Source organism: Lutra lutra, chromosome 2 (assembly GCF_902655055.1).
Source record: "Lutra lutra chromosome 2, mLutLut1.2, whole genome shotgun sequence".
Taxonomy (NCBI): domain Eukaryota; kingdom Metazoa; phylum Chordata; class Mammalia; order Carnivora; family Mustelidae; genus Lutra; species Lutra lutra.
Window position 1 is genome coordinate 188,122,099 of NC_062279.1, and position 72,089 is coordinate 188,194,187.

The window sequence follows — 72,089 nt, forward strand, 5'->3', positions numbered from 1 at the left end:
TCCAACAAGAAGATCTAACAATTTTAAATATCTATGCCCCTAACGTGGGAGCAGCCAACTATATAAACCAATTAATAACAAAATCAAAGAAACCATCGACAAGAATACAATAATAGTAGGGGATTTTAACATTCCCCTCACTGAAATGGACAGATCATCCAAGCAAAAGATCAACAAGGAAATCAAGGCCTTAAATGACACACTGGAGCAGATGGACATCACAGATATATTCAGAACATTTCATCCCAAAGCAACAGAATACACATTCTTCTCTAGTGCACATGGAACATTCTCCAGAATAGATCACATTCTTGGTCCTAAATCAAGTCTCAACCAGTATCAAAAGATTGGGACCATTCCCTGCATATTTTCAGACCACAATGGTCTAAAGCTAGAACTCAATAACAAGAGGAAATTTGGAAAGAACCCAAATACATGGAGACTAAACAGCATCCTTCTAGAGAATGAATGGGTCAACCAGGAAATTAAAGAAGAATTGAAAAAATTTATGGAAACAAATGATAATGAAAACACAACGGTTCAGAATCTGTGGGACACAACAAAGGCAGTCCTGAGAGGAAAATATATAGCGGTACAAGCCTTTCTCAAGAAACAAGAAAGGTCTCAGGTACACAACCTAACCCTACACCTAAAGGAGCTGGAGAAAGAACAAGAAAGAAACCCTAAACCCAGCAGGAGAAGAGAAATCGTAAAGATTAGAGCAGAAATCAGTGAAATAGAAACCAAAAAAACAATAGAACAAATCAACGAAACTAGGAGCTGGTTCTTTGAAAGAATTAATAAGATTGATAAACCCCTGGCCAGACTTATCAAAAAGAAAAGAGAAAGGACCCCAAATAAATAAATCATGAATGAAAGAGGAGAGATCACAACGAACACCAAAGAAATACAGACAATTATAAGAACATACTAGAGCAACTCTACGTCACAAATTTGACAATCTGGAAGAAATGGATGCATTCCTAGAGACATATAAACTACCACAACTGAACCAGGAAGAAATAGAAAGCCCTGAACAGACCCATAAGCAGTAAGGAGATTGAAACAGTCATCAAAAATCTCCAAACAAACAAAAGCCCAGGGCCAGAACCTTCCCTGGGGGAATTCTAACCAAACATTTAAAGAAGAACTAATTCCTATCTCCTGAAACTGTTTCCACAAAATAGAAATGGAATGAAACTTCCAACTCATTTTATGAGGCCAGCATCACCTTGATCCCAAAAACCAGACAAGGATCCCAACAAAAAGAGAACTACGACAATATCCTTGATGAACACAGATGCAAAAATTCTCAGGTCAGCCAAAATACTAGCCAATAGGAGTCAACAGTACATTAAAAGGATTTATGCAACCACGACCAAGTGGATTTATTCCAGGGCTGCAAGGTTGGTTCAACATCCGACAAATCAATCAATGTGATACAACACATTAATAAAAGAAAGAACAAGACCATATGATACTCTCCATAGATGCTGAAAAAGCATTTGACAAAGTACAGCATCCCTTCCTGATCAAAACTCTTCAGAAGTGTAGGGGATAGACGGCACATACCTCAATATTATCAAAGCCATCTATGAAAAACCCACCGCAAATATCATTCTCAATGAGAAAAACTGAAAGCTTTCCGCTAAGGTCAGGAAACACGGCAGGGATGTCCGTTATCACCACTGCTATTCAACATAGTACTAGAAGTCCTAGCCTCAGCAATCAGACAACAAAAGGAAATTAAAGGCATCCAAATCGGCAAAGAAGAGGCAAACTATCACTCTTTGCAGATGATATGATACTCTATGTGGAAAACCCCAAAAGACTCCACTCCAAAACTGCTAGAACTTGTCCAGGAATTCGTAAAGTGTCAGGATATAAAAATCAATGCACAGAAATCAGTTGCATTTCTCTACACCAACACAAGACAGAGAAAAGAGAAATTAAGGAGTCCATCCCATTTACAATTGCACCCAAAACTATAAGATACCTAGGAATAAACCTAACCAAAGAGACTAAGAATCTATATACAGAAAACTATAAGGTACTCATGAAAGAAATTGAGGAAGACACAAAGAAATGGAAAAATGTTCCATGCTCCTGGATTGGAAGAATAAATATTGTGAAAATGTCTATGCTACCTAAAGCAATCTACACATTTAATGCAATTCCTATCAAAGTACCATCCATTTTTTTCAAAGAAATGGAACAAATAATCCTACAATTTATATGGAACCAGAAAAGACCTCGAATAGCCAAAGGATATTGAAAAAGAAAGCCAAAGTTGGTGGCATCACAATTCCGGACTTCAAGCTCTATTACAAAGCTGTCATCATCAAGACAGCATGGTACTGGCACAAAACAGACACATAGATCAATGGAACAGAATAGAGAGCCCAGAAATGGACCCTCAACTCTATGGTCAACTCATCTTCGACAAAGCAGGAAAGAATGTCCATGGAAAAAAGACAGCCTCTTCAATAAATGGTGTTGGGAAAATTGGACAGCCACATGCAAGAAAAATGAAATTGGATCATTTCCTTACACCACACACGAAAATAGACTCAAAATGGATGAAGGATCTCAATGTGAGAAAGGAATCCATCAAATCCTCGAGGAGAACACAGGTAGCACCTCTTCGAATCAGCCGCAGCAACATCTTCCTAGGAACATCACCAAAGGCAAGGGAAAGCAAGGGCAAAAATGAACTTTTGGGATTTTATCAAGATCAAAAGCTTTTGCACAGCAAAGGAAACAGTGAACAAAACCAAAAGACAACTGACAGAAGGGAGAAATTATTTGCAAATGACATATCAGATAAAGGGCTAGTGTCCAAAATCTATAAAGAACTTAGCAAACTCAACACCCAAAGAACAAATAATCCAATCAAGAAATGGGCAGAGGACATGAACAGACATTTCTGCAAAGAAGACATCCAGATGGCCAACAGACACATGAAAAAGTACTCCATATCCCTCGGCATCAGGGAAATACAAATCAAAACCACCATGAGATATCACCTCACACCAGTCAGAATGCTAAAATTAACAAGTCAGGAAATGACAGATGCTGGCGAGGATGCGGAGAAGGGGAACCCTCCTACACTGTTGGTGGGAATGCAAGCTGGTGCAACCACTCTGGAAAACAGCATGGAGGTTCCTCAAAATGTTGAAAATAGAACTACCCTATGACCCTGCAATTGCACTGCTGGATATTTACCCTAAAGATACAAACGTTGTGATCCGAAGGGGCATGTGCACCCGAATGTTTATAGCCGCAATGTCTACAATAGCCAAACTATGGAAAGAACGTAGATGTCCATCAACAGATGAATGGATAAAGAAGATGTGGTATATATACACAATGGAATACTATGCAGCCATCGAAAGAAATGAAATCTTGCCATTTGCGACGACGTGGATGGAACTAGAGGGTATCATGCTTAGCGAAATAAGTCAATCGGAGAAAGACAACTATCATATGATCTCCCTGATATGAGGGAGAGGAGATGCAACATGGGGGGTTGAGGGGGTAGGAGAAGAGTAAATGAACAGGATGGGATTGGGAGGGAGACAAACCATAAGTGACTCTATCTCACAAAACAAACTGAGGGTTGATGGGGGGGGGGGGGTTGGGGGGGGGGGGTGGGGGTTATGGATATTGGGGAGGGTATGTGCTATGGTGAATGCTGTGAAGTGTGTAAACCTGGCGATTCGCAGACCTGTACCCCTGGGGATAAAAATATATGTTATAAAGCTGTAAAAAAAAAAAAAAAAGAAAAGAAAAAAGAAAGGATGAATACCCAAGTTTGTAGCAACATGGACGGGACTGGAGAGATTATGCTGAGTGAAATAAGTCAAGCAGAGAGAGTCAATTATCATATGGTTTCACTTATTTGTGGAGCATAACAAATAGCATGGAGGACAAGGGAGATGAGAGGAGAAGGGAGTTGAGGGAAATTGGAAGGGGAGGTGAACCATGAGAGACTATGGACTCTGAAAAACAATCTGAGAATTTTGAAGGGTGGGGGGTGGGAGGTTGGGGGCACCAGGTGGTGGGTATTGTAGCGGGCACGGATTGCATGGAGCACTGGGTGTGGTGCAAAAAATAATGAATACTGTTATGCTGAAAAAATTAAAAATTAAAAAAAAATAATAATATAAATTCTTGTTTCGAGGTAACATACATTATTAAGAGTTGCTGAACCATCAACTTAAATTTGTGTAAGAATTTTCCTGAGCTAATTTTGTGAATTCACCTAAATTTTAATAATTTACTTAAGTTCATTTCCTTTTTTTTTTTTTTTTTTTTTTGGTTGGGTGTGGAGAATAGAGCTTGCATAATTTAAATATTGGGCTCAATATTCAGATAATGTCTGGATTTCTAAGACTTGTCATACTCTACCTCATTGCTAATAATGATACCAGCTTTGTTATTATTGAACACTACTTTTTTCCCCTTTAATATCTTAGATTATCTCTTTTGTGTTCTGAACTCACTCTTTAATTTTCTTTGACACACTTTGATACCCTTGGTTCAAACTGTCTTTTTATTGATTTTGTTTTCTCCTTATCACAAATGATATATTTCATCAATTTTTAGCTTTTCTTTTCAGTGGAGATTTAGTTTTCACTCAATATCTAATGTTTCCTCAGGAAACATTTTATATATATATATATATATATAATATATAGTATATTATATATATTTTTTTTTTTTTTTTTTTTCTTTTTTTTTGACCAAGGTATAGATAAAACATAATAAAGCATTATAGAAAATTTCTATGATGGAACATTTTATATGACAAAACATTAGTTAAATGTTTAGAAACTGGCAGTCCATGTAATTTGTCTCCATTTCTGTGTGTGTGTGTGTGTGTGTGAGACTGTGTGTGCAGCTTACAACCTCCATTTGCCAATATAATCTTGCGATAGATATTTCCTAAAGGTCATGCAGCACATATAAATTAAATACATTCATCGTGGTCTTATTTTATTTGAAGATGCTCCTTGAAGATACTTAGAGGAATGTCCATGAATAGTTTGAAAATTGTTGCTTTAGGAAATGTACTCATTTAAGATCTTCTACAATTATTTCCTCCTCTGTTCTCAAGAGGTCATTGGCTTTGACGAAGTCTTCCATTAGAATTAGGACAGTTGCTCTTAGTTTGCTAAATGTATTTGTGAGGAAATTGCCACATTGATTGATAGAATAAAAACCTCAATTTGTAAGACTTGACAGTGAAGACTGACAACATCTTTTCATGGGAGGAACAACTGGACACTAGCATTATTTCTTGTTTTATTCAGGAATCTTTTGGTTGCAAGTGCTGGAAACCCAACCGGGACTAAATTAAGCAAAAGGTGACTTATTAAAAGATATACTTTTGAGGGGCGCCTGGGTGGCTCAGTGGGTTTTAAGCCTCTGCCTTCGGCTCAGGTCATGATCTCAGGGTCCTGGGATCAAGCCCCGCATCAGGCTCTCTGCTCAGCAGGGAGCCTGCTTCTTCCTCTCTCTTTGCCTGCCTCTCTGCCTACTTGTGATCTCTGTCTGTCAAATAAATAAATAAAAATCTTTTAAAAAAAAGATATACTTTTGAGAATTATTGAAATTGAAGAACAATCAAGGTTTGGAAGGCAGGAATTTGGGGAAGTTCCTTAGGGATTTTATTAGTTGAGATATCAGTTCAATTCTTTTGATAATGTGGCTGAAGATGTAAGTTTATTTATCTCTTATGTAAAACCACGAGTGAGTAGATAATTTGGAGGGAGGAGGTATCCTGACCGATGTCATCCAGAGTCCAAAGTTCCTTCTGTCTGTTTATTCTACCATACCTAAGTGTGTTATATTTTTTGCATGATTTGTTCTGGATTTCTTCCTGTCAGGTCTAAGCTTTGGCACCTGGGATTGGGAAAAAATGGGGGAGCAAGCTATTTCCTTATAAGAATGTGACATGGAAGTTGCTCACATCAGTTCTGCTCACACTTTTTTTTCTGAATTTAGCCATGTTGCTACCAGAAAGTTTGAGAATTATAGTCTCTAGCTGATAAGCCATGTGTCCCACTGAAAGTTGAGAATTCCACTGCACCAAAAGGAAGGATGAGAGAAAGGAGCAAATTGCAGTGTCTACCACAGGACTAAGAATGTTTAAACACAATCAAGATTCTATCTTTGCCACATTGTTTCTCCTTCTCTCTTTCAATATACTTATTCTCTCCTATTAGAGGACACAGAGCAGGGGATATGGTTATCAGTAGTGCTATGTTTATACTACCTCAGCCTGAAGATCAGTACATTCTTTAACAAGTAGTCTCAACCCTTTTTTGGTCCCTGTTACATTGCTAAAGGAGGCCACAACTAGAGAGGAGGTGGGGTCTTAGGGTAACATTCATGGTTTTAACACATATTTTTTAGGTACCCATGTATCATGCAGTGTTCTAGAGCAGGGCCAAATTTTATCTGCTACCTGTTTTTTTAAATAAATTTTTAAATAAACTCTTATTAGGACATAGTCACACCCATTTGTTTACATATTGTCCGTGGCTGCTTTTGTGTTTTAACAGCAGAGTTGAGTCTTTGTGGAAAGGATAGTGTGTTCTCAAAGCCTAGAATATTTATTATCTGGCACTTTAAAAGAAGAAAGTTTGCTGACTATGTAGATGTTGGGGATACAAGGGTGATCAAGACATGTGAAGTCTCTATCCTTACACAGAAAATATACGTAGGATTTGCCTTCTGAGATCCAGTTTCCTGGGTGATTCCTACCTCTTACTAGGGTGTCTAATGGAGCAAATGATCTGATTGTTTATTATCTGTAAGGGCTTTCAGGTCTCTTTGGGGTAACTCTACATAACGTAATATATCCATACAAGGAGAGTTATGGCATTGCAATACCAGGTCATTGTTCTTAAAAACTTAAAAAGAAGAGATTTCACAGTCATCAGAATAGTCTTTGCACCTTTGGTTATGTCTTATACTTGGCTTCTGGTCCTTTTTGGTCCATGAATAATTCAAGCTATCGTTTTGTTGTATTTTCTGTTCACATTACAGTTGTCTTCCTTCTGACCATTTTCCATATGGCTTATTCCATTTTTCTTGATCTGTATTCTCATGGCATTTGGATTATTTTGAAAATAGTCATGTCACCTGTGGCTGAAACAGTAACATCCATTTTCTTTCTTATTTAAATATTCCCACCCTTTCCATTTTGTTCTTCATTTTTTCTTAAATTTTATAGAAATAAATTCAGAATGTAGAAATTCTTTCAGTTTGATTGAGGTTACTCATTACAGGTCTCACTCAATCTGCAAAGTAATGCAGTATATTAGTTTAACACTCATACGCCCTCCACTGCACAATGACATCCCGCCAACATCTGATTGTAAGTATCGAGATTAGAGCCTTCCTGTAACACAGCCATTGGGAGTTCAAGACTTGTCTGCCTAGAAATATGCTGCCATCAGGAGGCAGATAATTAATATGAGCGGAAGTAATGAAGTAGGGGGTAAAGTCCAAGAGCCTTATGGCAGGAGAAATTTATGATGGGGGAAACTTTATAATGAGAGCAAAGTGTACGTTAGTAAATTTGTCAGAGGGTTGAAATTGAAAATCTGTTGAGTAAGGTGTATGTTCATTGACTTCATCTTTAGTCCAGTCAGGACTGAGAGGCTTACTGTGGCCTCATTTAGTTTATTAGCTATCAGATTATTCTTCTTGACTTTGTATTTGACTCTGTTCCTCCCTTCTTTCTCCCTTCCTTCCCTCCCTCTCCCACTACCTCCCCTCCTAGCCTTTCTTCCCTCCAGCCAGTCTGTCTCCTACCCTCCCTCCCTCATTCCTCTCTTCCTCTGTCCCTCCCTCCCTTTCCTCTCCCTTCCCTTCTTCCTGCAAATGACTATGGAGTGCTTACTATGTGATAGGTTCTGAGCAAGATACTATTTGGAATGTAACTGAACAATCAAGACATAGTCCTTTATCCTCATGGAGCTTTTGGTTTCACAAGGGAGACAAACAATAAAAAAGACAATTACTGGAGGCAATTGTGGAACCATATGCCAGGAACAAATAGACATTTTTCCTAGTTAAAATAATTTATTTTATTAATATGAATTTTTATAATATTAGATTATATTTTATTAATTTTATTAATATGAATTTCATTAGTTTAATATTTTTCTATAAATGCTGATGAGCTTTCTAACTGACAAGGTAAGAACTCTGTCCAAGAACTGTAAAATGATTACCAGGCAGTATAATCATGGCCTAGAATCACTAGGGCTTTGACACTACTACTAATTAAAACAAGATCTTCTTTAAGGAAACTCTGGTTAGCTTTACATTATTACGTATAGTAAACTTGCATTTTTAAAAAAAAATTCTCAAAATAACTCAAAATTATTATTAGGTTCCCCCAAAAATCTATTTCTTTGGCAGTTACATTCGAGGGACAGTCCTCGTACTTTCCAGTATGATCACTAGAGAGGTGGGAGGATGGTGAATGTATCAGAGAGTATGAACATCTCTCTAGAAATTGTTGCTGCCCTGATTACTTATACCTAATCAGGGGTGATGAGGGTTAATAATAATAGTAGTAGTACTGATAGTAATAAATCGATAACACTCCCATAGTGCCAAGTTGTAAGTGCTTTACATATACTAACTCACTAACCCTCACAACTCTATCATCAACTCCATTTTATAGATAAAGTTACTGAAGCCAACCTCTGTTAAGTGACTGACCTGGGGGATTCCATACACAGGCTCTGGGGTACACACTTGTAAACACTGTGCTGCCCTTACTCTAACAGCTGCATAATGTTAAGCAGTTTTCTGGTGTTAAGAGAAGAGGACAGTTTTTGGAATTAAGTGACCTGAGTTCTAATACCAACTCTCCATCATGATCTCTTTTTGCCTTGGTTTATAGAACTGAATGAAGAGATTGAATTATATTGCTATTCCACAAAGTATGTCCCGAGACAGTTTCTATAAAAATGGGGCTTAAAGAAGCTTAAGAAATGCTGCAGAATATATTTCTCTCTTTGTACATTGCGGTGCTCCAAAATGTCCTGCAATAAAGACACCTGTCAACTTTGACCCAGTTCTTCCTAAACTTCTGAACAAAGGATGCCCTTTTGGAGAGGAATGGAGGGGACAACACATTTTAACACACTAGCGAACTAGTGGCTTCTGAAACTGTTTGCAGAGACTCTGAACCATATAATCATTAATGTCTCCTTCAACTTCAAAATTCCCATGACTGTAAATACCAATTTTGTATCTATACTATTTTCCAGTCTATTTGTATTGACCTCCAGGGTTGAGACCAAACTGACTGAGAGTTTGATGAACCCACATAAAGTGCAGTACTGTGGGTGGAAAGTATACTTTATATTCTTTGCAAACACAGCCCAGTAGTATCAAATTTATAGTTTGAGGCCCTTCCAACTGGTTTTCTGGCATGTGTAACTTATGTTCCCCATCAAGCCAAAGTAGAACCTGCCATAACCATAGCTTATTAAAAGGTTTAATGACAGTAATTTTCTGTTGAAGTTAACTGAATTATAGTTTTGTTTGCAAATGGGTGTACATTGTAACATCCCTGAAGTCTTGGTTTCAGTAACAGAGTGTAGTGTTCACAATATTTGTTTCAGCATTCATGGAGTTTTCTGCAAAGATCTGTCTCTTTAGCACAACAGTTTTCTTACCTTTTTCCTGGATGTTTCAGGATGGTTAGTTTAGAGATTTAGCTTTAACATGTGGAACTTACTGTTCTGTGTGTATTTGTGAAAGCACATACGGGGGAGGCTTTCCTGAGTTCATTGATTGAACTGTAGCCAAAGTTCAGGGCTATAGACAGTACACAGAATTGCTTTAGACCAAGTACGTTGAAGCTTCTTATAATACAGATATTGAGGGACTTGAGAACCATTCCCAGTTTCCACCCAGCATCAAGAAATAAGAAACTGGAGTTGGTAGAGCAACTCTTCAGCACTTAAGGTGATGGAATTGAACTTATTCAGCTTATTATCCCCAAGTTTTACCCACAATAAAGAAGTAAGAAATTAGCCTTGCTAAGTAAAAAAAAAAAAAAAAGTCTTCCTGCAGAATTGGAAAAAATGGGCTATTTGACAAAGTGCCACTGTAATATGACAGGTTAGAGAAGAACTTTAGAAACGAGACACTCTATAGTGTGAATGAACTCTACTAGAAAAAAAACCACAGAAGATATTTCTTGTGCAGAAACACTGAACTGGGTCCTTTTCTCATATAAAAATTTTTAATGGCTCTTATAAGCATTGAAAAGAGACTCAATGGGATCATTTTGGTCTCTTTATGGAATTTTCAGCTGGCACACTCTTCCAGCTTTCAGTCAAAAATATAACCACTAGTGACTTAAATTGAAATTCTTGACAGAGATGTCACCAAGTATCTTCTCCTTCTTTGTTAAATACAAAGTACAGATCATTAGCTGACTAGAGAGACCTCTTCCATTTAGGAAGTTCTTTCGTTCATTGCAGGGCTGCCCTATGGTGATTATTCACCTGGCCCAATGGAGGGTTGGTATATTAAATTGATCTGAGAAAGATTAGTCACTTATTACTGTAATCTGAATGTGGGAGGGAGCAGAAATATCCCACAAAGACCTACTGTCAAGGGGATTCTCCGGCACGGTGGTGCAAGTAATCAGAATTCCATTTTCCTGCTCCATTACCTTCTTGTTGCATTATCTCAAACCAGCTACTCCACTTCTTCTAGCTTCAGTTTTTCCATCTATAAAAGAGGAATTATAAAAATGCACCACCCTCCAGCAGGGATGTTGTCAGATAAAAAGAGACAGCATATTTGAAGCCCTGGGCATATTATTGTCACTCAGAAATGTTAGGTGGGGTCGTCAGTGGCTGTGGAGACTCAGATAGTTTTCATCAAGTTTGGTATTTCAGGGAAGTTCATCCAGTTGGTTCATCAGGAGAACTTTTGTAAATCCTTGGGAAAAAAATTACTACGTTTTTTCCTCAAAGATAAAGCCAATGTAATTGTTGAAATTGTGGTAGCAGCAATTCTCTTCATGGTTATAATGTTTCATTGGACCTAGGTTCTTAAAATATATCTTTCAGTGTCAGCTTATCATGGCTTAAGAACATCAAAAAGAGGAAGAAGAGTCAGCATGAGGTTGATGGTTGAGTGGCAACTGTAATTTTCCATATAACAGAATCTCTGCTAATATAAAAGCTACCTTCTGGTTATGCAAAAGTTTAATAAAATATAGGCACAAAGTGGTGTTTTCTATTCAACAAGGAACAAGTGCAGTCGCAGAATTTAGCATGTGGAGTTATTCTTTCCAAAATCAACCACCTAAGGACCAAGGAATATGATTTAAAACAGAATTTCTATGCATTCTTCTTTGATTGAACAAAACAGCTTGTATAGCTAAACTGGGTAGCTGCAGTGCAATTTGGTAATGTTTCTATTTGTTGAAGAAATGCTGAATGTTTGCAGGAATGGCAAGAAGCAAAACATAGCCCTCATCTGTATGCAACATAGTCATAACATAAAATTATGAGCTCAGAGATATGATTTCTGAAAAGATTGAATTAACATTGTGAAATTAGAGCCCCCTCATTTGCATAAATCTGGGAAATGCCATTGCATGACAAAGCTAACAATTTATTTGGCGATAGTGAAGAGTGAAGTCACACAGAGTTTCATTCCACAGATCTGGCTCCCTGGTAGAAGTCAGGAGTAGGAGTTCACTCTTTTGTAGAAGGGCCTGGGAATTGCTATAGTTCAGATATCACTCCCAACTCCAAGCTCTCCTGAAGTGAAAAAGAAGCACCTTAGAAATGCTGTTTGAAAAATGATGAGTTAGTTGTGCCAGGCCACTACTTGTGATGAAAATCTGTTCAACATCAAGCCTTATAGCCTTTTAAACTAATTATAGTTACTCACAGGTGACCTCTGATTCCTTGAACTTTCAAGGAAAAGAATCTGACTTGAAGGGAATCAAAGCTTTCATTTGGAAACCAATAATCTGCTGACATGTTCCTGGGTCATGTGATCAGTTTATATCCAGAAAATCTTAGCTAGAAAAAAAAAAGAAATCTACTTATATTTACAGAGCCAGCAAGCTGGTGTCTCTTCTCAGGTGGCTGATATGTTATACTCAGGACCAAGTCCTTCCTTTGGTTAAGCTCTCTTGTTTCTTAACTAATGTATATTAATTATTAAGGGTGCAAGAGTGGAGGGGTAAATCATGAGCATGGAATGTAGAAGATGAAATGGCAGTCACACTGTTACATTGTGAAGGTGGAGGAAAAAGGAAGAGGGTATGACCTGAATGAAGGTACATATGGGTGTCCTCCTCTGGGTTTGAGAGATCAGCTTTGTAGGGCTGGGGTGCATTATACCCAAGAGATAGGATATATATATCCCAATGCATGGCAAGAAGAGTTTCATTAGGGTGTTGATGTCTAAAAAGCCAGAAGGTGTTGATCCAAGTGGGAAAATATGTCATTGGAATGAAAAACATTGAAGTCGAAAGTGAGTCTGTTTCCTGCCTGCTGAAATGTTTGCTCCCGCTTTCACCTCAGGCAGTTGATGTTGGTACTATAGGGTCCTAGTCTACATTGAACCTTTGCCTATAACAGGCATTGTACTTTCCCCCTGGATTCTTTTTTGCCGCCCTGGGGACTGGGCCTATTTGTGCAACATTAATAAAAACAGAAGTTAATATTAACGATTGAAGTGAACCAAAATTTCCTCTCCTTCTCACCAAAACATTTGTCACGAAATTAACAATTTAACTAACAAACACCAGAAAACAATGTACAATTCACAGGGATTTAGAAAACCATAGAGTGGAGGTGGAATGGCTGATTTCCTCACTGTATACCAGGTAAACTTGATTCTGAAGTCCTGAATAATTGACAGTCTCACATTTTATAGGGTGTGCAATTTATAAGTAAGACCCTAAATGCTGACAAATCTCCAAGTGCTATAGGTGTAAAGAGGACGGGGCAGTTAATTTTTAGCTGGAGGAAGGGAGAGCAGGGAAAACTCTACTGAGAAGGGGATATTAGATCTGGACAATTAAGAATGAGTATGACTCATATATTCTCTCTCTCACACAGGGAGAAAAGAAGTGATAAACATTTTAGGAGAGGGACCAGAATAGGTAGGGACAATGAATGAGTAACGTAAGAGTATTCATGATACGTTCAGGGACAAGTTAAGCAGGTTGATGTGGCTAGAATAGAGTAATGGAGTAGGGGAAGGGGCTAGTGGAAGGTTGGAAGGTAAGTTGTAGTTATATTGTAAAAGGTGCTTGCAAGTAAATCATACTTTGTATTTTGGATTTCATTAAACACTCAAAGGTTTTTCAGCAGGGCATTGATCTGATCAGTCTCGGCAGAGTAAGGGATATGTATGAAATGGTGCAATCTGGAGGAAGGGAAATGTTTTCGATGCTTGTGGGATGGTTAGGTGAAAATGTCCCGTAGGCAACTGGAAGGTGGATTTGGAACTCAGAGGAAAATAGAGGTGGAGAAACAGATTTGGATGCCACTTATATAATTGTTGAGATGGTGCAAGATAATGAAACCACCCAGACAGAAGGTGTAGCCAAGTGTAAGGAAGAAACAGAAGTGTATCAAGGGAGTGGTCAATAATGACAGATAATTGCAAGGAAAACATATTGGATAAAAATGCGTTTCTCTTTTTTTCCCCACTGTGCTCAGCTACCCAGTGGGCCATGGCTAGCTCATACATCCATGTCTGTGAAATAGAAAAAAGGCTTGGAGAGCAAAAGTGACCTTCATGTGTGTTAGATAAATGAGCCCTTCCCTCTGATCGAAGGCAACATCTAGAGCTTGGCAAGCAGTGCTTCTCACTCCTCCTTGCTTAAACAGTCTTGTGCAAGACATCACTGTGCAGGGTACGGTGCAAAACTGTATGTGGCTCTTGCTAACTGGGGCAGGGGGAGTAAATGAAGTAAATGAAGTAAATGAAGTAAATGGAGTAAATGAATGATTGTAGATCTGCACAAGGATCCAGGAGATGGAGATGGAGATGGAGGAATTAAGGCGATACTGAACATTTATTTAAAATGGTTGCCCTTGGGTCCAGGAAAGATTGGGAATAATGTAAAGACAAGAAGAGACTGGCTGACTTGAGAAAACGAGGTAGGAAGTCAATAGAGAGCCTGATGAGATCAAAGAGCAAAGTTTCTAAAGATTGATAGGGGTGAAGGAATTGATTACAAGATCGATGGGAATGGATTCTGGAGCAGAAGTAAGGGTTTAAAGTGGAGAATATCATGAAATGATGGGGTCAGGGTGTTGGGTGGTTCATCAAAATATACACTGAAATGACTCAGGATGATAGGAGGCAATTGAATATAAAAGATAACTCTGATCCTTAAGAAATATGAAGGAGTGATGAGGAAAGGGTGTGTCAGTAAGTGACAATGAGGTTGGAGTGAAGGTAATATATATAACCTCTTTCATAAAGTTTGGCTGGTGGCTGAAGCTGAAAAAGCAGAAAAAGAAGGTGTTGGGTTTTTTGTTTTGTTTTGTTTTTTTTCCTCCTGAATGACTTGTTCAATTTATAATTTAACAACACTTTGGGTAACTAAGAATTCTTACTCTGGCTATTTTATTTGGCTATAAGGGGTAAAATACAATAGACCAGAGAATGGAAAAGTAGGGGAAACCGTGGAATTAAAAATGACAGCCAGAGAAGCGGGTGGCTTAGGAAAAATTAAAATTCTTGTCATTATAATAAAAGAATAATGAGTTTTAAGGTATGCATTTTTTAATAGCATTGCCTTAGGTGGCAAAACTGAGAGTGAGAATCCTGTGCTTTTTTCTTTGGAGGGTATTTCAGCTCAACTAGACTTCTTTTTTTTTTTTTTAAAGATTTTATTTGTTTATTTGACAGAGAGAGATCACAAGTAGGCAGAGAGGCAGGCAGAGAGAGAGAGGGAAGCAGGCTCCCCGCTGAGCAGAGAGCCCAATGCGGGACTCGATTCCAGGACCCCGAGATCATGACCTGAGCTGAAGGCAGCGGCTTAACCCACTGAGCCACCCAGGCACCCTCAACTAGACTTCTTAACCAAGATATTTAGCTCAACTAGACTTCTTCACCAAGATATTCTAGCCATGAGAAAATCCAGAACAATCTGGAAACTTATTGCTGGGAAGATTTGGTATTCCACAAACATTATGCTCTACCCCATTGAATCAATGCTTGAGGACTTCAAATACAAGTTTGCAGTTCCCCTTGGAGCAGGATCTTTAATCTGAATCTTTAGTTTATTTGGGAGAGCTGAAAGCCTTGAGTTTACCTTGTCTTTGAGGAAGGTACACACCCGAAGAAAGTATTGATCTGAGAGGAAAAGAAAGAATGTAAACATAGTTTTATAACCAAATAAAATATTTGAAATTTTTTGTCCTTCTCTGCTTCTAAGATCTTAAAAGTGTCATGACAAAACAAAGAAAAGACTTGTTGAAGACCTAAATTATTCCCTTATTTGTGTTCTCTAGTACTCAGTGGTATACTAGTAAAAATGGTTCTGATACCAAATTTAATGTGGTTCTTCTTTGTTGTATTTCCTCTATTTATGACAAAAAGAGCTCCTCTTTTCTGTCCTTGGACTGGAAGAAATGGACAGATTTCACTAAGTAAGGTGTGGATCATGGTTTTGGGATGGGGAGCCAGTGCTTTGGAGAGGGAAGGTGCCAACTGGAGTTAGAGGAAAGCCCTTCCAGAAACACAACCTCTTTCAAAGTTGGGGTGATTAGAAAGTGTCCTAAGATCTACTGTGAACTGCATTGCCTTTTACTCCACTGGCTTTGATTTACTGAGTAAAAATGGACTAGAGGTAGCCTCTCTAAATTATATTTAATATGGAACTATTTAACATAATGCAAGATTTTATGATGCCAACTGTCAACTCTGGTTAAACCCAATCTTCCTGTTTATGCACACACTGCATACCTGCATCACTTATATATTTCTTTGTGATTAAGACAGTTTAAGTTTAAGGTACCATGTATCTATGTGGGTGTTTGCTCTGGTTCATTAGTTGCCTTGTAAATATTGTTGCATTGACCATCACATTGGAGGAGATTTCATAAGAGATTTGTCAGAGTGAGGTTCAGAGCTTCTGTCCACAGACTTGATTTTCCAGCATTTGGAGAGTGAAGACATAGTCATGGAAGCTCAGGGTCCTTATTTTTGGTGAATCTTAACATGTTGTTTCTAGATATAACTAGTGCATGGGTTGGCTCTGCTACCACCATTCATCTGGCTGCATATTTTCCATGTATACAAATTAGACAATCCTAATCTCCTGGAGTTTAGAGTTAGAAACGCCCCTTCCCCTCCAATCTCACAGCATTGCCCCTAAGGGGCAGGGAGGGGTGGTCTTTTTCTATGGCCAGACTGGGGGTGGGAGGAAGTTGCCTTCAGGTCTGACTCTTTCAGCCTCTTAGGGGAAGACCCCAAGGTTCCAAAAACAAGTCATTTTCTAGGAGCTTTTCATTCCATTTTCTGCTGCCTGTCCTGCACAACCTAGGGATCTGGATTCATGTGTTACAGTTTTTGATACTAACATATGCGGTGCAGTTCTTTACTTACTAGACTAAGAGTACCTGAGAGAAGGAGATTCATTTTTGTCTTTTCACCACCTGTTATAGTGCTTGTTACCAATAGATGTTTAATAATTTTGCTGAATTAAATTAATGCCACACCTCATTCTTTGAGAAAGTAGAGCTGAGGTAGAGATGATAATGATGATTATGATAGATTGTTTAAAGTTTGCTATGCTTTAGCTGCTGTTCCAAGTATATATGTATTGACTTATTTGACCAACAGTTGTATAAAGTAGGTTACTATTTCCTTCATTTTACACATGAGGAACCTGAGGCTCATTAACCTGGGTAAGGTCATTGATCTAATAAGTGATAGAGCTGGTCTGCTTAGATGGTCTGGCTCTGAAGTCCAGGGTTCAAACTCTGTGCTACGTTGTGTCCCAAGAGGTGGAAAGGCTGGTTTGAGAAAGTAAATAAAAAACTTCAGTACCCGCCCCCCCATAGATTATTTGTCCCATCTCCCCTTTTTATCCTCCATATCCAACTTTTTCTTTAGCGTGTGACCTTGACCAAGTCCATCCTACCTTAAACACATAAACGTATAAACTTCTCTTAACCATATACCTCTCTGTAGTTTTATGGTGCCCATGAGAATAATAAAACTTGTTGCTTCTGGGCAACTGATTTTCCTGAGCTGAGACCTAGAGACCTTTGTCTAATCAAGCTTCATAAAAGGGTACTATGTGAGAGAGCAGACAACTGCTTTGAGGATATGTCCACAGTGACTATATTGTGGTGCTGTTCCTATAGGATCTTTTAATGTGGTCTTAAGTTATAAAGACAAAGTGTTCATTAAAAGCAATTTTAAGGTGAAATAAAAACAAATGTTCTGAATTTGTAACTCCCCTATGGTTGCTTTAACTGAATGTTCGAGTTCTGTGTTACCTATCTGGACCTCTATTGCCGTGAATGGCTGGAACATTTATTATTTTACCACTTGTTTGGCATTTCCATATAAATGCCAGTGTGGGCCCTTAAGTTCCTGATTTCAGTGAAAAGCAAGATCAACTTGGGAGATTCTCCTGGCTACATGGCATCCTCCATGTAATGGAATCTAGAAGTCTGTTAGGCAAATGTAACTCAGAAAAAGGACTTTTCTTTTTTTTTTTTTTAATCCTCCAAGATTAAAATAGCAACTGAAATGTCCTCCCACCAGTTTCCCCTCCATCCAAACACAGTACCAAAGACACATGTCTGTATATCCAAGGAAGAGGGGAAGAGGAGGGACAGCCACCAGAAGACATTGTTTGCTGCTCTGACCTTCAGAGGCTTAAATAAGTGAAGAGATTTGTTTTTTCTTATTAATAAAAAGGATAGGTGTAGCTGATGTGGCAGCTAATAAGGAGTATTTGAAGGCAAGGAATTCATGATATTGCCAGAGAAAGAGGCTCTGGTGGTTCTAATTTTAATGTATTTTTTTTTCCTTTTTAACAAAATATAGAAAGAGCTGGTGTGATTTGGGCCCATAGGTCTGGGATTTTATGATTTATCCTTATTTTTCTCAAATAGAATAAGTGTTTGGGAGGAAACTTATGAATACTGTTCAGAAAGGTTCACTAAACTCCTTTTTTCTTACTGATACAAAGAGAGGAAAAATACAGATTTACTTAGTAATGATTTCCCCAATTGAGAGATGAATTAAATAAGAAACATTCTAAATGAAACAAACATGGTAGAGTGGAGTGAGTCTAATGGATGCTTTCCTTGAACCTATGAAGGAACCTGTATTAGGGACTTATTTGGAAGAATGGTGTATGAAAATGGAAAACTTTATATAAGTTGTTTAGTTAAAAGGCATAGAAGAAGCAGGTCAATGTCAACCAAAACTGTTACATGTCAACTCAGTGTTAATTTAGTGATAACAGTTATCAATTAAGAGATCATATAATACAGAAGGGTAAATCCTAGATTCAGAATACCTGGGTTTTAGCCTTAATTATACTGTTGGCTTTGTGAGGTTGGGAAGATCACTTACATTTCCTGGTACTGAGTTTCTTTATTTACAAAATAAGTGTTGAATTGGATCACTTCAACAGGTCTTTTCCAATCTGAGCTCTCATGTTTTTCACCGAGATGAAGATTATAATAACTTATACTTGTTCAGCAGTTTATACTTCAATAATTTAACCTGCAGAAGTGAGAAAAATATAATAAATTAGCTTAAAAAGGCAAAATTAGGTAAATTATATGCAGTATAAATAAGCTTTAATAAGTTGGAAACCAATCTTGTATTACCCAGCTAGAGACACTGCCACCCATATGTTCATAAAAACACTTTGGTTGTTTCATTGTTCTCTCTGGCAGTGCCAATCATAGTTAGCACTAATTAATGAAATTCCAGGGCGCTGTTTGCCAGGAGGTTCATGCAATGGGTGAAGCAAACTACAGTGGCAAAGTTTCCATCATTTATATTGCCGTGACAATATTGGCTCAAGTTTCAGAAACAGTAATTCCAGCTCCTAGTCCCTGTGAGAACAAATGTAGATTGATTTATGTTCCCAGCCTCTCTAGCATATTGTCAACACTGAGATGGCTGCCAGAGCTCATCATACGAGGTGCTGACATTTTCTGGGAATCTGCTTGCTTTTACACATATTCTCTCTGGTACCTTACATTTGCACACATTGCTGGTTTTTTTCTTTCTTTCTTTCTTTCTTTCTTTTTTTTTTTTTTTAATTTTTTGTTTTAAGACCTAAGGCATAGATTATTGATACTAAAAGTCACCTAACATTATGAATCTAGTTTATGCCAATACAAAATATTTTAGGGTCAAGTCATGCTCAGAAAAGACCATAAAAAAATTTTTTTTTTAACCCAAGTTGATATTATCAGTATCAATTTAAACTTAGTGGCTTTCTTTAGAATTATGCTTCCTTTTTAGAAATTCTCTGCCCCCCTTTTTCTGGCTTTATTTCCCACCTATGTTTATCAGTTACTGAATCTCTCTATTCAGGTCCATTTCTCTTACTTTGATTTTTATTCCTGCAAAACCTAGGTCTTTGGGGCTCTATGGTTGTTTTTTGGTTTTAGTCATAAACATAGACCATAATATACATTGATTAAAAAAAAAATCTCTGGAAAAGAAAAAGAACCAGATATTTCAATTAATTGTTATAGTGAAAGATAAACACATTAGTCTAATTATGTAGTATCATCTCTGTATGGGTTTGATCAAATAAATTGAACAGTTTCCTCAGTCGTGTTGTGAGAAATCAAAGGTTATGTTGCAGATTTCCAGAACTTTTTTTCCTTTGGAAATGTAAGACATTTCAGTGTTTCTTCAAACCATTAAGATAAACTATGGACTCAACATCATTAGTTTTATGTATTGTGTTTCCAAATGGGAAAATAATTTTTTTCCATTTTAGAAAAATTGAGATATAACTTAGGCAAAGTATAATCTTAGATGTGTGGCCTGATGAATTTTTACAACCTCACTCCCACCCTGATCAAAATATGAAGTACTTCTCACTCCCTGGAAGGATCCCTCACCCCCACTTCCAGTTGGTAGGCCTATTCTTATCTCTGTAGAAGGGTAACAAATTATTTGTTAAATGAAAACAATTGAACATTTAAAATTTTTATTATCGATTTTTTATTCTTTTTTATTCTTTTTTTTTTTTTGTCATTGTGGAATTGCTTTATCTTTAAAAATACTCTTTCAGATTTTCCCCTTAGAGGGTAGGATGGAAAATGGTTATGGAGCGTTGTGAGTTTTGTTACTTATTATTTCTCACAGGACACATTTCTGGAGCTGAATATTTCTTGTTGTTACTTACTAGGTTATTAACAGAGAAGTAAATTTGTTTCCTTCCTTCCTTTCCTTTCCTTCCTTCCTCCATTCCTTCCCTCCTTCCTTCTTTTCCTCCTTCTCTCCTTCCTCCTTCCTTCCCTTCCTCTCTCTCTCTCTTTCCTTTCTTTCTTTCTTTTAAATGATTCCTGAAATATTGCTTATATGTATGAAAGGATAGCACAGTTTTCCATTTTCCCATTAGTGGAGATTTTTCTCATTCATACAGTTTATTTGATTGTTCAGTCTCTGGAGAAGGATCCAACTCTACCAAGTTTTCCTTTGGATCTTCATTTTGTTTGTAGGCAGCAACATTAAACTTTTAAGGGGCAGTCAAGCACAAGGGAAACAGTGAAGTGCGAGAGCAGCGTTGTATTTGTGGGACTTTGTAGAGGTGATTCAAGCATGTCCCTGGGGATCTACTGAAGAATGGCATACACTGATATGGCAGGAGCTGTGGGTTTACAGAGGTCAGAGTCAAAGCTTATTTGCTGCTGAATTCTGACTTCCTTCAGTCTTCAGTTTAGAGCTTCTGGCTCCCCATGTTGAATCTCTGGTAGGTTTAAACCCTGGTTACCCCTATATATCACCAAATAAGCTTGACAATATTAATACCCAAACATTTGTATCATACTTTTAGAATTTTTTAAAAAAACTTCTCCCTATTTTATCTCATTTTTTATTATGACAGCTTTGTAAAGTTAGTACTATAAGCCTGTTATCCCTTTTTGACTATTATGAAACTTGGATTTAAGGAAATTAAGGGTGTCTCCTATAGACTCGGTCTTCCTTAAGTAGTTTGGTTCTTCACAATATGGGTCCAGGGAATTTCTAATTTTATTAATGACTCTGACATAAATAGCAGTTATATCCATATGTTCAGAGAATAAGGGAAAGTATGCAAAACATGCACATGATCCTTCTATGGCTTGAGTTCTAATACATTACTCATAAAATGGGATTTAGTAGGAGAGTTCAGTCATGAACAGGTTCTCCTCCATCCATTTGTCATACGATTAGTTTTGAATTACTTCAGTCTGTGGTTTCAAAAATAACTTGAAGATATTATTTGAGCTTAGCTCTTATAGCATCTGAGGCCAAGAGAATCTTTAGAACCATGAGCTTGTCAAATTGGGTGCTATTAGGATTTAAGACTGTCCAGAACCTGGATTAAGATAGTATTGGCTATGGTAGGTGATTGATAAATATTTATTGAACAGTTGCATGGTTCTAGGTATAATTCATTATTATTTGTTATTACCCTGTAGCAAGAATAAGAAGTTTTTTATTTTTATAATGCCATTAGCACAATAGTGAGATTTACAGATTCATAGTTTTACTCCAGTAATCGGGATATGATCAGTAACTACAGCCTTTCTGATTTGTCCTGAAATCTTGGAATAAACAGAGGCTTGTGTTAATGAGAAAAACTGCAAATATGATATTTCCTTTATTGGTAGATTAGCCATAACAATAAATAATTAGGGGCGCCTGGGTGGCTCAGTGGGTTAAAGCCACTGCCTTCGGCTCAGGTCATGATCTCAGGGTCCTGGGATCGAGCCCCGCATCGGGCTCTCTGCTCAGCAGGGAGCCTGCTTCCTCCTCTCTCTCTGCCTGCCTCTCTGCCTACTTGTGTTCTCTGTCAAATAAATAAATAAAATCTTTAATAAAAAAACAATAAATAATTAAAAATAATAACAAAGAAAGAATGAAAATTGCTACTCAAATCCTTTTTGCTTTCTCCATTTTGTGGAAATGTCACAGTTGATCTTCTTTTCGGTCAGCCACTGGGTCTTAAGAACTGTAGATGGCAATCCAACCACAAAAATGATCGGGTTTGCTAAATTTAGTCATGGATTTTGCTTTTCATAGTGACACAAAATTATGTTGCTCTAGGAGAGCAGCATATCAGGAAAAAATCATAAAAACAAAAGCAAATTTCAAAGAAATAGAAAACAAGATAATTTTCTTACAGTCTTTCTTTATAAGTTCCACTACATGTAAGTTTACAAAATGCAATTTTGGGCTCATGAGTTAATCAAGAAATACTGTGAAGGCATTTCAAAGTATGGGTAGTAAAAAATTCTCAGTTACCATGGAAACAAGACACCATACATGAGAACAGACCTCATCATATAGATTTAATTACAATGAAATGATAAATGGATAAAGGCAATTTTTTAGCCTATTTGGGGTTAAGGTCCATTGAAAGTCCTGTTTCCAAGGAAACTTATGTCTAAAAACAGTAATAAGAAAAATTATGGAATAAGATAAACTACATTTGAAAAAGATTTTGAAAAGATTACAGCAGCCTCATCAATTAAGAAGAACATTTCTAATTTTAAAAGAATCACATTAAGATGAACTTAGATTTCTTGTGAAAGTCATGAACTACCCATAGTGACAGTAGCACATGTACTTTCTACACGGAATAATAAAATACTTGCTTGATTGAAAAGTGTTCATGAACCTGATTTTTTTAATACAATTAGAATGGCATATTTAGACATGTTTTTATTTTGAAGTGAGTTTTGCTATGATTTGAGAGATCAAAGCATGGCTGGGAAACACAGCATGATCATGTCAGTGGATCATTTTGATTCCAAATGTTGTGTCCTATTACCAAATTTGCTGCTGATTTATGCATGTGTTTTTGGGCTGAGCCAACAAGAAATAGACCATCTGGAGGGCCCTTTTGATGTAAAAATGAGAGTACAAAATATTCACTATTCAATGTAGTCTCTCTGAGAAGTGGATTTATGTCTAGGTGGCCCAGAGAGTCCTTCAAAGCACAGTATATTCCAAATTTTAGGTCATGAGCAGTAAGTGTGTTAGCAGGGGGGATTAGAGTGGTAGTGAACATTTATTATAGGACCTGGAAAATATTAAAGGAGCACAAGCCTGTCTCCATCTCTCCCATTATGGGATATGAGTACACACAAAGCTAGAGCAGGATGAGGGATAAGAAAAACAAGTCTGTGATATAATGAGCACCATGTCTTTTAAACTCTCATATTTTTTTCTCTCTCTTATACTGTGTTCTGGATGATTCCTGCAGAGCTCTCTTCTATTCAGGGATTCTCTTCTCAGGGGAATCTTGTTTATCTTAGCTATTGATTTTTTTTTTTTATTTCAATGACTATAATTTAGATTTCAAGAATTTTGTTTTCCACATCCACCTCTTTTTTTAAAAAGATTTATTTATTTGAGAGAGAGAGAGAGAGAGAGAGGAGGGAGGGGCAGAGGGAGAGGGAGAGACTTTCAAGCAAAGTCCATGAAGAGCACAGAGCCCCACATGGGACTCGATCCCATAACCCATGAGATCATGACCTGAGCCAGAATCTTTTTTTTTTTTAAGATTTTATTTATTTATTTGACAGACAGAGATCACAAGTAGGCAGAGAGGCAGGTAGAGAGAGAGGAGGAAGCAGGCTCCCTGCCGAGCAGAGAGCCCGATGCGGGGCTCGATCCCAGAACCCTGGGATCATGACCTGAGCCGAAGGCAGAGGCTTTAACCCACTGAGCCACCCAGGTGCCCCCTGAGCCAGAATCTTGAGTGATCTGCTTAACTGACTGAGCCACCCAGGAGCCCCCCCCCGCCCGACATCCACCTTTAATAATATTCTTTCTTTAGGGTTTTGTTTCTTTTTCTCCCTCATTGGATATTATAAAATGACAATTATATTATTTTGAAATCTTTCTTTATTCCTGTTATTAATGATTCTTCAGCTTCTGCTGACTACTCAGGCACTATGTTTTCTTAAATGCTTTATAGTTTGAGTCAGCTTATTATTTTTTTGTTTTTGAAGACAAAAAAGAATGAATGTAATAAAACAGGAGAGAATAAGCTACATTCAGAAACTGAGAAAGGTATCTAAACATATTGGAGAGCTAGGCACGTTGGTCCTGGAGCAAAATGAACTGTGGCAGAATAGTCTGGGGTGAGCTAGTGATACTACCCAAATGAAGAAACCAGTAAGAACTGATCCCCAGACTGAATTCTTTACATACCTGAAATTGCCCAATTTGATGTTTCTGACTATCCATAAACTAGAAAATATTACCTTAGAAAAAGACATCTGTAAGTGTGCATACCTGTTCTGACGACTTATAAAGAGAAATACAGAAGGGTCAGGAATTGTTTTGAAAACAAAAACCGTAAAAAAGAGCACCTTATACTTTCGGAGTGGCACCGAAAGCAGGGACCTGGCATCTGGGGAGCTACTGTGATGTGACAGACACTATCTCTTTGAAAGAAAGAAAATGAGAGATTAGCCATTTAAAAGTAATTGAGGATAAACAAAATGTAGTGTATACATTCAACAGAACATTATTTTGACCTTAAAAAGAAAGGAAATTCTGACACATGCCACAACTTGGATGGAGATTGAAGATATTATGCTAAGTGAAATGAGCCAGACATGAAAAAACAATATTGCATTGTTGTAATGATATAAGGTACCTAGACTAGTCAAATTCACAGAGACAGTAAGTCGACTAGTGGTTACCTGGGGCAGGGGGAGAAGGGACTGGGGAATTATTGTTTAATAGGTCCAGAAGTTCAGTGTGGGGTAATGAAAAAGTTCTGAGGAAGAATTGTGGTGACGGTTGCACAACAGTGTGAATGTACTTGATGCCACTGAATTGCACACTTACAAGTGGTAAAAATGGTAAATTTTATGTGTATTTTACCACAATAAAAATAAATACATTTTTTAAAAAGGAAAGTAATTGAAATCCGAGTTCTATGAGGACCAGTACTATGTCTTACTCAGCCTCGCACCTTGCATTTAGGAGATGCTCCAGAATGTTTGTTGAGTAAATAGACAATTATTGATTGCTTGCTATAAACATACTAGTTGTATAGAGGTTAATATATGTGTCACTTGGAGAATTAAAGTAAGTAGAAAATTCAGTATTTTAAATTGCCACTATTAAAATTTAACACTAATATTTCTTTTCTTGATGGAACTATATATTGTTCAGGTTTCTTTTCTTTCTTTCTTTTTTTTTTTTTTTTTTTTTTTTTTTTGATCCATGGAAGTGACCCTATTCATTATAGCTACTTTTTTTTTTTAAGATTTTATTTATTTATTTGACAGACAGATATGACAAGTAGGCAGAGAGGCAGGCAGAGAGAGAAAGAGAGGAGGAAGCAGGCTCCCTGCTGATCAGAGAGCCTGATGTGGGGCTCAATCCCAGGACCCTGGGATCATGACCTGAGCTGAAGGCAGAGGCTTAACCCACTGAGCCACAGAGGCACCCTTATAGCTACTTCTAATGTAGTCCTTATGTTCACTCACTTTGGAAATGTTTTTATGTTAGTTTTTTAGCTCTGCATCTCCCTGTAAGTCATAAACAAATTTGGATATTACACTTTTGCTAGATGTTGGCTGGGGAATCTTGAGGAAGACATCTTCCATCCAAGGCTCAGGATAGATGGCTTATAATAATGCCATATTGTTAGTAGGTAGAACTTTGCCAAGGGGATTTTCCTGACTTCTGACTTTATTCAGAGGCTTTAATACCAGTTTTCTGTCAGCGTATTAGTATCTCAGACCCCAGTGATGTCATTATACCCATCTGATCTCAATATTCTGCTACTACTGTGTATTCCCTTCTCATTTCTGGGCCTCAGAATAACTTTTCTTGCTTTGAATCTTTACTATTAATTTTAATTAAAAACTATATATGTATCTAAATCTAGCATTTTTATGTTTTTGTGGTAATAGAAGGTGTTGGTTTCCTGTGCCAGTTTAGCTGAGCATTTTGATTAGAAGTTCCAATTTAACCTTTCTAAACCTCAGTTTCCTTATCTGTAGTACTGGAATAAAGATAGCGTCTATATCATAAGTTTGAGAAAATTAAATGAGATAATGGATGTAATATTTATTTACTGGACACATAGTAATTGCTCAGTGCACAGTACTTTCATGTAAATCAGCTCTTGCATTGCCTGCCAAATTCTAGATACTCAATAATTTATTGCTTTAATCTGTAATTATGGTTATTTGTATATATCCTCATTTCAGATCCATTCACAATTGGGAACCATATCAAGAATTTAAAAGTCCCAGCTAATAGTGGCAGAACTATTCAGATATCTCTATAATCTGCAAGACAGTTGTTTGGAGAGTCGACTCTCAAGTGGTCAGCTAACCTGACATATGTGCTTTGACTAGGACAGTGGTTCTCAACTGTGTGTGATTTTGCCTCCAAAGATATGTGGCAATGTCTGGTGATATTTTTGATAGTCATGATTTGTTGGGTGAGATCTTACTGGCATCCAGTAGAAACCATAGATACTGATAAACATTCTATAATGAACAGGGCAGCCTTCTGCAACAAAAGATTACCTGGCCCAAAATTTCAGTAGTGAGATTAGATTAGATTGAGAAGCCCTGAATGAGATTATTACGCCTCTTCATGTTTCAAAATCAGCTTTTAAAAATTTTTTATTTAAATTCAATTTAGTTAACATATAGTGTATTATTAATTTTAGGGGTAGAATTTTGTGATTTATCAGTTTCTTATAACACCAGTGCTCATTCTATTGAGTGCCCTCCTTAATGCCCATGACCCGGTTACCCCATCCCCCCACCCACTTTCCCTCTAGCAACCCTCAGTTTGTTTTCTAGAATTTAGAGTCTCTTATGGTTTGTCTCCCTCTCTGTTTTTATCTTATTTTATATTTCCTTTCCTTCCCCTTTGCTCATCTGTTTTGTTTCTTAAATTTCACATATGGGTGAAATCATGTTATTTGTCTTTCTCTGACTTATTTTGATTAGCATAATACTCTCTAGTTCTATCCACATCATTGCAAATGGCAAGTTTGCATTCTTTTGATGGCTGAGTAATATTCCATTGTATCTATATTCCATATCTTCTTTATCTATTCATCTGGCAGTGGACATCTGGGCTCTTTCCATATTTTGGCTATTGTGGGCATTATTGCTATAAACATTGGGGTGCAGGTGCCCCTTCAGATCACTGTTTTTATCCTTTGGATAAATATCTAGTAGTGCAATTGCTGGGTCATAGGTAGTTCTAGTTTTAAAATTTTGAGGAGCCTCCACACTGTTTTCCAGAGTGGTCATATCACTTTGCCTTCCCACCAATAGTGTAGGAGGGTTCCTCTTTCTCTTCATCCTTGCCGATGTCTATTGTTTCCTGTATTGTTAATTTTAGCCATTCTGACCAGTATCAGTTTATTTTTAAACTACTTACCTCCAACAAGTATTGTAACTTGTATTCTTCACTGAGTTAATAGTAGGATGTTGATTGTCAATTGGTGACCAAGGTCTGATTTCAAGGGAACATTTCATATAACCCAGGACTTCCTTGGCAATACAGGGTGAGGAGCAGTTACCAAATTCACATATCTGTGTAGCAAAGAACAAAAAGGAAAATATTAACAAAAACAACACAATAACAGTATTAGTAATGCAACAACAACAACTCACAGAGAGACACCTGGATGTACACATAAACACTAGCCACACGTACAAAGGCAGTGAGGTTTGGGTGAGTCTTTCAGGGAAAATGCAAAATTAGCTAGGGATGTATCTACTTATTTATTTTAAAGATTTATTTTTATTTATTTTGAGGGGGAACAGAGAGAGCCTTAAGCAGATTCTGTGCTGAATGCAGAACCTGATGCAGGGCTCCATCTCACAACCCTGAGATCACAACCTGAGCTGAAACCAAGAGTCAGATGCGTAATCAACTGTGCCATCCAGTCATCCCAGGATTTCTTTAGATCCTAGAGAAGATAGCATCTAACATTCCTCCTGCTAAAATTTCTGGAGTTGTTACAAATATAAAATTGAACTCCTTCAGGATCTATCTATTCTTCTTACCTCTCTGAAGTCTCTTTGTTTTAAAATCTTTTCAGTGTATTTTAATTTTCTGTCTCTGTGTCCTTTCCCTTTTCTAGATGTTGTTGAGGACAAGTATATTGCCTTGTTTATGTATATACAGCATCAAGCATGGAACTCTATTTTTGGAAGACAATAGATGTATAAGTTTAAGAATGAATGAGTGAATGACTAAAACCAGTGCGTAGGTTTACCATCATATCTAGTGATATTTACATCTATACACCCTGAGTAGCCAAAGCATTGGAGAATTTAGTGAGTAGCCACAAAGTGGAAGTGAAAAATGTAAGGACAAAGGGAAACCCAGCCTCAAATGACATGCCAGAACTGTGCAGGGTTGGAAAACAGCGTCAGCAAACCAAAAAACTTGATTACAACAATCCAAGGTGAAATTTGAACAAAGACGGAAGTAATTTGTGTTGTCTTGGAATCAGGCAAACATCACTAGTCTCTGCAAATAGCAATGGCAGTCCCAAAGCCAAGAACATACTTTGCTTGTGTGTATGTTGGTGGTGTCTCAAGTTTATGACTGTGTGAGCCAACCAGTTAGGCTTTTCTTGGGAGAGGTTAGCACAGCATCCAGCATATTATACTTTCCAAAAATTAGACATATTCAAATAACAGCATCAAATCTCTAATGAACAAATCCTTTATTGCCTCTGCTTGTATTCTCAGTTTCGGAAAAGCTGTAACATCAACCCAGACCTAGAGAAGTATACGTCTTAGGTGAAGAGTTTATGTTTGAATAATTTTTAATCTTTTTCAATCAATAATTTCTAAAATCCTGTTGTTTCATGCTCTCTTTAATGACAATCATTTAATCTAGTCTCACTTAAGATGCTGCCACATTTTCATCTGGGAATCTTTTCCTCATTTTATAGATTAAGGAAACTGAGTCTTTGAAAGATGAAGCAATTTGCCCAAATAGTAAGTGATAGAGCCGGTAGTCCAAAGCCAGGGCTTTTTGGCTCAGTGTCTTGACCTTATCTCCTCATGACTAATATATAGCACATTTTCAGCCCTTTGACAAAGTATGGGAACTTTGCATTTTCTATTTTTAGTTATTCACCATAAAATATATTTGGATGTAAAAATCTGTTTTAAATTAGTTATTTAGAAATTTCTTCATGCCATACAACACTCTACTAGGTATTGCATAATGTGAAAGAAAATGGTATCTTTCTTTATTTTTTTATTTTTTATTTTTTATTTTTTTTAAAAGATTTTATTTATTTGTCAGAGAGAGAGAGGGAGAGAGAGCAAGCACAGGCAGACAGAATGGCAGGCAGAGGCAGAGGGAGAAGCAGGCTCCCTGATGAGCAAGGAGCCCGATGTGGGACTCGATCCCAGGACGCTGGGATCATGATCTGAGCCGAAGGCAGCTGCTTAACCAACTGAGCCACCCAGGCGTCCCCTTTATTTTTTTTTAAAGATTTATTTATTTATTTATTTGACAGATAGACATCACAAGTAGGCAGAGAAGCAGGCAGAGAGAGAGAGGAGGAAACAGACTCCCTGCTGAGCAGAGAGCCCGATGTGGGGCTCGATCCTAGGACCCTGGGATCATGACCCAAGTGAAAGGCAGAGGCTTTAACCCACTGAGCCACCCAGGCGCCCCTGAAAATGGTATCTTTCTTATGAAACAATTTTATTCCTTTCATGAGTGTATTGGACAAATATAAATATATTTCATTTGATAATCAACTTAAAGCTTCCCTTAAAAATCTTTCATTTTAAAATTTCAAGTAAGATCTAGATATCTTCTTGCAAAAGATTCAAACAACAGAGAAACCTCAAAACCCTTCCCCATCTTTAGGTTCATCTCCAGATGTAGCCAGCTGAGCTAGTTATTATCTGGAGTCCTCAGCAGTAAGTTTGCCTTCCTTTACTCTGTGATGCTGCGGCTGGGGCAGCTGGGACTGTGCCTCTGCCAGTGACATTTCCCAGACTGCTTTACCAGATGGCTTCCTGGAAAGTTTTTATCAATGGGGTGTGGGAAGAGGGAGAAGGCACTTCTCAGTTTTTTCCCATTTCATTCAGGATTAGTCCCAACAGTGGTAATTTGCCCCAGTCTCCATGTTCTTTTGGCAGTTCCAGAACCAGCCTCAGGGATGCCTCATAAGTACAGATGAAACAGATGGGATCCTTACAAATGTCTGAACTCACTCCTCCAGGCCCCTCCTTTATGAATCTGGATTCTTGTAACCTCTTCTTCCTTTTGTTGCCCAGGCCAAGGATATGGTAGCTCTTTCCTACAGTTATTACTTCTGGGTTTCCTTTAGTGTTTCCTCTGCATTCTCTTAGACTTCTAACTCCTGTGTTAAATAACTCCAGTGTTTTTAATGTCATAAATTAGTTTTCTGTTTTGCTGATTGGACTCAGAAAAATATACCACTATGGTAAGATTGATCTATATCCCTACAGATGTTTTTCTTTTCACTTTGATTCTCAGTTTAATGTTTTATTATTTTTATTAGTGATTATTTTCATGTAAAAAGAATGTGAAGGGTTATAGTATAAAGAGGTAGTGAGGACAAACCTAACTATGACAGAGAAGAGAGTACTACCACTGACAGATGTAGGCTTTTAGAAGAAAACCTATGAATAGAGTTTCCAGGTCATAATCTGGCTTCTGCTTTTCTGAGAATTTAGGCATTCCCAGAAAGGTTAAGTGGGCAAGATCATGAATTAGTCTTGGAAGATGTAGGTCGCACCACAGTGGCTTATGGGCAGAGTTGTCTTGAGCCAACTACTGGTTTTTAATAGGAATATAGTCCTGCTCTATATTTTGGATTTCAAATTCATATTAGCTAGCCTCCAGTTCCTCCAGTTCTCAGACGTTTGCAAAAGCAGAACTTCTTGGAGTGTGTAATGTGTAATGTCCTCAGCATGTGGTCCATTCAGCCATCTTGGTAATGATATCATAACTTACTCAGCAAGTGTAACCATGGAGTACACTACTCAGACCCTGACTAGCTGGCCTGTATACAGCTGGTATACTGCTGTCTTCCTGGGGTCTTTATTCACCATTATCCTGGGATTCCCTTTGCCGCTCTCATGTGTTGAGTGTCCTGTTTCTTATATTCCATAACTTCCCTTTCCTTGGATTACTCTCTGTATTTGGTAGGGTGTCCTCTAGCAACTTGCTGAGAAATTGTGCATGAGAAGTATTTTTCAGACTTTGATATCTCAAAATAATCTAATTGTTCTCACATTTTAAAAAAGATTTATTTATTTGAGAGAGAGAGTGCACAAGTGTGAGAGGCAGAGAGGGAGGGAGAAAGAGAATCTCAAGCAGACCCCATGCTGAGCACAGAACCTGACTCAGGTCTCAGTCCCACAACCCTGAGATCATGACCTAAGCTGAAACCAAGAGTGGAACACTCAATAGACTGTGCCACCTAGGTGCCCCGTATGCCCATTGAATCAATAGTTTGCCTGAGTATTATATTACAGATTGGAAATACTTTTTTTTTCATAATCTCACAGACATTTTCCCCACTCTTCTCATTTCCAGTGTTGCTATGAGAGGTCTGAAGCCATTCTCATCTCTATCCTTTTCATAAAAGCCTTTTCTTCCTTCTCAGAAAGCTTGTAGAATCTTCTCCTTCCTCCCATATTCTGAAAATGTATGGTGATAAGTCTCAGTATGAATCTATTTGTGAATATGGTAGGCCCTTTTAGTCTGCAGACTCATGTCCTTGAGTTCTGAGAAATGTTCTTGAGTTCTTTATTCAGTGATTTCCTTGTCTCCATTTTCCCCCCAATCTCCTTCTTTGTAACTCCTATTACAGTATGCTTGTTCTCTAATTTCCTAGTATTTTCTCCCCTTTGCTTTTTGTTTTGTTTTGTTTTTACTCTATTTCTGTAAGATTTCCTCCACTTCTATGTCATTCTTCCTTTTCCATCTCTGTTCTTGGCTATTTCTAAAGAGAGAGCATTGGAATAAGCCATTTTTGGTGCCTGAGCAGCCCCTATAGCTTGCTTCCTGCCTCTAGTAAGTTAAGAGCCCTGGGTTGTTTTACCTCTTTAGCAGTCTTACTTCTTCTTAATCTAGGGTGTGGCTTTCCTGCCAATTCAGCTCTCACACTTGATTGGATTTGTAGGTTTTAGATTCCATTTTAGTCCACCTTACAAAAGCAACTTCCACAATTATTTTCAAGACCTGCCTCTCCCTCTAGACTTAATTACAGGTACTGCATATGAGACTTGTGTGGGACTACAGCCTTCAAGTTCATTGTCTTTGGAATTTCATTTTTGTTTTTTTAAAAGGTCTGGAGCCATTATGATTTCTGATTATTTAATGGGTTTTCTTCTTTATTCTCTAGAAGCTTAAGAAATCTCTTTGTCTCTCATATCATACAAATTTGCATTTCTGCCTCTCCACTGAAATGAAGCTCAAAAACAACTTTTTGCTGGATATACCTGGATATTCTGCAGGCAGGTTAAAGATCACACGTCAAAGACGTGTCTTCTTCCTCTCTTCTTTGTGCCCCATCCTGTTCCTCTTCCTGTATTCCTGATAGCCTTTATTTTTCCTACCATCTACCCATTTCTCTAGGTGTAATACTCAGGTATGACTCTTGGCTCTTCACTAGCCCATTAACTACAAACACAACAATTAACACAATCTTATTATTTTTATCTTCCTACAAATTTGTTGAATTTTTATCTCTCTTTTTTTTTTTATACTACTATAAGCTGTAAACCGCTCTCTGCTTCATTAACTACAATAGTTTCTTCATTGGTAACTCTGCTATATGATTTGTGATCATGCTCAGCAAAGTTGCCAGTCACTCATCTATAAATATAATTCTGATTTTGGCTTCAGTTTACAACCTTTGAATGATTTCCCATTGCTTACAAAGTAAAATGGAAGCTCCTCCATACGGTATTTGGGGCCTTTCATGAACTTTTTCCTACCTACCTGTCTTAGTTGGCTTGGGCTGCTATAGTAGTCTACCATGGATTGGATGGCTTAAGCAACAGATAATTATTTCTTACAGTTCTGGGGGCTGGAAGTGCCAAGATCCGCATACCACCAGATTTGGTTTCTAGTGAAGGCCCTCTTCCTGCCTTGCAGATGGCCACCTTCTGGCTGTGTCCTTTCCTGGTGGATAGAGGAAGTTCTAGTGTCTTTTCTTCTTCTTATGGAGGCACTAATCCCATCAGCAGGGGCCCACCTTCATGACGTCATCTAAATCTAATTGCCACTGAAAAGCTTTACCTCCTAATATTATCATATTTGAGGTTAGAACTTCAACATATTGATTTGAGTGGACACAAACATTTAATTTATAACACTACTTCTTCAGCTTCATCTCCCCCAAATTCATGCCTTATAATTTACACTTAGATTGGAACTGTGTGTTTGTCTTAGTATACCTCATGCTATTCCACATTTCGACACATTTGTTTACTTTTTTTCCTTTTGCCTTGAATGTTCCTCTTACTGTCCTTCACATGGATATTACCCTTTTTTCAGAACTCAATTCAGGCATTATAATTTCTAGGAAGCCTGTACCTAAACTCCAAACGGAGTCAGTTTCCCCTTTCTCTATACTCACTTAGTACCCTGAGTCTTCCTTAGTACCCTTCCTTCCTTAGTAGTCCTCTTGCTCAGCAAATACCCAATTAAGTTGCCACTATGTGTATGCATTATTCTCCCCTAAATATTAAGTGCCTCAAATACAGAGATATTATTTATATTTTTATGTCTGGTTTCAAGCACAGTACCTGGTTCATGGCAGGCACTCAAAAATATTTGTTTCTAAACTAACTAAATATATCTTTTATTTCCCCCCACACCAGTCAGAAGTGTTTTATTTAAAAAACAAACAAACAAAAACAACAACAAAAAAACCCAGTTGTGAAACAAACACACACACAAAACTTTTAATCAGAGAGTCTGATTAAATTAAATATTAACTCAAGTTCTCAAAAGCCCATTGAGGAAAGTCAACAGGTATATCAGAGAAAAGCAGGCAGCTACTAACAATTCTTTGCTGGAAAAGTAAGTTGCATACATATACAAGCTGTCCTAATGATCATCCAGCACAAGTTTTGTTTTAAAAAAACAGGTTTCAGGATATACCAAGGAGACTATATAGATACCTCCATCAGTACAAAGATGTGAGGATTAAGTTTAAGTTTATAGGAAAAGCCAATTATCATAATACACACAAATAATCTACAAAATAGGGCATTCAGTCCTGGAAGAAAATGTGGAAACTTTGTGAATATAACTAAAATGAGGCTAACAGTACGTGGAACAACCCTGAACATTTTCCCAATGACTAAGCCATGACATAACAGCTTAGGACACCATTAACATGTAGTTTTCACATACAGTATGTAAGAATTAGAGTCATTTTTTTTTCTAGTCAGTTTCCATCTCTTCCTTTTTACCTTTTCCCTGATTTTCTCTACCAGCATTTTTCCCTTGGTTTGATCAGTTGAACTCGAAAGGTTTGGAACCTAAAGTGAGTATCAACTTTTATTGGGATAGCACTTGGGAAATGTAGTCCTAGAAAAGGCAGATTTTAACTCAAGTGTCTTGACAAAGGTAAGCATCCATTTTAACATGTGAATCACTAGGGTAATGGCTTCTCTGGATCACAGCAGCCAGCATGATACCTGCATGTTCTGTAGTGAGGTACTACAGAGCTATGTGCACAAACACCCACCCATTTAAGCTTTCAGTAAATACAAAGCATCTTTTTAAACCATTTCAGTAAAATAAATAAATAAAAATATTTCATTTCTAGGGACGCCTGGGTGGCTCAGTTGGTTAAGCAGCTGCCTTCGGCTCAGGTCATGATCCCAGCATCCTGGGATCGAGCCCCACATCGGGCTCCTTGTTCTGTGGGGAACCTGCTTCTCCCTCTGCCTCTGCCTCTGCCTGCCACTCTGTCTGCCTGTGCTCGCTCTCTCTCTCTCTAAAAAAAAAAAAAAAAAAATTTCATTTCTACTGGCCTGTTCTGCCTCTTGAACTGACTTGGAGAGTTGTTCATGACAGAAGGTACAATAGTTAATTAGTTGCTACTCCACACTCCTTAGGCTCCAATACTTCCCGCTCTTCAAGCTTCAGTGCCTTTTTTGCTGCAGTACTTATTTTTCATTAGCACTGCCACTGCCATGAGACCAACACCCCCAGGGACTGGAGTGATGTAACCAGCCTTCTTTCTGATTCTTTCAAAATCCACATCTCCAACCAACTTGGTTTAGCAGTTACAGGATCTTGAACTCTATTCCCACATTGATGATTGCTGCTCCCTCCTTGATCCTATCTGCTGTGATCAGATTTGGACTGTCTGCAGCAGAGATCACAATGTCTGCAAAAGAATTGTGTGTTTCTTTAGTTGCTTTTTGGGAGTGTGTATCAATGAGGTATTATAAGAGTGGCATCGCCTCTAGGGCATTCATGTGCCCCATCTGTGTGTAGTAGCGTTGCAATGGGCATTCCAACATTTTTTTTACTTCCCAGCCACAACCACATTCTTTCCTAGGGTTGGAATGCTAGTTCATTTAATTATTTTCCAGACACTCCGTGGGGTAGCCGATAACATGGAATACTGGTCCAAACACATTTGCCCTACATTAATTACATGAAAGCCACCAACATCCTTGTCTGGAGAAACAGCATTGCAGATCTTTCTCTCCTCTCTGTGCTCTGGAAGAGGCAGCTGAACAAGGAGGCCAACTGCATTACCATCATTATTTAGATTATTGATTAAATTCAACAGTTCTTCCTCAGAAATTGAAACTGGTTTCACAATTGTCTCACTGTCACTTCCCACTTTTGCAGCTGCCTTGGTTTTGTAGAGGACATAGGAGTAACTTACAGGCTTCTCATCAACCAGAACCACACTTAGGTGTGGTTGCTTGTCACCTGATGCCACACATTCTTCCACCTCCTGCTGCATTTCCTGCTTGATCTGCCAGGCAAGTTTCCTTCCAAAAGTGACAACAATAGCTTCATTTTCAACTACCAAGAGGTGGAAGGAGTGATGGCAGATGGGCAGTTCTGTGTGGTCCAGAGCACCTGGATGGCCAATATGGGCACGAGGGAAACAGCAGCCATCACCCATGCTGATGTCCGTGTCAGGCTAAATATATAATTTTACTCATGTTATTAATCTGTTAACTACCCAAAACACGCTGAACATTTCGCTGGTATCTATGCCTATAGTATATTTTAATTTTCCGTGTTGAGATGCTTTATGTAAACATTATAAATTTAAAATAGTTTTGACATCAGCACTCTTTTTACAGTTTCAACCTTACATTTATAGCATGCGTGAGTTTATATGCTGAGACTAATGGGTCCTATTTCAAAATTAAAAAATTTTACTTTAGCTTTATCAGTAGGGCATTGCCTAGTAGGTTCTTAAATGTTGACTAATGGCTCGGTGAGAGTAGCTTCGGATGTGGGAGGTTCAGAATATTGTGTTAAAGGGCAGTTGCTGAGATCAAGGCTAAACAATGTAGCTTCTGGAGTGTTTATATCATCCATATCCTATAAAGCTGGTTTTGGAGAAGTGAAACATTAGACATTTTAATCAATATTTCTTAGAGTAAATCTCTGAAGAGATGACAGCAAACGAGAACCCATCTTCTGGCAAAAGTGAAAGGAAAGTGAATCATTTTTTTCAAAGGAAGTAATGTGTGAAAAATGCTTTTCAACTATAAAGTGGTACACAGTTGCTTACTCTTGAAATCACTATGATTGTTATTAGAGCTAGTTTGAAAGTCAATTGCTGATCTCAGCTCAGCCAAACTACCAGGTCTATCATATTGTCCCATGACTCAAGACAAACAAATTCCATATGCCGTTTGTAATGGACGTTATTATTAGCTATTGTTTCTAGCTAACAGATCACTTTTTCTCTTATCCCTCTGCTCCCCTCCCCTTGTATTTAAAAAGCCCATGTCTGTACATCCATATTAACTTAGGCCTAGCCAAGCTTAATTCTCCATTTTTGGGGTCAGAATAATATGTTTGGGAGATCCAAGCGGAGTCAGTCATAATCCTTCCCTGGGATGTACATATGGGTGTTGGAGAGAAACATTTCTCTTTTCTATGGATGTTTGAGGTGACTTTTTGATGGGCCAACTTCCTTGGATGCATTGAGGAAACCCATGGGTAAATTTGTCATATGATAGAATTAGAATAATACACAGAGAAAATCAAACCTGAGAGATGGGGCAGGTGAGAGAGAGAACTAATAACATAATTTGCGTTACTTGATCCAATTGTGTCTGAATCTAGTAACTTCTGAATTAATCAGTTTCACAGATTAATTCATCCTTTTTGTGCTTAAACTATTTTTAGTTGGTGTTCCTTCCCTTGCACTGAAAGTCTGACAAATATACCAGTCTTGTGTAGGATATTTCAGCTACCACTCCCAGTGACCTCCTTTTTTTTTCTTAGTCCTTTCTCCATTTTCTAATTACATGATCATTTGGTGGTGAAGTATAAGGATGCTGAACTAGACTACCTGAGCTTGAATCTTGGCTCTTCTACTTTTTAGATATATAATCTTGGACAAGTTATTTAACCTCTTTAAGCTTATTTCTATATCAGCAAAATGAAATAATTGATTATATCCACTTTTGTTAAGGATTAACTGAGTTAATGCTTGTAAAGTGTTTAGAAAAGGTCTTGATGCCTGGTACTGGTCCAGTAGGTATTAGCTATTTTAATATTGGATTCTAAAGCAGACAAAAGGTATAAATATTTTTCTTTGTCTTTATTGTCTCATTTAAAATTGTTAGATTTTAAGGGATAAAGACCTTGCTTTTTTGGTTTGGATAGATTATGGCACATAGTATAATCATATGTTTTTGATAAGCATTGCCCTAGTTTACTTGTTCCTACACTACATGGTCAATGTAGGAACCTGTCATTCATAGCCTCCTTCCTGATTTGCTAGCCTTGATCCATTTCTTGCTGTACTTAACTTCTCTTTTGTCCTCATTATTTTCTACCTGTCTCAAGGCTCTTGCCTAACTGTTCTTTTCCTCTTCTTGACTATGATTTGTATTCTCTTTCTTATGATGCTATTTCAAACCACCACACTTCTCATTAAAACCCTTAATGAGAAGGGCTCTTATTGGGTCTACCCAACCCCCATGAGCACAGTCAGGGCAGCTTTCAATAAATATTTATGGTTAAGAAATTATAGAACACAGCCCAAGTTTATAGTGAAGGGGAACTAACTACAAACTGACCGTGTGACTTAATACAGGCTCTTCAAACTTGTGTTTCTCAAAGGTTGTTATTTCCTGCCTAGTGTCTTCTGCAACCATTAATTTTCGTTAGTGTTAAGCAATTTGAAAGTATTTTTATATTAAACAAGGATGTATTATTGAATATAAAACAAAATTTACATTGTTTTAGAAGATGAAAACACACTAAAGAAATGTCTTCATTTTTCTGTGCTGAGCCTAAGGACTCAAATGCTTTGGGAATGTAAGCGGTGGGACATAAGTTACTGTTCTTTGTGTTAAAGATACCTCTGTGAAAATACTTGAGAAGAATAGTACAGTACTGTTGATTCCCTTTGTCAATGTTAGATGGGCTCATGTTCACAACAGTCAGAACTTAATAATAGCTACCATTTCTTATATGCCTAAAACTCTGCTGCACACTTTACAGTAACATATAATTTTATATTCACAGCAAGTCTATTTTACAGAAGAGGAAACTGAATTTTAAAAAAGTTAAGTAACTGGAATGAGGTCTATTTTATATGGTGATTTGGAGTCAAATCCAAGTCTGTAAAGCTCAACTATAGTGCACAGCCTATGAGAAATAATTCAGAATAACCTCATTCAAGATGAGAAATTTAAGGACAATTGAAAACATCACCTTCCATCAGTAAGGGCCTGCTTGAGGTCTTATAGGAACTTCCAGGTAAAAGGAAGAAGGGTGAGAAAGAAAGCAGAATGTGTGTATGCATGTTTATATATATATGTATATAAACATGTGTATACGTATGTATATAAAACAACTTGCTTGCATTATAAGATATCCCTATATCTGAAAATTGAAATGATTACCATTGAACCTTCTGCCAATTCAGTTTTAAAACCAGCTAGCTTTTGTTCCAGGAAAGGATGCTATGGGATTTGCTTTTGTATAAGTCATGTTCTATTTAGGCCTCAAGCACACTCTGGTGAATATAATGAATGCCAGCATCTTGATGGACAATTTTCCGTGAGCATTGTCCCCTAGGATTACATTTCTTCAACTAAAATCATTGGAGAAGGTCAAACAGCCTGCTTTATTGTACATTATTCACAATAGAAAATTTATTAAATTCCTTTCCTAAAACTCTTTGATAGAGCTATTTACCATCATTACATTTTCCTTCTCTTTTTCTTCTTTGCAAAGGTTGACTTGGCAAGAATTTTATTTCACTTTGCTACACTATGGACCTTTGGTTCATGTTCTCACTTATTTTGGCAAGTGAACCATTTTGTCTGTTTGGCTTAAAATGGCCCACTATACAGCAAGAGCATAGGCTAGCATATTTTCTGTTTATGCACTCGGTCCTCATTGATCTACATATGCAAAGCTTAATGAAACCATCTAAGCATAAAACTTCATCTGAGCTTCTAAAGTTAATATTGATTCTGTTTGTGAATGCTAGTGCAGAGAGTCAGACTGTTTCTCAGAATATTCCATGGAACACATATTAGTATCCCAAGATGCTTGTGCAAAGGGCTTCAGCAGTCAAATGAGTTGCAGAGATGCTATATAAATACATCTTGTCTTCAAGATTTGCACCATAATTTATATATAATTGTCTCATCTTGCAATTAAAAGAATAACTGGCTTTGTTTAATCCAAAGTCTCCTGAACTTATTTGTTCGGGTTTGAAAGTATTTGTTCTCAACTTTCTGTGGCACTATTTTTTTCTGGAAATAGGCTTTGGAAAATACTTACCAGTACCCACTGGTTTGTAAGTCCAGTTGAAACTGGGTTAGAATTTAGCTCTATTATTGGGGTAGCACATTTGTCTTTCATGAGTTAAAGATTCCTCTTCTGGGGAATATATTTACTTCATAATATTGTTGTTAAATTAAGTAAGTTAACACATCTAAAGTAAATAGTATGACACTTGACATATATTTTCGTTCACCTACTACTTAATTTTTGTTTGCCTTCATTTTCTTCAAGCAGCTCTTGAAATTTCATTTTATGAATTCTTCCTTCAATAATTGATCTAGAAAGGTGCTCTAGACCTAAATTCATCTGAAGTACCTATGCCCTTCTCTTGACTATATTTTCAAATGTTAAACAGAAAATGCATTCCCCTTCCTATGATTACTCTGCCTGCTTAAAGACAAAGATAATTAATGGTCTCGTTTTAATCCAGATATGAAAATCATATGGTTCCAGGGAAGGAAGTGCAGGGTACAATCTCTAGCTTTTGCACCTGACATTAAGTTCCTCAGGTGGCCAAATGCTAGGTTTATCAGAGAAAAATAAATAAAGTCCTTTTAAGGCTTTGTGAATCATGTAGAAATACCAGAAAATCATGGTATATATATCTGAATAGGGTACTATCATTAGAAAAAATAAAAAAAACCTATAGCAATAACCTGATACATACTGAGGTACCAGTTTTGCTTTTGGATAATGATTGTGATTGCCATCTACACTGAGTATCTCAACTTGCTGAATTTGTTGTTTTTAGAAACAACCAGGCTATAAAAATAAAACTAGAAGGACTATACTACATTTGTAAAATTGCTTGTGGTTCTGGTTGTTTGCCTTCAAGGAAAATATAAGGGAAGAAATTCCAGATAAATAAATATATCTTGTTAATGATGCTGTTTAAGAAAGACTTCTAGGTGGCCTGAGAAGCAATTGTTGGCTCATTATGTCTCTGAATACTGAAAGGGAGTGCAGGTACCAGAAGGAAAACAATTAATACCAGTGGGTCAGGAACACAAATAGAATTCTGAGGATGCTGCATTGAGGTTCCCATCAATTCATACAGAAGTAGACTCTGATACATGATGTATTTCCCTCACATTTGTTGCCTCCACTGTTTTCTGCCCCTTTCTATTCATTTCTAGATCTTGACTCCCTCTTGGAAGAAGGTCTCAGTTTAAGATAATCCTGGGAGGGCAGGGGTAAATCTCACCTAGCAGATTTAAGTTTCTCAAAGTTAATGAGAATGGTGCATGAATGAGACAAATCAATTTTGCTCTTACAAAATTGTACTCTTTTTCATAGCACAACCTTAGAGTGTTACTATGCCAGAAGTCCCACTATTTTCCACTGAGGAGGAGAGAAAGTGGTAAAAAAATGTGAGAAGGAAAGAAATCTTTCTACTCCTTATGAATCCTCTTAATACTTATCCTCTTGCCTGAACATTTGCTTTTGATCAACTCATTTAAATACATGTCCTTCTTAATAGAAAATATCAGGGATTATGAGGAATTTATGTGATGTGTGGTCACTGAGATGTAATTTAACTGACAGTGTTGGCTTTGGATGCAGGTAGATCTTGCTTTGAGTCTAGGCTCAACCACTTACTGGCAATGTCACTTCATCTTTAAGATGTGGTTTTCTCTAATTAGGTACAGACACAGTGCTGTAATGGGCATTATACTTGCTTTTCCAGAATCTGTTCTGCTCCCTGGGAGTAGGCTGGACATCATCCCCAGCTCTATGCATAGCCTGTATTTCACATAGGCAATAGTATCCCTTGCCACAAAGATTGGTTCAGGGATGAGCAATGACATGAGCCTAAGTCAATCAGCGCATGGCACTGGACTGGCCTCCGTGATTGGTTAAGATTGATCCTATCAGTGCGATGTGTAACTTATCTGCATAAGATACACACTGTTTTTGCTCTGATTAGTATGGTATATAGATGAAAAGTCTGAGATTCTGTAGCAACTTTTTTACTGTCATGGAAGATAAAGCTAGTATGTAGAAGTAGAAAGTGAATGGCAGGAAATAGAGACTGAGCTTGATCATACACTTCCAAAGCTTGTCCTACCTCTGGAATTTCTAGTTACCTGGCTAAAAGGATTCCCTTTTGTTTAATCCAGTTTGAGTCGTGCTTTTATTACTTCTAAAATAAGGAATCCTAACTCATAAGTGTTTTATAAGTATATTGTATCTGACATATCTGTCAGATAGTGACGATTAATATGGAGTAAAATAGAGAAAGGGAGTGAGAAAGTATTGCAGTGAAGGTGCTGAATAAGTACAACTGAAGTCAGGATGGGCTGACTGCAAAAGCAGCCTTTAAACAAAGACCTGAAGGAGGCAAGTGTGTAAGGCGTAAGGTCATCTGGGGGACGAGTGTTCTTGGCAGATGTAAAAGCAGATGCAAAAGCCCTGAGGGAGGGCTCTGCCTGGCATGAACAGGAAGGAGGCCAGCCTGAGTAGACTATGGGGAACAACTGGAGAGTAGGTGACAAAGTCAGAAAAGTAGTGTTAGGTATGTATATTGTGAAAAGTTTGAGAAGCCATTGTAGGGATTTGGGCTTTATTCTAAGTTAGAGGAGGCTGTTGAAGAGTTATGAGTAGAGAAGTGACATGGTAAGACATGATAAGACTTATATTTTTAAAGGATCATATGGGTATTGTTTTGAATGTAGACTGGGTGGGTTGCATGCTAGTGGCAAGTGGAGGAAAGGCAGAAGCCAGAAAGCCAGTTAGGAAGCTATTACAGAAATCCAGGAAAGATAAGATAGTCTCTTAGGCCAGGATGGTAGAGTGGAGGTCCTAAGAAGTGGACAGAGTCTGACTGTATTATGATGGTAGATTTTAGATGATTCACTGTTGGATTGAATGTGGGGTGTGAGATTAATAGGAGTCAAGGATGACACCAAAGATGCTTTTTATATAGTAGGGCTATGATGGTTAATGAGATAATTCATAAAGACCTGGCACATAATAGGCTGTTGACTTGTAGTTAAACAATAATAATAAATATTTACACTAGCATTGCCAAAGACTTTGGCAACACTCTAGGCATAAAGGCAGCAACAGATATCTTCAATAATAAATAGCATTAGTAAAATATAATGTCTTTTCATATATTTTGTCATTGAAGCCTTAGAAAACTCTGAGATAGGTATTTTTATTACCACTTCGTAGAGGGAAAACCCAAGGATTTGCTGGGTAAATTGGTTTTGATCATGGTTCAATAGGAACGGTTATCTCATTTCAATCTGGATCTCGTGACTCCAAGTACAATTCTGCTTTCACAATAGCGTTCTGCTGACCTTCCTCTGCAAAGGTGACATTTTTCTGAGTTCATTTTTAGGGAAAGTGGTAGAACTGAGAGCAATCCGTATTTTTTCCTGATTTTTCTTACTGTGACATACGTTTATAGGCAAACCAAATAAGGGTTTTCACATGTGGCTTTGTAGAGATATCATCATAATGAATAACAACTGGATTAATTAACACTTAGTAAGTGCTAGCCATTCGTATTATTTGCATTATTACATAATGTACATCGGTTTAGTTTCCTAGAAACTCTCTGAGGCAATAAATAAATAATGGTCCAAACAAAAGCTAGAAATCACACCAGTAATTTAACCTAAAGAATCATTAAACTAGCAAGAGGTGGTTAACTACTAACGGGGGGTAAAAGATGACTTCAAAAAACAGAGAGAAGATGGGGGACTTGGCAAGATGGAAGAGTAGGAGGACTCTGAGCTCACCCTGCCCCATGTATACAGCTAGATATCATCCACACGGAAGTCAATAAACTGGAGAGCTATCCAAAGACTGATAGAACAAACTCCACAACTAAATACAAAGAAGAAGATAAATCTGAAAGTTTATGAAGGTCAGAAAGGTAGAGGGGGCCTGCGCAAAGGAGGGAGGGAGTTGCATGCACACAGAGGCAGGGAACTGGGTTCTAACACCAGGAAGCTCACACAGGAAAGTTGTTGCCCTACAGGGCATACAGTGCCCAGCCACCATGCCATGCCCAGCTTGAGGCCCCCAGCCATCCTTGAACAATGGCCCTGGCCAGGCCCAGTGATTACTACATGCCATGATCAGCCTTGCCCCCTGGATACCCTGGTGCCTAGCCCCCAGCTTATACAGTGCCTTTGGGTATCTGGCATAGGACTAGTGATCCAGTACAAATTTTGCTTATACTGCCGCCCCACTCCCAGTTCCCCAGAGGAACTGTCATATCATGCTAGTCTGTCTGGATCCCATTAACACCACAGAGAACAAGCACAGCACAGTCCACAATAGGCAGATAGTGTAGATGACTGCACTGAAAGGAAAAGTGATTCAGACCAACAGCAGGACATAAGCAACACACATAGGCTACCCCCTGAAGTGCCAGGTTCTGATGAACTGGGGGCACTGCACTCCAGGGCACTCCAGGACCTGTTCTTTATAAAGTAACTACTTTCAAGAGCAGAAGATATATCTGACTTTCTTAACACAGAGAGGCACTGTAGGAAAATGAAGAAACAGAAATTTATCACAAATGAAAGAACAGGATGAGGCCATGGCCAGAAATCTAAGCAAAACAGAAAAAGTAACATGTCTGATAGAGAATTTAAAGCAATGATCATAAGGATATTCACTGGACTTGAGGAAAGAGTGGAAGACATGAGTGTGACCCTTAACACAGAGATAAGGAATAGCATAGCAGAGATAAAGGGCTCAACAAGTGGAATGAAAAACATACTTGATGGAATGAACAGCAGGATAGAAGAAACAGAGGAATGAATTAGTGACTTGGAAGACAGAGTTTTTAAAAGTTTTAAAGCCGAACAAAAGAGAGAAAAAAGAATTATGCAAAATGAGAATAGACTTAGGAATTCAGTGACTCCATCAAATGTAATAGCATTTGTACTATAGGAGTCTCAGAAGAAGAAGAGCAAAAAGGAGGCAGAAAATTTCTTTGAGTATAATAATAACTGAAACCTTCCCAAATCTGGGGAGGAAACAGATATTTAAATCTAGGAAGAACAAGAGAACTCCCAACAAAATCAACAAAAGCAGACCCACATTAAGACATATTGCAAAACCTTTGGGATGCAGTAAAAGTGGTTCTATGAGGGAAATTTATAGCAATACTGACTTACCTCAAGAAGCAAGAAGAGGGGCGCCTGGGTGGCTCAGTGGTTAAAGCCTCTGCCTTCGGCTCAGATCATGAACACAGGGTCCTGGGATCAAGCCTCACATCGGGCTCTCTGCTTGGCAGGGAGCCTGCCTCCTCCTCCTCTCTCTCTCTCTGCCTGCCTCTCTGCCTACTTGTGATCTGTCTGTCAAATAAATAAAAATCTTTAAAAAAAAAAAAAGCAGCAAGAAGAATCTCAAATAACTTTGCACCTACAGGAGCTAGAAAAAGGACAAGAGACAAAGCTTAAAGCCAGCAGAAGAAAGGAAATAATAAAGATTAGAGCAGAAATACATGCTATAGAAACTAAAAGTACAGTAGAACTGATCAGTGAAACCAGGATCTGGTACCTTAAAAAAAAATCAACAAAATTGATAAGCCTCTAGCTAGACTCATAAAAAAAGACTCAAATAAATAAAAACCCAAATGAGAGAAAAGAAAAAAATAAAACAATACCAAAGAAATATAAATAATTATAAGAGAATATTATGAAAAGCTGTATGCATACAAGTTGGGCAACCTAGAAGAAATGGATAAATTCCTAGAATCATATGAAGTACCAAACTGAAACAGGAAGAAATACAAAACTTTAACGGACCAATAACCAGCAGAGAAATTAACCAGTAATTTAAAAACTCCCAAAAAACAGAAGTCGAGGACCAATTGGCTTCAGAGGCTAATTCTCCCAAACATATAAAGAAGAGTTAATACCTATTCTTCTCAAACTATTTCAAAAAATAGAAAAGGAGGGAAAACTTCCAAATTCATTCTTTGAGGCCAGTATTACCCTGATATCAAAACCAGATAAAGACAGCACTAAAAAAAGAGAACTACAGGCCAATATCTCTAATCACAATAGATGCAAAAATTCTCAATATAATACCAGCAAACCCAATCCAATCTTACATTAAAAAAAATCATTCACCATGATCAACTGAGATTTATTCCTCTGTTTCAAGGGTATTTCAGTATTTGCCAATAAATGTGATACATCACATCAATAAGAGAAAGGATAAGAATGACAGTCATTTCAATAGGTGCAGAAAAAGCATTTGCCAAAATATAATATCCATTCATGATCAAAACCTCAAAAAAGGGGCACCTGGGTGGCTCAGTGGGTTAAGCCTCTGCCTTCAGCCCAGGTCATGATCTCAGGGTCCTGGGATCGAGCCCCGCGTCGGGCTCTCTGCTCAGCAGGGAGCCTGCTTCTGCCTCTCTCTCTCTGCCTGCCTCTCTGCCTACTTGGGATCTCTCTCTCTGTGTCAAATAAATAAAATCTTTAAAAAAAACAAAACAAAACAAAACCTCAAAAAAGTTGGTTTAGAAGGAATATACTTCCACATAATGAAGGCCATATAGGAAAAACCCACAGCTAACATCATCCTAAATGGGTAAAAATTGAGAGCTTTTTGCCTAAGGTTAGAAATGAGACAAGGATATCCACTTTCACCACTTTTATTTAACATAGTACTGGAAGTCCTTACCACAACAATCAGACAAAGAAAAGACATCCCAACTGGTGAGAAAGAAGTAAAGTTTCTCTATTTGCAGGTTACATGACACTGTATATAGAAAACCCTAAAGACTACCAAAAAACTGCTATAACTGATAAACAAAATAAAAATAGTCACAGAATACAAAATCAATGTGCAGAAATCTGTTTCATTTCTATATACCAATAATGAAACAGCAGAAGGGAAATTAAGAAAAGAATCTCATTTATAATTGCACCAAAAACTAAGATACCTAGGAATAAACCTAACCAAAGACGTGTAAGACCTGTACTCTGAAAACTATAAAACACTGATGAAAGAAATGGAAGATGACACAAAGAAATGGAAAGGCAGTCCATACTCATGGATTGGAAGAACAGCTGTTGTTAAAATATCAATACTGCCCAAAGCAATCTACACATTTAATGCAATCCCTATCAAAATACCAACAGCATTTTCACAGAGTTAGAACAAACAATCCTAAAACTTGTATGGAACCACAAAAGACCCTGAATAACCAAAACAAACTTGAAAAAGAAAAGCAAAGCTGGAGGCATCATGATTCGGGACTTCAAGTTATATTACAAAACTGTAGTGATCAAAACGGCATGGTACTGGACCAAAAATAAACACGTAGATCAATGGAACAGAATAGAAAACCCAGAAATAAAACCACAGCTATATGATCAGTTAAACTGCAACAAAGCAAGAAATAATATCCAATGGGAAGAGGACAGTCTTTTCAATAAATGGTGTTGGGAAAACTGGACATAGGCATACAAAAGAATGAAACTGGACCACTTTCTTACACCACACACAAAAATAAATTGAAAATGGATTGAAGATCTAAATGTGAGACAGGAAACCTTAAAAATCCTAGAAAAGAACAAAGGCAGTAAGCTTTTTGATATGGACTGTGGTAACTTTTTTCTAGATATGTCTCCTGAGGCAAGGGAAAAAAAAGCAAAAATAAACTACATTGAAAGAAAAAGGTTCTGCACCATAAACAATAAGACTAGAATGCATCCTCTGGAATGGGAGACGATATCTGCAAATAACATATTTGATTAGGGGTTAGTTTCCCTAATATATAAAGAACTTAAAAAAACTCAACACCAAAAAAGAAATAATCCAATTAAAACATGAGCAGAAGACACAAATAGACACTTTCCAAAGACATACAGATGGTGAACAGACACATGAAAATATGCTCATCATTTCTTATCATCAGGGAAATGCAAACCAAAACCACAATGACATAACAATTCACACCTGTCAGAATGGCTAAAATCAACAACACAAGAAACAGTAGGTGCTGGGGGAAGATGTGGAGAAAAAGGGACACTCATTCACTGTTGGTGGGAATGCAAACTGGTGTAGCCACTGTGGAAGACAGTATGGAGTCTCCTCAAAAAACTGGAAATAGAGCTACACTATGATCCAGTAGTTGCACTACTGGGTATTTACCCTCCCAATACGAAAACATTAATTCAAAGGGATACATGCAACACTATGTTACTGCAGCATTCTTAACAGTAACCAAATTATGGAAGCAAACTAAGTGTCCAACAATAGAGTGAATGGATAAAGAAGTTCTCCGTGTGTGTGTGTGTGTGTATGTGTAATGGAATATTATTCAGCTATAAAAAAGAATGAAATCTTGCTGTTAGCAATGACATGGATATAACTGGAGATGATGATGCTATGTGAAATAAGTCAGTCAGAGAAAGACAAATGTCTTATGATTTCACTTATATGCTGACTTTAAGAAACAAAACAAAACAGAACAGCAAAGGGAAAAAAAAGAGGGAGAGAGACAAACCAAGAGACTCTTCATTACAGAGAACAAAGTGGTGGTTATGAAAGGGGTAGGGGTGGAGGGATGTGTTAAACAGGTGATGAGGATTAAGGAGCACACTTGTCATGATGAGCCCTGGATGATGTGTGGAATTTTTGAATCATGCCTGAAATTAACATAACACTGTTTATGAATGAACTGGAATTAAAATTAAAAACTTAAAAAATTAAAGGGAAAATAAATTCAGACCAGCCTCTACCTCTGAGGGAGAGTGAGCAGAAGGAACTAAGAATGTGGAGGAGCCCCACCCCCACCCCCAGGTTGAGATTTGGAGCTCAGAGAAGGACCAGTTACACAATGTTTGGGGCCTAGTGCAAAATGAAAATGAAATTTGTTAAATTATTGAAAATTTCCAGATGGCAGTATCAGAGCCACTACGCAAGTTGCACGTTCATGACGATGCCCCTCATTTGGGTCATGGCTGCTGCAGGCAGGCTGCTGACAGCAAACAAACTTCTTTCTCTTGTGGTCCCTCTAGCCCCCTCTGTTGAGAAGCCTCACATTGTGTCAGCTTAGCAAAGGAGAGGTGTCGTGTGGTCCGATTCCAGGGTCACATGGCAAAGAAGAGCTGTGACATGATAACCGACACAGGCAAGTACTGTTATTACTTCCTGTTGCAGATGAAAAAAACTATATTTCAGAAAGTTGGAGTCTCCAGGTTGAAAGTTATTTGTAATTCCAGATTTTGCTATATTGCACTGCAAAATGGTACATTCGTGAACTTGACTACCTTAACGGGTGCTAATGGCAAACAACCTGAGGTAGAGGGGGCTCAGGGAATAAGAAGCAAATCAAGTATTGGGATTTCAGTGTATTGTTAGAGCAGACTCAGAGAACATCTTATAAGAAATAAGCAACAAGAAATGAACAGCAGGGGACTGAAAGATATCCTTTTATTGTACTTAGGACAACCAAATAGTTGGTGAGCGAAAGCTTTTCGCAGAAACGTAGAACTATATCCAGCTAATATATGAAAGGGGATAGCATAGAGTTTAAAATGTCATGAGTTTATTAAGTCCTAATGAGATATGGTTATCTGCTAATACCAAGAAGTAAAAAACCAAACATTATGTGCTTCTTGATGGGAGCATATAACATTTTAATCTATAGTCTATGTATTTTGAGTTCTTTAATTTAATTAAAAAATCAAAGAAGGGAAGCCTTCTCCTTCAAGGTGGAGGGTATGACAAGAATTTTTCCTATGGGAGTGAAATGAGAGATCCCTCTCCTTCTCCGTCAAAGCGTTCCTGATTCTGAGGCCGGCCCAGTCTTAGCCAAGCTGATAGAACAGAGTGCGTAACAAGATTTCATCACGGTGTCCAGCAGCGCTTTTTTACTGTAGGTGACTTGAATCGGAGGAAAAATTGTAAATTTTTCTATTAATTAAAATGTTTCAAGCAAGAAATCTTTTAGGGTATTCTTAGTCCACCAAAGCCCTCTTTCTGTTTTTCTCTTCAGGGCACATTTCTGAAAACAGGTTAGCAAAAAACGATGGCAACATTGGGAGGCTTCCTTGCATTCAGCCCCAGTGCTGCTTTAAACTGTAGATATCATTTTTTTTACTCCTCTCAGGGTACTTACTGGGGTTAGTTTCTTACACTCATGTGGTTTTGGTTGAATTGAATTGTGTTATGAATTATGCAGCGAGGTGTCATGAGAAGACCTGGCTTCTAGTCCGTGACCTACCATTAAGATGTTATGGGATGAGGCATGAGTTATGTCACCTCTCTGGGCCTCAGTGTCTTCATCTAGAAAATTATGGTAATGCAGTAGAAAATCATGACAGGCCTTTCCAACTCTGACACTGGATGGATAAAAAGGGTCAAACTTCTTTCTTCTGGGTACGATAATATTTGCTTCATATGGTAAGATAATTCTGCTTCGCATGGTAAGATAATATTTGAGATCATAAATCATGTTTTCTCCATATTGTTCGCCCCGGGCCCCCATTTCCTTTTTAAGCCTGGGTCCAGGAGAAGTTTGCATCAGGGCTGAGATCCTGAGAGAATGAGAAGCCTCTGTGGCTACAGGCTGACCAAAAATCAGGTGCCCCCTCGCAGACTCCTCAATGCTTTGATCCTCCCTAAATCTGACAAAATATTCAAGTTGCACCGTAGAAATGGAGGGGAGAGAAAAATCCCAGAAATCATTGTAATTTTCTTCCTGCCACCAGGCAGAAATGGAAAGAAATAGTGATAGCAAGAAGTAAGGTTACAGCTTGAATAGTGTGTCCATTGCATATATATTTTTTAAGATTTTATTTATTTATTTATTTGATAGAGATCACAAGTAGGCAGAGAGAGAGGAGGAAGCAGGTTCCATGCTGAGCAGAGAGCCCGATGCGGGGCTCGATCCCAGGACCCTGGGATCATGACCTGAGCCAAAGGCAGAGGCTTTAACCCACTGAGCCACCCAGGCGCCCTTCCATTGCATATATTATTCAAAAGATCCAGTGTAACTCTTCTTGCATGAGCTGGTTGTTTTGGCGTCCTATAAAGACAGAAAATGGACATTTCTGTAATACAAAGTGCTAAGGACTAAACTGTATCCCTCCAAAATCCATATGTTGACTGGACTCACGTGATCCCCAAAATCTGGAGACAGAGCCTGTGAAGAGGTGATAAAAGTGACATGAGATCATAGGGTAGGGCCCTAATCTGAAAGGCCTGGTGTTTCTATGCAAGGAGGAAGAGCCACCAGAGCTTGCTCTCTCTCTTTGTCATGTGAGAACACAGCAAGAGTTGGCCTTCTGCAAACCAGGAAGAGAGACCTCAGCAGAAACTGATTATGCTGGTACCCTGATCTCTAGATCAGCTTCCAGAACTGTAAGAAAATAAATTTCTGTTTCTTAAGCCACCTAGTTTGTGGTATTTTGTTATGGCTGCCTGAGCAGGCCAATACATAAAGTCTCAGGAAAATCAATGCGGACTGGTCTGTAGTGAACTTCGTTGACATCAGAATGTCTTCAGAGGTAAGGTACAGCAGGATGAGAAGCTTTACTACGAATTACTTGAAATAATTCAGGATAAAACTCCAGGTAAGATGAACATTCCCAAAATGAATGAGTAGCCAGCTGTTGGGAGTGGTGATAATTATATCTAAGGGACTGTAAGTAAAATTGTGTGTTCAGTTCCTTTGATTTTGCTACATATCTCCTTCCTCTTATTTAGAACGTGGGAATTTTAGATGAGGGGTAAGGTCAGTTATATCAGTTGTGCTGACAAGGGGGTGACACTGAAGAAGAGTGGGACTGAGTGGGGCTTGAGCTGTTTTGTGGGGAGTTCTGCCTACCTGGATACAAATACAAGAACACCTCTCTGAAATTCCTCTAGAACATAGAAATTTCTTCATTTAAATTTCTCCATTTAGGTCTTGCCAGCAGCCCACAAACTATCTTATCATAAGCTGAAATCAAGAAAAATGTGCTGTGACTTTAAATGAAAATTTTTTTAAAATTTTATTTACTTATTTGACACAGAGAGAGATCACAAGCAGGGAGAGAGGCAGACAGAGAGAGAGGAGGGGGAAGCAGGCTCCCCGCTAAGCAGAGAGCCCGATGCGGGGCTCGATCCCAGGACCCTGAGATCATGACCCGAGCTGAAGGCAGAGGCTTAACCCACTGAGCCACCCAGGAGCCCCTATGCTGTGACTTTAAAGCAGGAGACTCTTCTCTGGGATCACCTCCATTACTTGCCAAATGGAAAAGAATTGGTTTTGGACAGACTAGCCACAGAATTTTGAAAAATCACCTATGTTTTGCTTAAGTTACTAGAGTAGTTGCTGGCTGTTGTTATTTTTGGTAGTATATATATCTCTTGATCCCGTGTATTTAGATTATATTACAATTCTGTTGTTCCATGAACATACACAGGGCAGAAACTGCTGGCCAGTGACAGAAGTTGGTCTGTTGTTACTAAAATTCAGCTGAGGAGAATCCCCAGTAAGTTTAATCTGTATTTAGAAAACTGGTTGTACTTAAAGACTGTGGCTGCTTGAGATCTGTTTTTTTTTCTTTTATCCTTATTTATCCAAGAAGCAATGATTAAGCCTCATCTCAGTTATATGTTTCTTTGGTCTTGTCTGTGAGATGGTCATCGTTTCCCCTCTGATTCTGGTCATCAGGAAATCACAGTGAGTCACAGGGTCTTCTCAGGTTTCATTCATTGGACCTTTGTCCCTGACCCTTCTGTGTGATATCACAGCTCAGTGTATGTCAATATTTAAATTGAAACCCCTGGAAAGAGCTCCAATTCCTTATATCACTCTCAGGGATGATTTTCGTAGCCCCAGCACTTTGTGTGACCTCTGTGCCCTGGTATTTTAAAGAAAGATCGGATGGCATGATATTGGTTGTGATGATGAAGGTTACTAAAAATGACAAATAACTGACTCTTTAATAAAATTTAAAACAGGTTTATTGGGCTGTGAGGTTGTCAGTGGTAATGAGATTTTATTCTCATTTTCTCACATCTCTTTTTAATTTATAGCAGATTGGAAAAAAAATTGTTTTTAAGGGCTACCAAAATATGATTCATGGCTTCTGCTCATGGATATCTTAAGCTCATTAGAAAATTATGAAGATGCATAATGCCCAGGGTAAACTAAAGACTCATAAAACATTTTGCTTAAGGTAAAATTGATTTCAAATGTGCTGGGGAGTGAATATTAGTTAGCCCTAGATTAATTCCTTTTAGCTTGGAGACTACATTGTACGGGGCAAGGTAGTTCTTTAAATTAAAGATGGCATAATTAAAAGTGCAATAAATTGAAAGAATTACTTTATTTGATATAATTTCTATGCAGTCTGGTCTCACTGTCTGATTCTGTTATGGCACTGCCAATGAGTGGTGACGATTAGGTACTGATTTTCAACTGTATTATTCTTCACCGTAATCACCCTTTATTATAACACTTATCTGTAAGGGTACATCGATCAGAAAATGCCCATTAATTACACTGCTAATGGTCAGCAAGTGAGAGGATTATGCTAGAATGAATAGGGAATGAGCTGTAAGTACCTCTGGGATAGTCCCTGTAACTACAGCAGTGGTACCGTGGCCAATGCCGAACTAGGTAGGCAAAGCTGTCTGCCTGGAGCCTGTGACTAGCAGGCATTATTGACCTTTCCTTTACTTGGAAAACTGCAGGTGCCTGAAGCCTAATATTAACCAGTGATGCTCAGAGCTTCTCTGGCATGGCAGGGCATTAGGAGTGGAGTCCCCTGATAATCCACAGAGATGAAGATGTTTCTAAATGACATGGTTTGATTCTGCTTCAGGTTGTCGAATGCTACCTTTCCGTCCTGAATAAGGATGAAATTTTAAACACGAGCTTCAGCTCTTTATACTCGAATACAAAATACGGCAAGGAATAATGACTTTTAGATAAGTTGCTTCCAAATACCCAGGAGGTTAATGAGTGCATTTATAAAATATACTTAGGGGCACCTGGGTGGCTCAGTGCTTAAGCCTCTGCCTTCAGCTCAGGTCATGATCTCAGGGTCCTGGGATTGAGTCCCACATCGGGCTCTCTGCTCTGCAGGGAGCCTGCTTCCTCCTCTCTCTCTCTCTCTCTCTCTTCCTGCCTCTCTGCCCACTTGTGATCTCTCTCTGTCAAATAAATAAAATCTTAAAAAAAAAGAAATAAAAAAAATACTTATATGGATTTTTGTTTTAATAATTGTCATATCCTTTAGAATTATTGTAATGTTTACTAATATGTGCATATGTCATGGAGTGTTAATCTGGCAGTATCTAACTTTGACCCCATTGGTATTGAAATTACACTTCTATTTTTTAAAGATAAATTTAGTGCTTAGAAAAATCACACTTGTCAAATTTTGTCTTATTTTTGTGGCATGGGGTATATAGTTGGCAGAGTTTTTAAATGCCATTGAACTTGAAAAATAGAACAGAAGTAAGAAGATTTCGAATTGACTTTAACAGAGAAATGGGAAGTACAGAATCGTTTAATTAGAGAAAGAAGAAAATGGATAACTATGGGCCATTCACTGGAGAAATCAATCAATAAATTGATTTTAATATTTGAAATTATGAGTGGAAAAAAGCAGGCAGGAGATCTGGAAACACTCTTGAAAAGAAGCAGAGTGACTTTTTTTCTTTCTCCAACTTCGTTGTTGACACATAAGAATTAGAACATTTTGGGCTATGGAGGTGAGTCAGAAATAGCACCCATCGGAAGGAAGCATCACAAAATAAATAACTGAAGAAACAAGTAACTAAAATGCTAATCTTAAATACCATTGCTCTTCACTAGTCTCTTGACTGAAATGCAAGAAAAAACTAAAAATAATCAGCTACCAGTTAGTTATTTTTTTAAATGAAGCACAAGTCATCCCTTGTACCCTTTGCCAAACAACTTTACCCTTTGCCAAGCAACTTTTATTTTATTTTCTTTTTCAGATTGTGTGAATGTACTACTTGCTTTTGGCATTAAAGAGGCCATGCTTGTATCTCCTATGGATGCCAAATATAGGGCAAATTAATATTCAGAATACCTATTACTCAGAAATTAAAATACTATTACATTTCTTCAGAATGATTTCTTTTATTACAAAGATACATTTAATTAGGCATTTAAAAATGAAGTGTTCCTTGAAATTTGGATATAATTTTATTATTTCCATAATTCTCTTGCCAAATTAATTAGATATTGTGAGCCAAATGTATAATTTAAAATCATCAGATTAATGCAAATGACATTTTATATATAAAATTAAATGGGAGAGTTTTAGGGATTTCTTAATTTAATCTGAAAGGCAATTGTGAAATAATTCTCTATCAAAATTAAAGATGTTATTTAAAATTAATTCTAAAGTTAAAGGACAAACATTACTCCAGATTAAATACTAAAGTACAAAGATTAATGGTGAAAAATCTTTAATTAGTAGGAAGGAATTGAGTGGAAAATTATTAACTTGTCCCTTCATAAATCTTTAATACTAATTGATTAGTACTTTATATTTAAAGATATAATCACCAGAGTGTAAATAAGCAGTGTAACCTTTCTTAATAGTGGGCTATAATATTCCATCAGACACTTGAAAGGCACTTTCTTCTGGAATAGTCTCTTCTAAGAATATTGGAGCTGTTTTGTTAAAAAAGTCAAATTCTTGTGAATTTTAGAATCATTTCCTAAACTTTGAATCTCTCTTTCTCTGCCACAAACATCACGCAATTTCAGAAATACCAAATTTACCTCTAATGTGGGGGTGCTTGGGTGGCGTAGTCATTTAAGCATCCAGATGTTGGTTTTGGTTCAGGTCATGATCTCAGGGTCAGGAGATCTAGTCCTCCATCGTGCTCCATACTCAGCCACTCAGCAATGAGTGATCAGTCTGCATAAGATTCTCTCTGTCCCCATATCAGATAAAGGGCTAGTATCCAAAATCTATAAAGAACTTATCAAACTCAACACCCAAAGAACAAATAATCCAATCAAGAAATGGGCAGAGGACACAAACAGACGTTTTTGCAAAGAGGACATCCAGATGGCCAACAGACACATGAAAAAGTGCTCCATATCACTCAGCATCAGGGAAATACAAATCAAAACCACAATGAGATACCACCTCACGCCAGTCAGAAAGGGCTAAAATTAACAAGTCAGGAAACGACAGATGCTGGTGAGGATGTGGAGAAAGGGGAACCCTCCTACACTTTTGGTGGGAATGCAAGCTGGTGTAGCCACTCTGGAAAACAGCATGGAGGTTCCTCAAAAAGTTGAAAATAGAGCTACCCTGTGACCCAACAATCACACCACTGGATATTTACCCTAAAGATACAAATGTAGTGATCCGAAGGGGCACGTACACCCGAATGTTTATAGCAGAAATGTCCACAATAGCCAAACTATGGAAAGAACCTGTTTGTCCATCAACAGATGAATGGATAAAGAAGAGGTGGTATATATACACAATGGAATACTATGCAGCCATCAAAAGAAATGGAATCTTGCCATTTGCAACAACATGGATAGAACTAGAGGGTATTATGCTGAGCGAAATAAGTCAATCAGAGAAAGACAATTATCATTTGATCTCCCTGATATGAGGAAGTGGAGAAGCAAAGTGGGGGGTATGGCAGGTAAGGAAGGGAAAAATGAAACAAGATGGGATCGGGAGGGAGATAAACCATAAGAGACCCTTAATGTCACAAAACAAACTGAGGGTTGCTGGGGGGACGCGGATAGGGAGAGGGTGGTTGGGTTATGGACATTGGGGAAGATATGTGCTATGGTGAGTGCTGTGAAGTGTGTAAACCTGGTGATTCACAGACCTGTGCCCCTGGGGCTAATAATACAATATATGTTAATAAAAAATAAAAAATTAAAGGAAAAACCCATTCTCTCTGTCCCTCTGCTCCCTCCCCCACATGCATGTGTGTTCTCTCTCTCTGTCTCAAATAAATAAATCTTTTTAAAGATGTGATTTTTCAGGCTCTGACTAGATAGTCATTTGAAAACATCCTTAAGAATATATTTTTAATTTCTTAGGAATTACATTTTGTTACAGAATTGTTAATACCTATCCATGCTGGTCAAAATTTTTAAATTTTTGAAACTTACTGCTTTATTAATAAGCATAACAAGTGATAGTTTTCTCATGATCAGTGTTATAGAGAAGTCTAAATAGTAAGGATAAAATGAAAACAAATGTATTTTCATTAACATATAAGGATTTGAAGAAAATTTGTCAGAATTTCTTTGGGACAAGCACTGTCTGAAAGAAGTACTTCGATAAAGCAGTTGTGGTGTATGGTGACATCTCAAAACATATATAAGTTAGCTTGGTCTGCTATAATAATACTATACACTGGGTGGCTTAAAAGACAGACATTTATTTACCACAGTTCTGGAGGCTGGGAAATCCAAGACCAAGGTGCCAGCTGACTTAGTTCCTAATGAGAGCTCTTTTTCAGAGAACCTTCTTTAAGCTGTAGTCTTACATGGTAGAGAAAGATATCATTTCTCTTACTTGTGCCTTTTCTTGTAAGAACACTAATCCTATTGATTAGAGTGGAGCCCTCATGATCTATTACCTCCCAAAGGCCATCACATTGGGAGTTAGTACTTTAACATATGAATTTTGAAGGGACAAAAACATTCCAGAGCAGAAATGTTATTGACAGGAGGTGGAAAATGTTGATGCCATTATAATGTATAGGAGAACTAGATTTGACAATGCAGTGTTTCTGATGATCTCTTTTTAGGAAAAGAAAAAAACAAACTTTTAAGAGATCACTTCTAATAAGAATGTATCGCCTCTTTGATTCAAATATGGTTGTCATTTCCTTTTTTTTTTTTTTTTTTTCAGGACTGCTAAGCAAAATGACACCTGTATTAGTAATAATTTCTGGGAAGGAATTCAAACATGGTTGAAACTGTGAAATTCATTCAAACACTCAATAACATTGAATGATGTGGGTTCAGGCTGAGGACAGTATCTTAAGGATAAGGCAAACTATTACTATTGCTCCATTTTCTTCTGTTGGCTGATAGACAGTCTTAAAGAATTGTCATTTGATTAAGAATAACTTCAGTTCTGGGGCACCTGGTGGCTCAGTGGGTTAAAGCCTCTCCTATGGTCCTGGGATCCAGCCCCGCCTTGGGCTCTCTGCTTGGCAGGGAGTCTGCTTCCTTTCCTCTCTCTCTGCCTGCCTCTCTGCCTGCTTGTGATCTCTGTCTGTCAAATAAATAAATAAAATCTTTTTTTTTTTTTTTTTTTAAAGAATAACTTCAGTTCTTCTTTACTAGTGAACATTGCCTTTCAGGCGAAAGACTATTTAGGAATGTTACAGTGGTCATATAATCTTCTAATCCAGTGATTTCCAAAGTGGGCTATAGTTCCTCCAGTGATTACACAAGATGAAGAGATAGAAGAAGAAAATAGAAGTTCCATTTACATGGATATGGGGCAGTCAGAAGTTAGCAGGTCGTCAAAATAATTAATTTTTTTTCTGGCACACAGCTAGATTACAATTCACAAACTCCCTTGCAGTTAGGTGCATCCACATGATTGAATTCCATTTAATAGTATGTGAGCTGAGTGATGTATTCGACTTCTAGACCTGACCCATAAAAATCCACATTGTTCTCATAAATGCTCTTTCCCTTCTGCTGATTTGATGGATGACATAAGCATGGTGACTTCAAAAGTCATACGTTAGAGATTGTGGAACCATTTGTAAGAGAGTTGCCACAGATAAGGAATATATCTTTTGATACATATGAGGAAGAAATAAACCTACCTACCTTCATTCCTTCCTTCCTTCCTCCCTCCCTCCCTACCTTCTTCCATTTCCTTCCTTCCTTCCTTCCTTTTCTCTCTCTCCCTCTTTCTCTTGCATGCTTGCTTCCTTCCTTAAAAAGATTTTTAATGTTTTTTTTTTTTTTTAAGATTTTATTTATTTGACAGACAGAGATCACAAGTGGGCAGAGGGGCAGGCAGAGAGAGGAGGAGGCAGGCTCCCTGCTGAGCAGAGAGCCTGATGCAGGGCTCCATCCCAGGACCCTGGGATCATGACCTGAGCTGAAGGCAGAGACTTTAACCCACTGAGCCACCCAGGCGCCCCTTAAAAAAGATTTTATTTATTTACTTGAGAGACAGTGCATGAGAGTGAGAGAGCACAAGCCAGTGGGTTGGGGGCAGAAGGAGAGGCAGAGGGAGAAGCAGACTCCTCACTGAGCAAGGAACCTGATACAGGACTCGATCCCAGGACCCTGGAATCATGACTTGAGCTGAAGGCAGACACTTAACCAACTGAGCCACCCAGGTGTCTTGTCTTGTCTTTTCTTTCTTTCTTTCTTTCTTTCTTTCTTTCTTTCTTTCTTTCTTTCTTTCTTTCTTTCTTTCTTTATGTTACTTTAATGATATTTTTGTGGGTGCTTTATACCATAATACATTTATGCTATAGTGTATATATTACTTATAAGGAAGCATATACATATACTAGGGGGACCATACTTAATTTTTTTTAATCTTGAAGTGTATATAGCAATAAAAAATTACAGACTAGTGTTTTAATCAACTCATATGCTATGTGACTGGATAGACATATCTGTTTGAGTCTTTTCATCTTTCCTTTCAAGAAAATTTATTGAACAATAGCTGTTATGTGTTAGACATAGGACTAGGCAAGGAGGATAAAATGATGATCAAATATACGTGAATACTTGTCTTTATAGAATCTACATTCTACTAGGAAAAAATAGACAAAAATAAGTAAAGAGACAAGTATAATGATTTTTAGTGGATAATTTTTATGGGAGAAACAAGTAAAGCCTTGAGAATAGAAAACAATGATAGATGGTGTACTTATTTTACAGGAGGTGATCAGGTATCAGGAAAATCCTGTTTAAGAAGTGGCATGTAAAATGGAACTATAGTAAAGTGAAGGATAAAGGTCAGAAGAGCATTCTGGGCGGTAAGAATATAGTATATGCATAGTTGTTTTCTTGGGATTGAAGATCAGTGTGGCCAAGACAACGTGACTGGCAGGGGAGAATGGTACAAATGTTATAGGAGTGCATAGGGATAAGATTCATGTAGGACCACATAGACAATAGTTGTCAAATTACTGCCCATGGGCCAAATTTGGCTAAGTTTGGTAAAATTCTGCTAGTTTCTCAAAAATAAAGTTTTATTGAAACATAGTTCTGCTCATTCCTTTATATATTGTTTATGGTTCCTTTCATGCTACAGTGGCAGAGTTAAATAGTTTGAATGAGAACAGCTAGCCCCAAAAGCCTATAATCTTTAACAATTGACTCTTTTTAAAAAACTTTATTTTGGGGCGCCTGGGTGGCTCAGTGGGTTAAGCCTCTGCCTTCAGCTCAGGTCATGATCCCAGGGTTCTGGGATCGAGCCCTGCATCGGGCTCTCTGCTCAGTGGGGAGCCTGCTTCCTCCTCTCTCTCTGTCTGCCTCTCTGGCTACTTGTGATCTCTCTCTTTGTCAAATAAATAAATAAAATCTTAAAAAAAATTATTTTACTTTATTTTATTTTTTCAGTGTTCCAAGATTCATTCTTTATGTATCCATGCAATACGTGCCCTCCTTAATACCCACCACCAGGCTCACCCATCCCCCCACTGCCATCCCCTCTAAAACCCTCAGTTTGTTTCTCAAAGTCCACAGACCCTCATGGTTCGTCTCCCCCTCTGATTTCCCCCAATTCACTTTTCCTTTCCTTCTCCTAATGTCCTCCATATTATTCCTTATGTTCCACAAGTAAATGAAACTGACTTTCTTTGCTTGACTTATTTCACTCAGCATAATCTCCTCCAATCCCATCCATGTTGATACAAAAGTTGAGTATTCATCCTTTCTGATGGCTGAGTAATATTCCATTGTATATATGGACCACATCTTCTTTATCCATTTGTCTGTTGAAGGGCATCTTGGCTCTTTCCACAGTTTGGTGGTTGTGGACATTGCTGCTATGAACATGGGGGGTACATATGGCCCTTCTGTTCACTATATCTGTATCTTTGGGGTAAATGCCCAGCAGTGCAATTGCAGGGTCATAGGGTAGCTCTATTTTTAATTTTTTGAGAGATCTCCACACTGTTTTCCAAAGTGGCTTCACCAACTTGCATTCCCACCAACAGTGTAAGAGGGTTCCCCTTTCTCCATATCCTCTCCAACATTTGTTGTTTCCTGTCTTGTTAATCTTTGCCATTCTAACTGGTGTAAGGTGGTATCTCAGTGTGGTTTTTTTAAAGATTTTTTTTTCTTATTTTATTTATTTGTCAGAGAGATAGAGTACAGGCAGGCAGAGTGGCAGGCAGAGTCAGAGGGAGAATCAGGCTCCCCGCAGAGCAAGGAGCCCAATGTGGGACTCGATCCCAGGATGCTGGGATTGTGACCTGAGCCGAAGTCAGCCGCTTAACCGACTGAGCCACCCAGGCATCCCTCAGTGTGGTTTTGATTTTAATTTCCCTGATGGTTAATGAAGATGAACATTTTTTCATGTGTCTGCTATCCATTTGTGTCTTCATTGGAGAAGTGTCTGTTCATGTCTTCTGCTCATTTTATGACATGATTATCTGTTTTTTTGGGTGTTGATTTTAATAAAACACATCAATAAGGAAAAGAGAAGAACCACATGGTCCTCTCCATTGATGCAGAAAAAGCATTTGACAAAATATAGCATCCTTTCCTGATTAAAAGTCTTCAAAGTATAGGGATAGAGGGAACATTCTTCAACTTCATAAAGTCCATCTATGAAAAACCCACAGTGAATATCATTGTCGAAGGGAAAAAGCTGAGAGCCTTCCCACTGAGATAAAGAACACGACAAGGATACCCACTCTCACCACTATCGTTCAACATAGTACTAGAAGTCCTAGCAACAGTAATCAGACAACAAAAAGATATAAAATGTATTCAAATTGGAAAAGAAGAAGTCAAACTCTCTCTTTGCAGATGACATGATACTTCATATCATGTCTTCAAAAGACTCCACCTCCAAATTACTAGAACTCATATAGCAATTCAGTATTGTGGCGTGATACAAAATCAATGCACAGAAATGAGTTGCTTTCTTATACACTCACAATAAAACCGTAGAAAGGGAAATTAGAGAATTGATTCCATTTACTATAGTACCAAAACCATGAGATACCTTGGAATAAACCTATCCAAAGAGGTAAAGGATCTATACTTGAGGAACTATAGAACACTCATGAAAGAAATTGAAGAAGATACAAAAAGATGGAAAAATAGTCCATGCTCATGGATTGGAAGAATAAACATCGTTAAGATGTCTGTACTGCCCAGAGCCCTCTATACTTTCAATGCCATCCTAATCAAAATACCATTGACATTTTTCAAAGTGCTGGAACAAATGATCCTAAAATTTGTGTGGAATCAGAAAAGACTCCAAATCACTAAGGAAATGATGAAAAAGAACAACAAAATTGGGGACATCACATTGCCTGATATCAAGCTCTATTACAAAGCTGTGCTCACCAAGACAGCATGGTACTGGCACAAAAACAGACACACAGACCAATGGAGTAGAGTAGAGAGCCCACATATTTGGACCCTCAACTCTATGGTCAAATAATCTTCAACAAAGCAGGAAAAAATCCAGTGGAAGAAAGACAGTCTCATCAATAAATGGTGCTGGGAAAATTGGACAGTTATGTATAGAAGAATGAAACTCAACCATTCTCTTATACCATACACAAAGATAAACTCAAAATGGATGAAAGACCTCAATATGAGACAGGAATCCATTAAAATCCTTGAGGAGAACATAGGTAGTAACCTCTTCCACATTGGCCACAGCAGCTTCTTTCTAGACACGCCTCAAAGGCAAAGGAAACAAAAGTGAAAATGAACTTTTGGGACTTCATCAAGATCAAAAGCTTCTGCACAGCAAAGGAAACAGTCAACAAAACAAAGAAGCAACCCACGGAATGGGAGAAGATATTGGCAAATGACACTACAGACAAAGGGCTAATATCCAAGATCTATAAAGAACTCCTCCAACTTAACACCCAAAAAAACAATTGACTCTTTAAAGAAAAAAGTTTGTCTATTTCTGAAATAGAATATGGAGATATTTTAGATTTCAATGTAAGTACAATGAGAAGCTTTCAATGAGTTTTAAGCAAGAAAATAAGATTATTCTGATTTGTATCTTGAGAAGACCCCTCTGATAAATAAGTACAGAATGGATTAGATAAGGACAAGACTGGAAGTAGGGTTATTTTAGGAGACAACTTTTGTGGCCCAGATGAGAGTTAATTGTGGCCTGTCCCATAATAGAGTACATAAGACTTACTTTTAAAAATTTTTATTTATTTTTAATTTTTAAAAAAGATTTATTTATTTATTTATTTATTTGTTTGAGATAGAGGGAGAGAGAGTGAGCAGAAGTTGGTGGGCACTAATGAAGGGAGAGAGAGAAGCAGACTCCCCACTGAGCAAGGAGCCTGATGTGGGGCTCAATCCCAGGACCCCAGCACCCCAGAATCATGACCTGAACCAAAGGCAGATGCTTAACCAACTGAGCCACCCAGGAACTCCCATAAGACTTACTTCTGAATTGGATATGAAGGATCGATGGAAAGACTAGAGCCAAGGGTGACTCCTAAGATTTGGTTTGAGTATTTGAGAGTTGGTTAGGCCTTTACCCGTAATAACCCGTAAGAATGGGTATGAGGTGTGTGTGTCTTATGTGTGTGTGAAAACAAGTTTTAGAAGGAAAAAAAGGAGTTCTCTTTTTGCATATATGAATTTGAGATGCAAAGAGGAAACCAGATAGGAGCCAGAGGAGAGAGGTCTGGGCAGGTGGCAAAAATCTGAGATTCATAGACATAATAATTTTGTTTAAACCCATGGGATTTAGTGAGATCACTTAGGGAGAATACAGAGAGAAGAAAATGAGCACAAGGCACATTCCTAGATAAAAGAAAGCATAAGCCAGTGCAGGAAACTGAGAGGGAGCTGTGGAGATGGGTGGACAACCAATGATGTCACCAAGGTTAAGAAAAGGTAAGAGTATTTTCAGGAAGAGTGGTAAAACTTGTTGAAACATGCTGAGAAATTAAGTGAGATAAGGAAAGAACATTCCCACTGAACTTGACAACATGGATTTGACGTCCACAGAGGTCCATGGAGACTCAATTGGAACAGTTCCTGTGGAAAGAGGAAGAAACCATGATTTAGAGGAATTCATGATGAATAGCAAGTAAGAAAGTAGGGAATGCTGTGAAAACAACCCATTTGACAGTGGAGGGGAGCAAGGAAATGAGGGCGTATCTAAATCAATATATGGTGTCATGAGAATTGAAAAAGTAAATTATTTATCATATATTATTTATTTTTAATATCATGGCAGCTACCATAGCATATTTGGAAATAATGGAAATGGCACAGTAGAAAGAAAAAGGTTAATGATGTGGGAGATTGGAGTTTAAATGATGGATACAGGTTTTGAGAAGAAAAGAGGGAATTGATACCAAGGCACCAGCGAACTGGTCCAAGGGGACTGGTCTTTTATGGGGAGGAACACTATAATGGGAGAGAAGAGAAGTCAGTGTTTAGGATGAGCTGCAGGAATAGGAGGGGTTTGTATGTAATGGCTCCAATTTTCTAGTTGTAGTAAGGGGCAGGTTTAGTATGGAAGACAGAGGAGGAATTGTATAGAAAGAGAAAAAAAATGGGCAGTATCAAGTGGCCATTGATAAAGTGAAATCAGTCAGCTCAGAAGTGATTTTTTTTTTCCTCCAGGAACCATCAGAACAGGATGCTAAGAATGCTGTTAGAATTTGTGGCAGTAGGGGCGCCTGGGTGGCTCAGTGGTTAAAGCCTCTGCCTTCAGCTCGGGTCATGATCTCAGGGTCCTGGGATCGAGTCCCGCATCGGGCTCTCTGCTCAGCAGGGAGCCTGCCTCCTCCTCCTCTCTCTCTCTCTGCCTGCCTCTCTGCCTACTCGTGATCTGTCTGTCAAATAAATTAAAAAAAAATCTTAAAAAGAATTTGTGGCAGTAAAATAAGTCAATCGGAGAAAGACAACTATCATATGATCTCCCTGATATGAGGGAGAGGAGATGCAACATGGGGGGTTAAGGGGGTAGGAGAAGAATAAATGAAACAAGATGGGATTGGGAGGGAGACAAACCATAAGTGACTCTTAATCTCACAAAACAAACTGAGGGTGGCCGGGGGGAGGGGGGTTGGAGAAGGGGGGTGGGGTTATGGACATTGGGGAGGGTATGTGCTATGGTGAGTGCTGTGAAGTGTGTAAACCTGGCGATTCACAGACCTGTACCCCTGGGGATAAAAATATATGTTTATAAAAAAAAATAAATTAAAAATAAATAAATAAGTAAAAAATATTTAATTACAAAATAAAAAGAATTTGTGGCAGTAGCTGATGTAGTTTAGACAATAGACAATAGATTTTAGAGTGAGGGCAAACCTGGGTTCCAGTTCTGCCTTTATTCTTAGTGTGACCTTAGGCAAGTTTTGCTTCTCTGACCATCATTTTTCTTCTCTATAACATGACTATGACAATGCTTATCTTGTTTATAATAAAAATTAAATGAGTTAGGGTATATAAGGTCTTCAGCAGAAATAAAGCCCTAAAAATAAATGGTAGCTGTTGTTATTATACATGCATATTTCCCTTATACAAACAGTCATTAGTAAGAATGCTTTCTTTGTTTGGACCTTTGTTTATTTTATTTGCGAGATACTTTCTTTGTTATGAACTTAGATGAAACTATTTGTACCTTTGGCACCCAAACAACATGCATGGCCCTGAATGTCTTTATGTCCCCAAGTCCCCGTCCTCAGCCACTCTAGGGGACTGCTCCGTTTTGAGGGGACAGAGGACAAAAGGAATCTCGTGTTTGGTGGCAATTAAGTAAGGAGGAATTTCTGAAGAGAGGAGTGATGAACAGAATTTGAAGGGAAACATTGATGGAAAGAGTAGAAATGAATTTGTTGGCCAGTGGGTGGGTGAGTGGTTGCATGAGGAAAGATACAGAGATGAAAATGAGCATATCACTTATGTGAGATAGCGGGCAGCTATTGCTGGGGAGAGCGGAGAGGCTGCGGTGAGAGGTAATGAGAAATGAAGGTGGGATGGGATCCTGGGGGTGTAATATTAGCGGAAAGTGCCGGAGGCCAGGGAAGGCTTGGGGTGTGCATAATAAGTGACACTGGGGCACCGGAGACTGCTGAGCGGGCAAAGGACCTGAAGAAAATGAAGTTAGAGGAAAATCATTAGAGCATCTGTGAGTAGGTGGGATCTGATGAAAAGAGACTGGAGGCAGAGAAACTGGCTCAGAAACCATCACCGCAACTCAGATGTGGGCTGCTGAGGACCCTAGGCTGGGGGGCTCTGTGAGTGGAGAGGAAGTGGTAGATAAAAATGACATAATTTCAGTGTTTGGGGGAGGTTGTGTGAAGAAGAGTGAAGAGAGCAATTGAAAATAACTCAGAACGTGAAAACTACAAGGGAATTTGGAAGTTATAGCGATATGGTATTTTGAGGGGAGGGTAAGGTAGGAGCAATGGAAGGAGAGAAGGGGAATGTTTTAATAGGGTGAAATTAATAAGACTAATGCATATTTGTATAAAACTTATATTTGAATTACAATCATGGAAAACTAGGACTGGACAATACATTACTGTTTCAAAGAAGAAAAAAAAAAGGAAGAAAGACTATCTGAAACACACCCCAAACATTTTAATCTGGGGCAGTCCCCGGCTATATAATGTTTCTGTTCCATTTTGCCTATAGATGTAAAATAGTGTGCAAAAGAGATTGTGAATTGGTGATGCATTCCTGGGTCATGATCGTCTCAGTCTTCCCTCTGTAGTGTTAACTTTTGAGCCTTGGTGTTTCAGGACTGGGAACAGGAGGAGGAAGTTTGCCATGAGACTTGGTACTTAGTGAGACATCTCCGGGTTCTAACCGCCTCTCTAGCTGGCCAGTATAAAATGAAGCAAGATTTTTCTGAGAGTTGGAATTTGTCCAGCGGTTGTCTTAGATGCCACTGGATCGTGAGGTGCCATGGCCCAGGGCCTCCAACAACTGACAGGTGATGAGCACTTAGCATGGCCGGCACTGTGTTGGGTCCTTTGCAGACAGTAGTATTTCATTGTCGTCGCGTAAATGTGGCTCTCTTTGCAGCCGATGAAAATAGTGCAGTCAGTGTTAGACATAAATTCCTTTGCTTATAAAAAGCTCCTGTGAATATCTTAGCTTGGAATGCCTTTCTCAACTTGCTCCGTGCGTAAGGAGAGGAAAGGCAGGGCCCTTTTGAGTTTAATCAGATCACAGAATGACTGTTATTTTTAACACTTTAAGGTACCTTTAACTGTGAAGTAAAGTGTAAATTAGCAGGAGAAACATGTTTGGTTTCCTGACTAAGAGGGTAAGTTTCAACAGTTGACATCCGGCTGATTTTTGGTTTTGGCGTACAAGTGTTCTGTGTTTTTAATTGTGCTGACAAAACTTTTCAAAGTGAGGAATGTATAGTGCATAAAAAATGCAAGTCCCATCTGAAAGAATCTTCTCTGATTAATTTCATATAGAGTATATATATTTTGTGTATATATAATGTTACATACTATGCATCTTATGTACCTTTTTTGTATTATAGAGATATATATATGTAGCTATATAATATTTGCATCTTTTCTAAGTTCAATCTCCCAACTTAATGAAAGTTAATATTTTCTAATATGTTAACTTCGTTTTTACCTAAAATATGGTAAATTGTGATTATTTCACTTCATCAAAAAATACTTTCAGATGGTCTGAAGATTTAAATTAAATGCATGTGTTATGTTGGTATTTAATTATATGCTTGAGATTTCTATCACTAGTGAAAATATTTTACTCTCTTTAAAAATAAATTTATACTTCATATTTATAGCTTAATAAAATACTGCATATTTAGGCATAATGTGTGAAACAAGGGAGTTAATCTGTTTTGAATCTGAATTTGTAAAGAATGCTCTTCCTAAAGAATTAACCCAACAGTATAAAGATATTAATACATGTAGCTGAGGAGAAACTAGTTTAAATGTGAATGAATCAAAGTATTTTAAAAAATGAAGCGTTTCAGGGGGCGCCTGGGTGGCTCAGTGGGTTAAGCCGTTGCCTTCGGCTCAGGTCATGATCTCAGGGTCCTGGGATCGAGTCCCACATCGGGCTCTCTGCTCAGCAGGGAGCCTGCTTCCCTCTCTCTCTCTCTCTGCCTGCCTCTCCGTCTACTTGTGATCTCTCTCTGTCAAATAAATAAATAAAATCTTTAAAAAAAAAAAAAAGAAAAGAAAAAATGAAGCGTTTCCTGTGTTTGGCCAGCTGTCTATAGGATTAGGCTGGGACTGGAGCACACAGCTAAGGTGTGGGGAAAAGTCTATGTCTTTAGCCATACTAAATCACCAGAAAGTACATTCCATCTGCTCTGTTCATATATTGGCCGCATAGACCAGAAAGTGTTTTTCACATTGCCTTCCACAGTTTTCGGAAGCATCTTTCAATCTAGTAACTTTTTGAAATTAAGTGTGATTTTGACTTCACTATAAAGCAGGGTGAGAACTTCTTCGGTGTGAATTGGAAATAGACTTCCCTTTTTCAAATCACTGTGTGGAAAGGACAGTGGGGACGGCTCCTGTAAGGGTCTCAGAGCGTCAGGGGAGCCTATGCCAAGTGCAGTGGCAGCCGGCTGTCCCTCCACTCCGGCTGGTTGCAAGGCCCTCTCCAGCTCTGGCTGCTCTCCTCTCTGAAAGCCTCACTGAGACTCCCTGAACAGAGAGACGTAGCTGCCAGCCCTCTCTACTCTGCTCAGGAGGGTCGCTTTCAGCACACACATTTCCAAACCCCTATTCTAAAAATCTTTCTGGTGAGTTTTTTAGAAAAGGTGTTTTTTTTTCTTCCCCCCAAATGTGTGAGAATATACAAAATTAAGATTCTGGGCTTCAAATCTCACATTTAGGAGCTGAGGAATACAGGAAGGAAGATGACCTTTTATTAGAGTTGAGTCTTTCAAAGTTGGAGGAAGGGTAGCTGGTGGGTAAGTTGAATGCAGAATAAACCTAAGGAGATTAGGAAAACTGTGGAGCTGGGAGTTGATAGTGATGACCCATGGACCTCCCTTCTGAATGGTGATCTCCAAATCTGATCTTAGATATTCATTATTTTAAAGCAGGCATGAAGATATAAGGCCTTGTTCATCAAAAGGAAATTCAGCTTCTGAGTTATTTAAGACTAGTTTCTTATATTTTTAACATTTTTCACTCTGCACCATGCCCAGACCAGTCCAGTATTTCTTTGTTAATACTTCCATTTACTGAAGTGAGTGGACCAATTCCACCATTGGTTACCTTTTGCATGGAAATTCACCAAAATCAAGCACCAAAGGTGTAACTCCTCCCGGACTGACTCTATCCACATGTGAGGGATGACTGAACATTAATTTCCGACTGCCATTCCTAGAAATTCCCCTTCATTTTAGTCTCTTCACACAAATTTCTACTCTGCCCACACAGTGGCTGATCTTGGGGAATTTGAATATAAGTCCTTGGAGGGAACCAGCAATATTCCTTGTCTTCAGAGATGTCTTAGGAATGGAGATCTCTGTTCAGCCTGTGTTCTTGGAAGCTTCCTACACTATGGAAATGAGTTGAGATTTCTGAACGGAAGTGTAAGAAAACAGAGTTTTACCCTCTATACCCATGAGGGATACAGGGGAAAGCAAGACTCACCAATTTTAATTTTAATTTTTAAAAAGATTTTATTTATTTATTTGACAGACAGAGATCACAAGTAGACAGAGAGGCAGGTAGAGAGAGAGAGGGGGAAGCAGGCTTTCTGCTGAGCAGAGAGCCCCATGTGGGGCTCCATCCCAGGACCCTGAAATCAGGACCTGAGCCGAAGGAGAGGCGAGAGGCTTAACCCACTGAGCCACCCGGACATCCTGAGTCACCGATTTTTATGTCAGGATTCTTCTTGACAGCAAGTGACAGAATGCCCAACTCAAAATGATTTAGCTTGGCCTTATTTTATTTTATTTTTATTTTTTATTTTTTCAGTGTTCCAGGGTTCATTGTTTATACACCATACCCAGCGCTCCATGCAATATGTGCCCTCCTTAATACCCACCACCAGGCTCACCCAACCCCTTAACCCCCTCCCCTCCAAAACCCTCAGTTTGTTTCTCAGAGTCCACAGTCTCTCATGGCTCATCTCCCTCTCTGATTTCCCCCAACTCCCTTCTCTCCTTCTCAAACTGACTTAAAGGGTATTTGTTAGCACATACAAAGAAAAAGTCTGGGAATCAAATTTGCTTTGGAAAAGACAGGGCTCAAATGATTTTCACCAGGACAACTTTTGCTCTCCTCATTTCTTCATATAGACTTGCTGGCATTGGCTCCATTCAGTGATAGGCTGTGACTTTATGGTACAGCATCAGCCTCCCACCTTATCAAGTTCAGGTATGAATTCCACTATGCGGTCAGTCTTTCAGGCTAAGGTTTGAGGCTAGCCCTGCTGGACCTGACTGACTCAACTTGAACCGTGTGCTCATAAATAAATCAATCCCTATCACCAGGGGAAGGAGATGATCTGCCTGACCAGGCTGGGATCACGTCCCCAGAAAATGGAAGTGAACTGAGCTCTGCAGCAGCCACATGGTCTATGAACAAAGGAACGATGAGTACCCATGTGAAGACTGGAGTGCTACTAGCCAAGTAGGATGAATGGATTCTAGAGATTTAGAAATCATAGTTGTCTACTCTGACCCTGCAGTACTTTCTTCTGAAAGTATGTTTAGGAAGAGATTTAATATTTTACGAGACCAAGGTAGCCATGTAATGAAGGTTATATGATGAAAACAGCTTCTATCAACTTCCTTCTCATTTGAGAAACTTAGAAGAGTTTTTTAAAATATACTACACTGTAGAGCTCAACTGTATATTAGATTTACTGATGACAATGCAACTGCCAAATGTCATGTACATGATGTACTTGGAACAACTGTTGGATATGTGTATTTATAACTCTCTTTACAACTAATGTGAAAAGACCAACAGAGATCATTTGAAACTTTTCAAAATACCTCAAGTGACAACACATGGTCTTAACACATTAAAATCGCTATCCAAATTTCAAGAAATGCAGAAAGGACAAGAGAACGCAGTGAAAGAAACAAAGGGAAATTACAATAGATGCTGAAATTATACAATTCATTATGTAACAGTTTCGTCTTATTCCAAGAATCCTGTTATTAAAAATGTTTCACAGGTCTAAAGAATATTGTGCCAGTATTCCTTAATATAAACCTGTGGCCAAAAAAAAAGAAGTCTTAGATTGTGCTGACATCCTATTTATTTGTCAGATTTTACTACTTCAAATGAAAATCTGCAACTGTCAGTGTTTCATCTTTTTTTTTCTTCTCGGCTTCTCTGCGTCCTGAATCAGGCTTCTGTCTCCCTGTGAATGAGATTTGTTTTGTAAACAATTGACGGAGCATTGTTGACAGCTCAGACGGATCTCAGAGAGTCAGAGGAAAGAAAATGGGCAAAATCTACAAGGGCCCAAAATGTGCATTATATTTCCTGGTGATGTTTTATATTAAATTTTGCTCTTTATTTGGTCACCTTAAGTACAATACACACACACACATTATATTTGATAGAGCAGCATTGGGTATTTGAATAATCAGGATATATACTTTCTACACAGTGTTACTAGGTAGATTATTTGCATAGAATTAAGCTAATTTAGTCAAATG

General features: G+C 38.1%; 1 pseudogene; it reads right to left on the bottom strand.

Annotated features, from left to right (window-relative positions):
* Positions 1-35,352: 35,352 nt before the first annotated feature.
* On the bottom strand, positions 35,353-36,405 carry LOC125094371 (bifunctional methylenetetrahydrofolate dehydrogenase/cyclohydrolase, mitochondrial-like; annotated as a pseudogene).
* Positions 36,406-72,089: the final 35,684 nt, after the last annotated feature.